The sequence below is a fragment of the Pithys albifrons genome, chromosome 2 (genome assembly GCF_047495875.1).
Source record: "Pithys albifrons albifrons isolate INPA30051 chromosome 2, PitAlb_v1, whole genome shotgun sequence".
NCBI lineage: Eukaryota > Metazoa > Chordata > Aves > Passeriformes > Thamnophilidae > Pithys > Pithys albifrons.
Genome location: NC_092459.1, coordinates 81,500,088 through 81,558,605, shown reverse-complemented (window position 1 = coordinate 81,558,605; position 58,518 = coordinate 81,500,088). Strand labels below are relative to the sequence as shown.

Sequence of the window (58,518 nt, the reverse complement as noted above, 5' to 3'; positions counted from 1 at the left end):
GAGTGCCTGGGAGAAGAGACCAACCCCCACCCGGCTGGAACTTCCCTTCAGGTAGTTCTAGACAGTGATGAGGTCACCTCTGAGCCTCCTCTTCTCCAGGCTAAACAACCCCAGCTCCCTCAGCCTCTCCCCATAGGACTTGTGCTCCAGTCCCTTCACCAGCCTTGTTGCTCTTCTCTGGACCCGCTCCAGCCTCTCAATTATCTTTCCTGAACTGAGGGGCCCAGAACTGAACACAATACTCAAGGTGTGGCCTCACCAACGCAGAGTACAGGGGAAGGATCACTGCCCTGGTCCTGCTGGCCACGCTATTTTTGATCCAGGACAGGATCCCATTGGCTTCAGCCAAGTCATTTTTCGTGACCACCACAGTGAGCTCCTCACACATCAGCCCGCACTGGTTACGAGCACGTTCCTGGGACACAAACCCTCCCAGCGTCAGCGTTTCTCCATGGTTTATGGGAGAGACAGACTCCCCGCGGGCTCATTCCCGACGGCACCGGGAATGAATGCCCGCCCCGCGCAGGCGCAGTAGCGCCGCGGGGCGGTGGCGCGACCGCTGCCCTGACGTCAAAACAACTCGCGACACGTCCGGGGTTGCTGCGGAGCGGCTCCTGCTGTCCCGACACCTCGCTGATCCCGCCGACTGACCGCCGGTGAGAGCCGTGCCGCGGGGCCGCCCTTCCCCCGCGGAGTGCCTGGGGCACGGCCGGGGGCGGCGGCCGCACGTGTGTCTGGCCCGGCCCGGCCCGGCCCTGCCCACGGCGGGGCTCGGGGCGCTGTGGCGTGAGCGATGTGGCGGATGGGGGGCACGGACGGACGGAGGGTGAGAGGTGGCTCCGTCTTCCGGCGGGGAGGAATGCCGTATTTGCTAACCCCGGTACCGCTCTCTTCAGCGGACCGGACCCGAACCTTAGGGCACTGCTCGGTTCTGCGTGCGGGAAAAGTGCATTCAAGTTTGGCGCGGGGGGAGCACAGAGCAGCTCCCTCTGCTCTCGAGTAACTGCCTTAACAACCATTAGTGACCAAGTGAGGCACTAGCGCTTAACCGACACTGGGCTTCATCTCAGCCTGCTGACCGGTGTTTGTATTGCCTTCCAAGATTGTCCTGCACGTCCCAGCGAATTCCACTTTTCAAATTATGGAGGGAGAACAGATTATGGAGGGACAGCCACAGGTATTGCAAGAATTTTTTTTATGTGTACAATGCTACATAAATAAAAGGAGCATTTCTGTTTTGCTGACCATGTTGTTATTTTACAGGTTCCAGAAAATCCACATTCTGAATACGGTCTCACTGAAAATGTGGAGGTAACAAAGATGTTGTTGCTGTGTAGTATGGTGGAAGTCACATTCCTGATGAAGGGGAAAAGTGTTGAGTCTTGATCTTAACTTCAGCAAATGTAATGTTCCCATGAAAGTTAGATAGAAATTTGGCAAACTTTTGTCTCTTGCATACATGGGTATAAATATATTTTTGTTGTATTGCTTCCATTATACTAAATGGTTCTGAAGTTGATAGAGCACCTTTTAATGAGAGGATGCTTTTTAAGGATCCTATGATTGTTACCTATTCTATTGCTATCTATAATATATACATGTAATCTATTATGCCACAAAAAAGCCATCTGGACTTTTATTTTAGGGAGGGGAATAGAATGAGCTGATGGAGTTTCTATAGAAGTATCAAAGGGAAAGGTTCTTTTCATACTCTTGTCAATAGAAATATTGCATCAGAATTATTCAAACTATCTTGAATTACTTACACTGAAAAGGAGTAGATACAATCCATTCTCTCACTGTTGGTAGCAGTGTGAGTTAGAGAATCACAGGATATTATGAGTTGGAAGAGACCCAAAAGAATCACTGAAGTCCACCTCCTGATCCTGCACAGGACAGCCCCAAGACTCACACCATGTGCCTGAGTGCATTGTCTAAACACTTCTTGAACTCTGTCAGGCTTGAGGCTGGGGAGCCTGGTCCACTGATCAGCTACCCTCTGGGTGAAAAGCTTGTTGCTAAGATCCAGTCTAAACCTCCCTTGTAACAGTTCTGTGTCATTCACCAGAGATGAGGTGTCTGCCATTCTGCTTTGCCTTGTGAGTGGGCTGCAGACTGCAATGACATTTCCCCTCAGTCTCCTTCAGGTTGAACAGACCAAGTGACCTCAGCTGCTCTTCATGTGTCTTCCCCTCAAGGCCCTTCACCATCTTTGGTGCCCTCCTTTGGATACTCTTTAATAGCTTTAAATCTTTCTCATATTGTGGTGCCCAAAACTGCACACAGTATTTGAGGTGAGGCTGCACCAGCGCAGAGTAGAGCGAGACAATCACCTCTTGACTCTATAGCATTTATTTATTATTCCTTGTTAAAGAAAAGCCTTCAGTCTCCCTCCATTATAAGCTCCTATTCCATGCTAAGCTTTTGCAGAAACTATTCTTGAGCATCTTTCATGACTCATCTCCCTGATAACTGCTTGTCTGTAATGCCTCAGCTTCCACCGCAGAGCCATAACATGTTGGTTACATTGGTCCTGTATCGGTAGATTCATGTACGTTGCGTTGAATACATTTGGCTTACTGGCAATGGTAGGGTATAATTTTTTAACTACAGTTAAGAGTGTAAGATGATTTTTGACCGAAAAGCACATGGAAGCATTTTGCATGTATTTGCTTTGAAGTGTCCATCTGTACTTGAATAGAGCACAGTCTCAAAGTACCTGACTTTAGCAGAATCCCCTTTGTCAGATTTCACTTGAATCTCTTGTACTTTTAGGATCTTGTGTTAGAGGCTTATGCAAACAGGAGCCATGTAATTGAGACTACTCTTGTTAGCAGTCATTTCTGTCTTACTGGTGTAGAATTCAAATCTGTAACTGCAAAAGCAGAAATAAAAATGATACAGATTGGATGTCTTCTGTTTTAGAAGACTGTGAACTTCCTAACATTGTTTCTCCAAGATATAAGAATTTTACACAAAGCTCCTCTGGATTAGGTTTTTGTGCAAGGAAAAATATACACTTAAATTTTCTTACAAGATGTAAAGAAGTTATTGCCAGTGACTTGCAGGGAGATGGGTACTTTGTACTTTCAAATTGCTATTACTAATGTTGATTCACGTTTTATTTTGTACTCCAGAGAATAGTAGAAAATGAAAAACTAAATGCAGAGAAGACATCAAAGCAGAAGGTGGATCTTCAGTCATTACCCACACGTGCCTACTTGGATCAGACAGTTGTACCTATCTTGCTACAGGGACTTGCTGTTCTTGCAAAAGAGAGGTAAGATGTTTCAGTGTCTTTTGTTCTTAGGCAAACGTAGGTCTCAAACTCGGGTGGTGCATCACCTTTCAGGCCTTGCACACCACACGTGGTTCAGCTAGTTGTAAGAACATCATTACACAGGTTTGTGAATCTGTGTATTGCTGTGATTGACTGTGCAGGGTGTGTTCCTCACTTAGGTGCTTATCGTGCTTATGAGGTGCACATGGCATGGTAAGAGTTACTTCATTAGCAATCTCCCAGTGAGGTGTGCTACCATAAAAGTTGTGGAGGGAAAAATGAGGGTTTTTTTATTAATTTCATCATGTAATTCACCTTACAAAAGCAAGGCAAGAAGTTGTTCTGGTTCTGAAGATTTCTGTAGTGTGGAATTACAGAGATCTGCTTGCCATTTGAAAGAAAGCAAGACAGATCAGGCCCGACACGTGTCTTTGTCAGAGATTAAAATGCTTTCTACAAAGTGAGGCTGACCTTGCCCTGTCAACACAATCAGAAGCAAACTGATAGTTTATCCTCTGAGTAATTATGCTGTGGAGGTGCCCCAAATCTCTTAGCAGTCAATGTAGACTGATATCCTTCGATAACAGCCAAGAGCTGTTCCTCTTGGGCAGACTAATTTCAATCCTTTTGCTGTATTGTCGCTAGTAGCAAGTAGTACTGCTTGGAACCATCACGCAATTTTGCCAGAGTAACACAGTCAAAAGCTGGTATAGATGACCATAGACACCATAGTGCCTACAGTCAGAACAACCATCAGCAGTGTCTTAACTTCAGAAGGAGTTGTGAATTTGAACTGCAGGGTCCAGACAGCTAATAGGCAAAACTAGGCACCTAGGAAGGTCTGTGCAGTGTGTACAACTTGAGCAGTGTGCAGATTGTCAGCTGAAAGCTGTGGGAGTTCTGCTGCACACTCAATGTAAAACACAGCCTGAGGTACAGTTACACTCTGGATACTTGTGTTACTGGCAGCCTTTTTCTTGACTCTCTCTTTTTTTTTTTAATTTAAATTTTCACTATGGAAGAAGCTTTTTTTATGGGGGATTCATCACATAAGTGAAACTGGAACACTGATAGAAGAGGTTGGGGAATGTATAGGTATAAAACCTAACAGTATCAAACTGGCAGATCAAATTGGCTGTTCATTGGAGCATAATAACCCTTCAGGAGTGAGAAAGCTGAATTATCAGCTCTGCTGTATAATCTTCTGATTAAAATTGAAGTGGAAAGTAACTAATGAATGCCAAGTTCTTTTTCTAAGGAATATAGAAGTATTCAGGGAACAGCCCAGGACATCTGATGACTATGCTTGGAATCTGGTAGAAATTATCCAGGGTAGTGAGCCATATGGATCTATTACATATTTGGGAGGTGTCAACACAATTTTTTGTCAGGTGTCATGAGTGTCCTAAGAGTTTATTGAAGGAGTCAGCAAGCACATGTAAAGAGGAATGCAGATGATACAGTCTGTTTACATTTCCAAAATGTTTCTCACACAGCCATTCACTAAAAGCTTTTAAAGGGAGTTAGTTGCTGTGGAATTAAAGGAATATGTCTGTATATGGGTGGAGAACTGATTGGAAGATGCAAGACAGAGGATAGAACAGTGAATTTTTATGGTGAAATAAGCTCAACACTAGAATCATAGAAAGGATAATTTATAACAATTTGAAGAACAGACTGACAGAATTTTGTTAATGAAACTGAATTTTACAGCATAGGTTAGGGGGCTTTGTGTTTCGGTTTCTTTTTTAAAGTTGATGACTTGTAAATAATTGCATAGGAAAGTCGTAAAACTCTCAAGACTGCTATGAAAAACTGAAACTATGACAAAAAGCAAAAGATTGAATCCAAATAAATAAAAAGTTGTAGACCAAGGAGGGCAGTAATAAACACTAGTGACAAAATGTTAGTTTCTGAGTTGACAATTACCCTTATGAAAAAATATCTTTAAACTGCTACGTGTGTATTTCAATGTATTTCTCTAATAAAAATGGTAAGACTTGGAAATTGAAGGGGTAAAAACCAAGCATAATGTCACTATTTAAATTTATAATGTTCTTGTCGTTTTTGTATTATGTGTAATTCCAATTCTCCTGTATTCTGGTAGAATGTGAAAATACAAAAAGAGCGACAAGGTGATCAGAAGTATGGAATGCTGTCTGTACAGAGTGACTGAATAGATGATACCTAGAAAAGACAGACTTCTCTGGGGATTATATCAGGAATCTATTAAATCATGACAGCATAGAGATGATGAATTGAGAGGGACTGTTTATTATCTCTTCTGATACAGCAATCAAAATAAGCCAAGCAGGTAGCAAACTTATAATGAACTAAAGGAGATGAACCTTCATAGGTCACATAATTAGCCTATATTTTTTTTTGCCTTAGGGTTCAGGTCATTAAGGTTTTATTTGTGTTCAAGAGGTCAAAACTGGAGATGAATCCACCCAGGACTATTAAGGGTGCTAGCTCAGAAATTGGCACATGCTTGGGAGCCAAAAGGATGGTCCATAAAAATATCTTTGTGCATTTCTTCCATTTTTTTATGCTCTACAGGTGTATTTGCTCAGTGCCAGACCTTTGGTCTGACCCAGTGTGGAATAATTTTGTCATTCATTCTGTGGACAAAATCCAGATTGGCAGGATTCATGCACTGTGTCTGGCGGAGCTTTTTTGAAAAGATTACAGACTAAAGCCAGTGATCAAAAGTGTTTATTATTGACTACTTTTAAGTTACAGCCCTTCTCAAACTTGAAGTTTTATTGTGTTCATTTCAGTTGCTAGAAACGAAAACAACTGTAATGCACAAACCTAGACAGTAACCTCTGAAAGAAAATGAAGCTAAAAAGCACTGACAGATTCATTTTTACTTTATATAGCATGAGTTAAAGAAATAGACAAATGCATGTCACATCCAGTCATGTCCACACAGTATTTATGCTTACAGACTGTACTCTAGTTGTACCTATGTAACTGTAGCAATTTAGTAACATTGAACCAACAGTCACTAAGACTCCTGTTTAGAAACTTGCTCATCAGACATCAGCTGGAAATTTGGAGTCACTCTAGGTAGTTGGTCATCCCTAAATCATTGCTTACAAGTGTTCAGGAGGAGTTATGTTGCTTTTAAGGGACAGTTCTTCAGCTACCTGATTTCATATAACAAAAGCTAATTGCTTCTAATTTGCTTTTCTTTCATTACAGACCACCAAATCCCATTGAATTTCTAGCAGCATATCTTTTAAAAAACAAGTCACAATTTGAAGACCGAAATTAGCTCCGTAAAAACGAGGAGAGTTTGGCTGCTAGACTGAAATGCTCATTTGCCTCAATTTGTTTTCTGCTGTAAAAAACCTTTGGCCATGTTGTTGTCTTTCTTAACTGCACAATTTGCTTTGAGTTATTTAATAAAGAACACTTTACATTTAATTCGTTTTCTTGTTTTAAAGTAGCTATTAAGGGACTTTCAAAATAAAGTACTGGAACTGCACTACTGGATGAAAGTCTGGATAATTCCATGGGGCTACATCACCTGAATGAATGAAACAAAGGGCAGCAATTTATTATGGAATCACATGGGTGATAATGTATATAACTTAATTCCCTCCACATGCAACATGCCTAAACAGAAGGCAAAGAAAGAAAGAACTATTAGAATTTATTGTGAGGAAGTATTGACTAAGTAGAGAGGACAGAACTTGCTTCACAACACCAGGAAATGGGTTTAGTTAAAACAGAATCACAGAATCACAGACTATTCTGAGTTGGAAGGGACCCACAAGAATCATCTAGTCCAACTCTTAAGTCAATGGCCCACATAGGGGATTGAACCCATGACCGTGGCATTATTACAACCAAGTTTTAACCAACTGAAAACAATTTGGTCCAGCAGGTGAAGAGATCACCTACAGACAGTGGCCAGTGTTTCACACATTTACATTAATGAGGTGTGTTGTTCAGCACTTGGCATTGATCTCCTGTACTGGATTTATCTGAAACAAAGCATAAAGTTTGAAGTAACTTATAAAGGTACTGTAATTCAGTTGTCTGTACTGCTACCCCCAGCTGGAGTGATCTTTCTCTGTCAAAAATGGAATCATAAAATTGGAATAGACCCATAAGGATCATCAAGTGCAACTCCCTGTTGTTCACAGGACTACCTAAATTGTGTGACTAAGAGCATCATCCAGATACTCCTTGTACACTCACAGGCTTAGTGTTGTGACCACTTTCCTGGGGATCCTGTTCAGTGACCAACCACCCTCTAGGGGAAGAGTCTGGACATCTTTTTCTGATGTCCAAGATAATGCCAATCTAAGCAGTAAAATACCAAGTAATCTGATTCCCCCTCCCCCCTTGGTTTTACTAAGATGTCTCTTCTTTTGGTTTGGTTTTCCCAAATGTTTATTTAATATCTTTTTCTGACCCCTTGTTTATTTTTCCTGTAATCTCAGTAAAGGCCACAAACCTCAGGGTACAATATAAGAAGCTGGAACAGAAGACAGGATCAGAAGAAAAAGATAGAATAAAGACAGAAAACACTGTGATGTAAAATAACAGTATAAAAGCTCTGAAAATAATAATATTGTGACTGGAGAACTGACTCACTAGGTTATTGGCAATTGGTACACAGCTCTCAGAATTCCCATTTTTGTTTTCTGATATTTCTAACAATGACCATAGTCAGTGTTGTTCATTAGCACCGAATACTGGAATCCAGATTACGCATAGCCCCATTTTTCACAGACTGGGAGAATATCCATAATTTTTTTGACAAGGCTTCAACAGTCACAGGAATGGCAAACTTGGCCTCTGAGAATAGCTAAATTAATCCTAAATTTTTATTGAAAAAAATTGTATTATTGCCATCTTATCATTGCCATTTCCATTCAGTGTTTCTTAGCTAATATCTTTAACATAGCAAGCAGTTAAAACCTTTAAATTAAATTCTCTGCTGCAAGGGTTGAGATTTTTTCATGTGCAATGAACGCCTGCATGTTTTTTGGTAATTATGCATAAATTCCCAAGAGAGAGACAGGTCTCTCATTTGACTTGTTCCTGTAATTTAAAGATACACATTGTATTTGCAGTATAATAAGGATTATTTTCCTTAGTTCTCCGACATGTAGTTGACTTTCCTATGGTAGTCTGAAGATTTTTCTTAACATAGCTTTTCTTCTATCATACTGCAGATACATGGGTGTAAGAATGCCAGAAGATTGAATCTTCAGAGGAAAAAAATTTAACTTTTCAATTGTCTACAGACTTGCAGGGACTGAGGTCTTGCCATTACTCCTAAGAGGAACGTTTTCACTATTTTACATATATCTTAGTATGGTAAGAGGGAAATAATGAATTAGTGCAGTCTAAGAGCAGTATAACTGGGGAAGAAATAAAAATTGAAAGAAACCTGCAATCCTAAAAAGCTTTATTTTGGAAATTGTACCAAAATTGTGGAATGAGATTACTAATTCTATTGCATTGTGGTGAACACAGTCTCAATCAAACCTTGACACTTTAGAAAGATACTGAAAGGATTTTAACAACAGTGTTTTGATTTTCTGGAATGAGTAATAACATTTAAGTGAAGACAAGGAGACACCATAAAGATTTGGTACTGCTATTTTTATTGCATTCCAGGGTTTCATAAGTAACAACTTTGCAAAACTGTAAAAATTGTTTAAGGCAGGGGAAATCTGTGCTGCTCCCCTGTTTCTATGTTGAGAATTTGTGCAAGACCACACAAAAAGAAGCAATTCCACTGTTAATCCTCCCTTGACAGAGCAATTTTCTTATATTGTCATACCTGAATTCAGAATACAGATTTTTTACTTTACAGTAACACCTGTCAAGCAGCTGCACTACAACTCTTGCATCAACCTAGACTCTCAAAGCATCAGTTGTGCCAGTCCTAAGGCACGCTCTCCCTGCCAGCAGCATGCCATCTACTAAAGCAGCTGCGGGTGTCATTGGCACATGGTGTCATCTGCTCTTGTTTCCCCATCTAGGCTAGAGATTTAATTCAAGAAAAAGGCATGTTCACAAGATGATATTAAAGATTTACTACAGCAGCTTTTCTGGGTATGCTTCTCTGAGAAAATAAGTTGAAGTGTTGCTAGCAGCAGTGAACTCACCCGTTCTAAGTATTAAATCCTAATGATTCCTGCAAAGGTACGGCAAGTCAACAAGAAAAGTGCAACCCTTTTCCCTTACTTGTTAAACTGGCTTCATCAGTTGAGATCTACTGCATAGAGAATACTCCATAACAGAAAGAAATAGCAAGTTACTATCTAAATAATCAGATCATACCTGAATAATCCAGTTCAGTTAGAAAAGTAATGATAAAGTCCTAATTGTCAAACAATTTACTTGTTTTAAACATTCCCCACTACAAAACAACAAAAATTCTGTGAAAAGACTTGACAGATACTTGCTATCCCAATTTAATCCAGAAAGAAATTACTATTTTTCCACAGGAAACAACAGTTCTGAATGCTTCAAGACAAATGTATTTAATTTTGATGTACAAATACATGTAGAGTCAAAGCTTGAAGAAATATTTGAAAATGGTAACTTCAGATGTATGGTAGGTCACTGCTAAGCAGCTGAAAGTCATTATTTCTTGTTTTTTGAACAACTATTTTTTTAGTTTTCCCCACACTACCCTTGGTAACTGAGTCAGTATATGCTCCAAAATATGGCAGTAAAATTGAGTAGAAAATAAAATGGAATATCTGGCTTACACTACAGCACACCATGCAATATGACTATTTTAGATCTCCAATATCCAGAAGTTACTATTCAGTAACTGTGACAGAATTATATCTGAGTCATATGCAGTATTTTGAAGGCTGCCTTTTTAACTGCTTCTACTGAGAACATTATTTTTTACCTTGAAGGGAACAGTGACAGAAGAAAGGATTTCCCACTAGAAGCAATTCTGATCAAAGGATTCTACATCCTCATATTCCGAAGCCTGTTACCACCTAAAAATACAGTTTGATTTGCCAAATATATTTTTTTCATCTTCAATTTATCAAGGACTTTCTCCAAAATCAGTACATATCTTTGAGCTATCCGTTTTATTTCTGAAGTGCTGTCACTATTGTAAATGCAGTTGGATCAAAAAAATGTCTCACTCCCGCAAAGACTTCCTAGAAATAAAACAGCTGCTTTCAAACATATGAAAAATCTGAAAAATTCTGAAAGATACCAGTAGTTGAAACCAGGTTGGAAAGGAAACATGAGAAGAATCCCTATGCCTACCAGGCTTGACAGAGTACAGGTTTTGATATATTCTTACCATTGTACTAATTATATAACAAATTATTCTTAGCCAGGCCTTAGCTTGTGTTCCCTAATCAATTTCATAGTCAGGATTCATTTTAAGAGTGACTACATTGCCTAGATCACAGAAGAACAGAATGCCAGCTGTTACAGAAAAAGGCATTTTACCATGATGAAAAGACTTATCAGCACCGTTTCTGCTCATGTTCTCCTTTCTAATACAGCTTTACATGAGGACTTCAAATGTAAATGTGCCATGAATAATTATGGCACAGTTGACTTTGTGCTAGTGCAACACTGCCTAGGCATGTGTTGTATTCCTATTCCCAAAGTGCTTTTAGCTCTTAGTTTGCTTTCCAGTTGTGCATAATAGACCTGTTTTCCGAGAGGAGCCTAAATTGCTAAAAGGCTGCTGGGTGGTTGAGAAGTATTTACAAGATGAATAATTACCCACAGATATTATTTCAGGTGCTATTACATTACACAGGAAATGGAGGTATTTCCCTTGGAAGGACAATGAAATTTGACAGGGGTCTGTTTTTAAGAGTAGAAGGAAGGACTGCTTGGAACAGCAGGTTTCTCAGATGCAAAACGACAGTTTGTAAAGAGAAAAACCTAAACTAAGAGCGAACAGCTTTCTGAGAAGGGAAGGGACAGGAAACCATCACTGCAAAAAGCATGATAGGAAACGAAATAAACCACATGCAGGAGGACAATGAGAGCAAAAACCAAGAGAGCAGAAGACCTTGAAAGCTGGGCCAGCTGAAAATATGAAATCATAGAATCATAGAATCAGTTGGATTGGAAGACACCTCTGAGATCATCAAGTTTAACCCTTAATCCAACCCCACTGTGATTACCAGATCATGGCACTCAGCGCCACGTCCAGTCTCAGTTTTAAAACCTCCAGGGTCAGAGAATCCACCACCTCCCTGGGCAGGCCATCCCAATGCCTGGCCACTCTCTCTGTAAAGAACTTCTTCCTGATATCCAACTTAAATTTCCCCTGGCAGAGCTTGAGCCCATGCCCCCTTGTCCTACTGTTGGTTGCCTGAGAGAAGAGACCAACCCCCACCTGGCTAGAACTGCCCTTCAGGTAGTTATAGACAGTGATGAGGTCACCTCTAAGCCTCCTCCTCTCCAGACTAAACAACCCCAGCTCCCTCAGCCTCTCCCCATAGGGCTTGTGCTCCAGTCCCTTCACCAGTCTTGTTGCTCTTCTCTGGACTCGCTCCAGCACCTCAATATCTTTCCTGAACTGAGGGGCCCAGAACTGAACACAATACTCAAGGTGTGGCCTCACCAACACAGAGTACAGGGGAAGGATCACTTCCCTGGTCCTGCTGGCCACGCTATTTTTGATACAGGCCAGGATCCCATTGGCCTTCTTGGCCACCTGGGCACACTGTTGGCTCATGTTGAGCTTGCTGTCAATTAGTACCCCAAGGTCCCTTTCTGCCTGGCTGCTCTCCAGTCACTCTATGCCCAGCCTGTAGCACTGCAGGGGGTTGTTGTGGCCAAAGTGCAGGACCGGCACTTGGCCTTATTGAACTTCATCCCATTGGAATCAGCCCATCTCTCAAGTCTATCCAGATCCCTCTGCAGAGCCCTCCTGCCTTCCAGCAGGTCGACACTCCCTCCCAACTTGGTGTCATCAGCAAATTTGCTGATGATGGACTCAATCCCCTCATCTAAATCATCAATAAAGATGTTAAACAGGACTGGACCCAACACAGACCCCTGGGGAACACCACTAGTGACTAGCTGCCAGCTGGATGCAGCTCTGTTCACCAGCACTGCTCAATGGAAGGATGTCCACCTGTGGTTTGGTACAAATTAAAATGCTACTGTCACCCTTGCCAGTGGCAAGAGCAGAAATTCCTCCTGTAGTACTATGGATGACAAGCTTTCTCAGGAACATGCAGAAACTGAGGAGAATGTCCTCCAGCTTCCTGGGCTCTGGACTGAGAGTGCTAGTTGATAACAGAGGACAGGGGTTTACCAGGCCTGGCATGGTGTTTGTGCCACATATCTCAAAAAAATAAGAATAAAAAACCTGTGCTTTCTGTGACCTGCTAACACTGAGCTGTAGTGTTCCTCTGCATCTACATGGATGCTGTGTTCAAGTTACATCCAGTAAAAACCTCATCCTAATCTACAACCAATCTAGGAGAGAGAAAACTACACACAAGGAAAAGTTAATGAGGAAAGCAAAGGAGAAGGAAGCTTAAAAATGAAGCACAAGGAGAAAAGAAATCCAGCCAGTTATACAGCAACAAGAAAAGAAATAAATTTAAGAAATTTTAAATGGCAAGCTGAAGAGGAAAAAAACTACACAAAGAAAGGCAGTAAACTCAGAAGAAAATACTCATAAAGTGCTTTTTACTTACTAAACCATCTAGATTACCACTCTGACGTTCTTATATTTTAATTGGAAAAGAAATTCTTAGACAAAATTGAAGACCTTCCTCTAAATGAAAGGAATACCAGATAATTAAAAATCATTTTACCATCCAGCTCCCTTAATGCATTCCTCCTAGCAGAACTATTTTTGGTGGACTGTGGGACAGTGGTGCATCAAAAGCTTGACTATGTCCTGGCATGACCCATTTGTTAAGCATATAATCACAACATTTTTGTTCTCCATGGAGTAAAATTTATTCTCTGCTGCATTTACTTAACGTTATTGAAGGATTAGTTTATTGAAGGATCAGTCAGGAACTATTCTCAGCACTGAAGTTCATGTAAAAGATTTGAGAGGTCTAAGTGGGTATCACAGCTGCCAATCTAGTTTTATGTTAAAGCTGTCAGGTAGGATATTTCTTCCAGTCTGGGCACCAGTTATAATCCACATTAACCTTTTTTCAAGACGCTATTTGTAAACTAAAGAAGGGCAGTCCTGTAGTGTAAAGGAGAGCACTCTGGACTCTGAATCCCAAGGACCTGAGTTCAAGTCTCAGTGGGACCATCCCCTGGCAGTTCAATGCCTCCCTGCCATCCCATCCCGTCACATCTCGGATGCTCAGCAGGGTCAGCCCCGGTTAGTACCGGGTGCTGTGACAGTCCCGAGGACTTCACTGTCACTGTCCAAGCTCACTCGGCCGTGGCAGATGGACCTCAGGACTTAAAGGGTGGGACCAGTTCTGTGCACGCTGTGCCTCACCTAAAAAATCCACTGCGCAGGCTGGAAGGGCACACCCACGTGGGGAGAGCCCTGCCCAAATCTGCGTTCGTGAAGTCTGGCCATACATACATACACACATATACATTTGTAAACTAACAATGGTATACTGTGAGGATAGAGCAGTGAGGGCTACATAAACCAGTAGACATTTGCTAGTATATTCCCATTTTCGTAGGACAATCTATTACAAATATTATTAATTGGACTCCAGTCCTTACTGGCCCTCAGCTGCCTTGGAAGGGCACTGTCACTGGTGCAGAGGAGGACCCTCACTGATAAAAAGGAAACCAGCCATTATCTCTGCAGCAGGAGCCTTTCTTATCTTCAAGACATACTGCAAACAATGCCTTTGTCCTTCGTTTCCTTTGTTTTACTTGAAAAAAAAAATCAAAACCAAGTAAACAAAACAAAAAACCCAATAACCTGAAACCCAAACCCTCTGTATTTTGCATGCCTTTATAACTGCCTGGGGGACTTTTTGAAGAATTACATGACAAAGGGAGACGTGTTTCCTGACCTGGCCCACACCCGTTCTACCCTACAAAGTACCACTCTGCCTCCACACCGCGATGGCTGCAGCGCCTCACCCCTCCTGTCGTGGCTCGCCTCTCTCCTGGGCCCATCTCACACATCACCGCCTGCAATTGCTTTTTTCCCTCCCCCACTTTGCACGGGCCACACTCCCCTTTCCAGTTCTGCCCTGTTAGCTATTCTGAGCCATGCTGGGATGTCTCCATGGCACCGGTCCATTCACCAAGCCAATTAAACAAAAAGGGGTGGGGAAGTATAAGGCTAAGCAGAACAGAGTTCCACACGGCTGTGCTCCCGCGGCCCTCGCTCCCTGCCACGACGCCAGGGCACGGCCAGGGAGGCGCAGGGAAGGATCCTGGTTCAGCCTGGTTCAGACACAGGGGCCTCAGCCCAGCAAACGCCTTGTTCCCTTTAGGAACAGGGGTGCCTTCGGGGAACGCTGCCCCGTCCCTGGAGCCCTCAGCGGCCCATGCGGGGCCCAGGGAAGGGCTGGCATTGCGGGATCCCGGGATCCCCGGATAAGCCGTCCCGCTCCCCCCGCCGCGCTCCCCTCGCCTGACCCGCGCCCGGAATCTGCCCCGCCAGCACGGAGACACGGCCCGTCCAATCAGCGCGCCCGGCTCCCGTCGCCACGGCAACGCGCCGACCAATCTGCGACGGGCCCTGCCGCCTGGCCACGCCCCCTGCCCCGCTCCCCCGCGGGGCGGCGCCCGGCTCGTCAGAGCGGTGGGCGGGGCCGGCGGAGGGCGGGCGGCCAATCGGGGCGAGGCTTTTGCTTTGGTGCCCAATGGGGGCGCGGCGCCCGCGCGGCCCTTAGTCCACGGGAGCCGAGCGGGGCCAAACCCAGCTGCGGCCGCGGCCTCCTTCTCTCCGCGCCCCCCCACCCGCCGGCGCGGAGTTGGCGGCGGCGGCCTCGGGCTCTGTCCCCGCGTCCCCCCGCCGGGACCCCCCCCGCGGCCGCGCCCGGCCCCGCGCCCCCGGCCCGCGCCGCCCCGGCAGCGCCGCCTCCGCCCACGGGGCCCGGGCCGTGCCGGGGGAGGAGGGGGAGCAGCGCCGCCGCCGCCGCCGCCGCCGCGGGCGGGCCCGTCCCCCAGCGCCCCCCCCGAACACCATAGGCGGCTCGGGCTCCAAGATGTCCAACCGGGTGCTCTGCCGGGAGGCCAGCCACGCCGGCAGCTGGTACACGGCCTCAGGTACCGCCGCCGGGCGCCGGGCGCGGGTGGCGGGGCTGAATCAGCACTTTGGGGCCGCCGGGGCCGCGGCCGGTACCGGGCGCGGGGAGGGAGGGGCCGCCGGCTCCGCCCCCGCCGGCACATGGCGGCCGGGGGGGCCGGGGGAGCGGGCCCGGGGCCGGCGGGGCGCGGGCGGAGCTGGGTGGAGGGTGCCAGTGCCCTCCGAGCACCCGCGCCGGTCCCCGCCGTGTCCCCCCGGCCCGGCCGCCTCTCCCGGCGGAAAAGCGGCGTTCGGTCGTGGCCGGGGCTGGGTCGGCTCCCCCCGGGTGCTCGTGGTGTGCCGGCCCTGCCCGCCCGACAGCCGCAGCTCCGTGTGTGACGGCGGCGGAGCTGGAGCGCAGCGCCCGCGATGAGCCCCGACCGCGCCGGAGCGCACCAGCGGAGCGCAGTGTTTTCATGTGCTCCTGCGTGGTTTTTGGTTTGGTTTTGTGGATTTTTTTAAAATTTTGTTTTGTTTTTTTTTTTTTCCCCGTGAGAAAATACTGCATGTCTTGAGTATTTCACAGGGTCAGAAGGCAGGTGAAGAGGTGTGTGCATAGGGAGGTTTATTTCTCTTCTTATAGTCCAAGACGACCTTCTGTCTTTTCTTCCCGGGCGCTTTCTGTAGAAAGTTCCTAAGCAGTAGCTCGGAGTGGGCTCTGTCCATTTAAACATGTGGCAGTTGCAGAAAAAGAATGGAAGAAAGACGCGGTGCACTGGAGGGGGGCAGAGCTACCGCTCCCCTCAGCGGCTGCCCCAAAAAAGGCACAAACCTGGAATAATGGCTTGGTAGCTCCTGTAGAATCATAGAATAGAATCATAGAATCGATTGGGTTGGAAAAGACCTCCGAGATCATCAAGTCCAACCCTTGGTCCAACTCCAGTCCCTTTACCAGATCATGGCACTCAGTGCCACGTCCAGTCTCAGTTTAAAAACCTCCAGGGATGGGGAATCCACCACCTCTCTGGGCAGCCCATTCCAATGCCTGATTACTCTCTCTGGAAAGAATTTTTTTCTGATCTCCATCTTAAATTTCCCCTGGCAAAGCTTGAGCCCGTGCCCCCTATTGCTGAGTGCCTGGGAGGAGAGACCAACCCCCACCTGGCTAGAACTTCCCTTCCTATGTTTGGAAACAAGTTTTGTTGGGTTTTGGGGCAGAACTGCTGCTGTGGGAAGGATGCAGGTTTGTATTTCCAGAGCCGTTAATAAGGAGCTTTGTAAGGGATGTTCTTTTCTGGCCTTTGGAGTAAAGATGATTACAAACCTGCAGGTGAAGGAGCTTAGATGAACAAGGAGCTGTCGTAATGAGCAGTTCAGGACAGGGGGCTACAATTGTAACCAGTAAAGCATTGCATTCAGGGTCCTAAACTGACATTTAAGAAGAATTAGATGTGAGAAATCATACAGTTCTCTTGGCTATAATAGATGCAATTTCCCCTCTTCTCCACAAATAGATGAACGAGGTATGAGGCAAAAATGGAAAGGGAAGAAAAGAAGTACAGGGAGGAGGGTAACACAGGAAGAGGCGGATTGTGAGATGAATAGCTGGGCTTCAAATGGTGGGTGGGCAGTTTCGAAGCAACAATAGAGAATGATGATTTTCCTTTTGAGCTCAATATTCCGAACTCAACTGTTGTGTCCATTACAATACTTGTTTTAAATTTTCGTGCAGTGTGGACTGCCTGGAATTGCATTTTTTTTTCCAATGGTCTGGAAAGGTAGATGGTAGTCTGTTTACAGAAAACAACAAAAATCATGCCAAAGGTATGGATTTAAACACATGCAAGGATATCAAAACATCAAACGAAGCTTTGTGGTAACACCAGCTTGTTTCTGCTATTTATGTTTTCATTTATGCAGAAAACTTACCTACAATATGTTATGGCCACATGACTTTACTCATAAATTTAGTGGTTTGTTTGATATTGGGCTTCACACCAAGTTATTGCTGGATACTTTCAAATAAGAATTTTGAATTTTTAAAAATAATTTAAGAGGCATGGGGACTATGTTGGACTGTTTTCTATAAAAACTCAGTGCATAATTTTGTTAGACTACACCCTGGTAAGTCTGTGTGACTAGTTTGGCCAATACGAGTTGTTTGTAATGGGACATGCAAAGCATGTTGCTCTCAGTGCTTTTGGGCAGCCCTCTGGCTGTTGCTTTTTGAAGAGATGTGGGATGGTTGCCCAGACACACTGCATGAAAAAAAAAAGCCAACAAACTGAATCATGTAATAAATTATGGCAACTGTACTTATGAGTTAAATTGTAACTGTTACAGTGTTTGTGGTGGGGATAAGTGGTTGATGTTGCATAAGCTGGAGTTTTGGGAAATGTGTTTTTCTTAAAGAAGAAAAGAGTATTATGTGCCTTGCTGTAGAACTGTCTGCTGTTTGCATAGGGTATGTGGGAGCAGCAATTCTGCCCATTCAGCAAGACAAGGGCTACCAGTTATTTGTTGCTTGAAAGCTGATTTTTGTGTGCCATCCAGGAGGGTACATCAAAACTCAGGAGAAACCAAACAGGTACCAAGAGGGTATGTGTTCATCATAGACTTAAAATCTTCCTTTACTTCAGGCTAAACTCACACATCAGCTATTCTGCCAAACTTGTAACACAGGCTTCTCACTTGTACTACTTGAAGAAAGTGGATTTTACCATGTGCTTTCAGACTGCATAGCTTCAAGGATGGAATTGAGGCAGGGATTAGCATTTGAACTGTGGTAGTTCTTCACTGCATTCCCATGAGTCTGCATTCCCAGGGATTGTCTTTGCAAGTCCTCCTACCTCCTCCTTTCTTTGTGCTTGCTCTCTCGGCCCAGAAGCGATTTGCTGTGTTACAGATAAACTGGTTAGCACTCAAGCTTCCTGTTTCCTCAAAACTGCTCTTTGTGTGAGCTGAGTTTGATTGCACAGGGCAAGTGGATGCCGTGGTTACCTCGTCCTGCTCCATAGTCAGGATGACCCTGCCTGAAAGGGTAATGAGAAATGCGATTTTTGAAGGCTATTCAAAATCATTACCTTTTAAAGGGACTGTGTGAGAAAGATGCTTGTAAGTGACAGTTTATCCCAGTGTGCCTGGTACCTGAGGGTAAAACTCCAGCAAAACCAGGATGGTGCATCCTGGACTGGGGAGGGGGTTGAAAAGTGGAGCACTTATTGGTATGCTGGAAAAAAAAGAGTGTCTGTGAGATTTGACTGTAAAAGTCAGCCCTGGGAAAGAAGGGCCAAAGCCAGCTGAGAAGGTAGAAAAACAATGGATGCAGAATGCAAAACAGCTTTTGTGGCCAGAATCATAGAATCGATTGGGTTGGAAAAGACCTCCAAGATCGTCAAGTCCAACCCTTGGTCCAACTCCAGTCCGTTTACCAGATCATGGCACTCAGTGCCACGTCCAATCTCAGTTTAAAAACCTCCAGGGATGGGGAATCCACCACCTCTCTGGGCAGGCCATTCCAATGCCTGATTACTCTCTCTGGAAAGAATTTTTTTCTGATCTCCAACTTCAATTTCCCCTGGCAGAGCTTGAGCCCGTGGCCCCTTGTCCTATTGCTGAGTGCCTGGGAGAAGAGACCAACCCCCACCTGGCTAGAACTTCCCTTCAGGTAGTTCTAGACAGCGATGAGGTCACCTCTGAGCCTCCTCAAGATATCCTTGAACTGGATTAGTTGTCTCCTGTGCACTCCAGCAGTGGAAGCAGCATCAGAGGTGAAGCCACAACCAAGAGGGACCTACTGTTCTTCATAGGTAGTCAATGTCATGTACATCAGAGGGCTTAGAGCAAATACCACTTTTTGTCTTTAGAGGTTGCTCATTTCTATGGGGCAGGAATTGCTTCAGTTGAAAGACTCTTGCTCCCCAATTTTCTCCAGCCATGGGATATGCACTGCTAAAGTTCTGCCTTGGAAAACATAAACATGCACTACATTCCAGTACAAATATACCACCTACTTGTATGGTGCTAATTAACTCCGTAGAGCAGGTGAGACTGGATGTGCAACTATGCACATCCAGGCATGTCACGTCTAAGTAAACAACTTTGTTGCTGTTGGGGAAGAGTTGGGTCCCAATAATGAAAGCTCTCTGCTACCTCCTCGATAAAGCTGAGAAGGGGGCAAGGAGTGGAAGATGGACTTGATGGTGCTGTTAGCGTTTAACTTCTATTGTGTTCTTCATTCTTAGTGTGATTTTTGTAACAAAAAAAATAAAAACAAGCTCCTTAAGAGGTTTCTGCAGGTGAGTTCAGGATGAAAAATGTAACCAAATTATTGTCATCCATTCTCCTCTAGAATTCTTGGTGTGGGGAAGTTAATCTTCATTCCACATCAGTCCATGCAGCATTTTAATGAACTTAAGAAGTGTAACTCTGGAGCATTTGCCTGGCAACAAACTTAACAATGAAGTCTGGTCAGTTGTTCCTCCTGTTTATCAACAGCACTGAATATGGGAAGCTTTACAGCTGAGCTTTCAAACTGAAATAGTGCCATGCCCATTGCTGATAGTAGGCCACTGGTTTTAAGAACCTAATTTTTCACTTGCAGACCTTGATTGATATATCTGTGTTTAGAAAAGTTAAAAGCGGTATGTGACACGTCATTGCTTTTGTGGACTAGCAGTCTGGCTACTGAAAACACTTGGAAAATGAGATAAAAGCATACCATGTAAATGAAAGCATCACCCTGTTGCACTGCTGTCGTGTAGATTGTTGAGAGAAAAAAAAATCACTGTTGTACGGTGAAAAATATTACATGCAGATTTATTTTTGGAAGCAAGTCCTACTCCTGCTGAGTTAATTCAACCACCTGGTGTTCAGACCTCTTGAGAAATTGATTTTGACCAGCAGGGGGAGGAGGAAGATTAAGGACAACTTAATACAAAAATGGCATAATTTTCTGTGGCTTTGAATGCAGCACAGACACATTCCTAGATACAAAAAGAGCACCTGAATTACAGTAGGAATAACCTGCTATCCTGAGCACAGACTATTTGCAGGACAGGGTGTGGGTGCTTTATCCTGACCTATTCTTTGATGTGAGTAGATTCAGTGAGTGCTGGGCAGTTCTGTGGGGAGAATCAATCCATGTGTTCCTGAAATGGAAATAAACATTAGCTATGTGCATCTTTTCATGCCATTACAAGTGAGATGTCACACATCAGGGTGGCTAACTTGGCTTATTGCCAGCTGGCCTGCCTTGTCTGGCTCCTGGAAGTGCTAACTCAATACTGTACTGCTCTTTAGTTGAGCATGTGATAAGAGTTTTTGTCTCAGCTCTTCCCCAGTCAGTGGCACGCTGATACAGGCAAAACACAGAGGTTTTCAGTAGGCTCCTCCAGATTACAGAAGTAAAATCAATTTCAATGTGTGTGTGTGAATATTACATGATCTGATACTTACCCTGCAAAAAAAGTTTGTTGTTTTAGTTGTGTCTTATTTCTTTGTTTTTCCTGATCAAGCCGTACTGGCCAAAGGTGTGATCTGTTGGCCTATGCCAAGTCGTTTGAACTAGGAGAACCTTGATTTCCATAAGCTTATTAATGCAAATATGACTTGGCAGAGTAATTGCTGTCGACTTAAAACACTGTTGTGCTTATTGTCTTCAAAACTTTTTTTTTTTTACGAAGAGCCAAACTAAATGGTCAGTAAATGTTTGAAGAGACTTTAAACTTAATGGTGCACTCGTGTTCAGGGTTTTCTGCTGCCCTGACTTGTCAGTAAAATAATCCCAAAGGAGGTAGGCACTGACATCTTCTTGCTACCATTTGTAAGGATTAAGTTTCTAACTTGTTTGAACAATAATGCCAGAACTGTCGAATAACTGGCTGTCATGCAGCCAGGGCTATTTAGGCCATGTCTTTTGGGCAGAGGTCTGCGTGGTGGTGTGTAGATCAGCTGCAAAGTGTAATGCTTTGGAGAGCTTAGGCAGATTGTGTACCATGCATGATCTGTCTAGAAATTACATTTCCCTCAAAGTTGGCCACTATTTTAGCCTGTTTGTTATCTCTTCTACTCCTTTGTATTCCCAATAAGATCTGCATTAATGTTTTTTTACTGCCTTTGTACCAAATACTGATTTTTCTGATGCCAAAACCCACTGCCTGTTAATAGCTCTTTGAGGTAGGCAGCTTCAAGGTGCAGTAGCAGTGTGATTCTGAGGTAGTGCAGATATTCTTGTACCTTCTGAGGCTTGGGGGCTCATAGAATCGATTGGGTTGGAAAAGACCTCCAAGATCATCAAGTCCAAACCTTGGTCCAACTCCAGTCCTCCCTCTACTAGATCATGGCACTCAGTGCCACATCCAATCTCACTTTAAAAACCTCCAGGGATGGGGAATCCACTCTCTCTGGGCAGGCCATTCCAGTGTCCGATTCCTCTCTCTGGAAAGAATTTTTTTCTGATCTCCAACTTAAATTTCCCCTGGCAGAGCTTGAGCCCGTGCCCCCTTGTCCTATTGCTGAGTGCCTGGGAGAAGAGACTAACCCCCACCTGGCTATAACTCATAAGACTGTTTGAATGAATAGTGATGTAACCACTGCATTTATTTGACTGCTTGTTGGCATGAACTGGAACTTCTCATCAGCATTAGAGAATGTGTGTACATCAGTTACAGCTTTTTCTGCTCTGCCACAATGTTGGTGGATATGTGTAATCTGTTCACCAGGTGTGCTGCTGGATTTGCTGCCCCTCAGAGTGGCTGCATCCTCTGCCTTAACTTAGAGCAGAAACCCTTCTCTGTAATGTGTTGGACCTGGGTCTCTCTGCAGCAGCTGTAGTGTGTATGTATGGCCAGACTTCACAAACGCAGATTTGGGCAGGGCTCTCCCCACGTGGGTGTGCCTTTCCAGCCTGCGCAGTGGATTTTTTAGGTGAGGCACAGCATGCGCAGAACTGGCCCCACCGTTTAAGTCCTGAGGTTCATCTGCCACGGCCGAGTGAGCTTGGACAGTGCCAGTGAAGTCCTCGGGACTGTCACAGCACCCGGTACTAACCGGGGCTGACCCTGCTGAGCATCTGAGATCTGACGGGATGGGATGGCAGGGAGGCATTGAACTGCCAGGGGACGGTCCCACTGAGACTTGAACTCAGGTCCTTGGGATTCAGAGTCCAGAGTGCTCTCCTTTACACCACGGGACCACCCAGAAGCTGAGGTGGTTGGAAGGGAATAGCACGTGTGACTCTGTGGTTAGACTGTGGTTTGAGGAAGGGTTCTCCATGTCACGAAAGTCTTTATGGAAGTGCTTTACTCTGGTCTGCCAAGAACCCTGGCATATTGCCCAAAATTGGAATAACTCATCACTGCTCATTCATAAATGTCCCATAAAAGTAATGAATCACCATGTTGCTTGTAGTTGGTCACAGACAAATCCAGGAAGACAGGGATCCAGGACAATGTGGCAAAAGCATGTGAGGATGACTGAATGGAGACGTAATTTAGTGGTAAACTTGGTAGTGTTAGGCTTGTGGTTGGACTCTATGATCTTAAAGGTCTTTTCCAACTTGAATGATTCTGTGATTTCTGCTGTAGTGAAAGGAGCTTTCTGCAGTAGCAGGATAATTAATGTACTTATCATGAAATCTTAATGTTGTGACATTAGCTGAAGCATTACAAACACAGCTGTTAAGTTCTTACCTTGCAATCTCTGAACAAGAAATCATAGTGTCTTACAAATTTATAAAGTATTTGCTTTGCAATGTTAAATGCCAAATGTAATATCTCTCTCCTTTTGGTTTTTATCTTTTTAGGCAGTTTATGGGGAAACTGGATGTGTCGTTGCTGACTCTTTTATGAATTAAACATGGCATACAGTATTAATATGCAGACTGTATTATTTAGCATTGTATACTGCAAAAAAATTCCAGAAAAATTGAAAATATAAATACTCCAAGAAAAGAATGTAGCTTCAACTTTTACTGTACAGTCGGAATTGGAACAAGAGCTTTACATTTGGTGTAGTTCTGGGATCATTAAAGTAGCCTTGCAAGTATAACTTAGTGAATATGCTTACAAATTCCACATAAATTTAGTGTGTATTAGAGCCAAAATCACTTTCTCAGTGATATGAAATAGAAGGTCATTTGTTTGGATCTTGAAATGATGCAGCAACCAAGTTTTTAATAAGTGATGTTATAGTTTGATTTTTTTTTTATTTTTTTTAATTTCCTATTAACTTTCAGTAAAGGAAATTCAGGAGCTAGTGGAATACTGGAAAACTGGGACATGAAAGTAAGAACTGCTACCAAAGCAGATTTTCGTGTCCGTTTCAATATCTTTGTTGTGGCTTTAGTTTTATTTTCCCCCATTCAAGCATTATCTGCTGTTTTATTTTCATCTCACAGCATGTATAAGTAGGAATTTATGTAGCGTCAGTGTAATCTCTATTTGTAACTTATTTCTTTTCCCTTGGTCCTAATTTGCATAGGTTAATTTCTGGCTTGCTTGTAGTCTGATTTCACCATTTTATCAGTATTGGAAGAGAATATGTGCCAGCAGCAGAGAATCAATATGAGTTGTTGGAAATCACATTCTATTTGTGAAAAATCCTAATCTTTGCATAGCTAAAACATGTTCTTTATTGAAGAATTTGGCTTTTGTTGTGTTGAGAAATATTTTTTTTTCAAGTGAAGTTCATGTTCTTGAAAAACTCCTTATACTTTTGTGCAGTTTTAACTGAGAAACCAGTTAGGTCTCTGCCATGGTTCAGACTGGAGTTTGCCTAACAATTGAATTTCAGATTCACCTTCGAAATTGTAGAGACAGGAGTTCCCTTAGTGCCAGTTATTAAACTAATTGCATGCCAGCCTCCAGGGTTTCACTGGTTGATTTTTCCAACACTACAGGAATAAAGATTTATTCACCTATTAGCATGTATGCTGTAATACTTATTAGAAGCATTTTTGAGGTGTAGACTTTCTCATCAATGTGTAAAGGTAGTTAAAAGGAGGAAGACTCAGCAAAAGGTGTTGGCTCCTGTGGGGTATGTATGTATGGCCAGACTACGTGAACACAGATTTGGGCAGGGCTCTCCCCACGTGGGTGTGCCCTTCCAGCCTGCACAGTGGATTTTTTAGGTGAGGCACAGCGTGCGCAGAACTGGCCCCACCGTTTCAGTCCTGAGGTCCATCTGCCACGGCCCAGCGAGCTTGGACAGTGACAGGGAAGTCCTCGGGACTGTCACAGCACCCGGTACTAACCGGGGCTGACCCTGCTGAGCATCTGAGATGTGACAGGATGGGATGGCAGGGAGGCATTGAACTGCCAGGGGATGGTCCCCACTGAGACTCGAACTCAGGTCCTTGGGATTCAGAGTCCAGAGTGCTCTCCATTACACCACGGGAGTGCCCCTCTCTGGTAGGGTAGGAGACATGTAAAAGCTGTGGGGTTGAACTGCAGGCTGGGGACTGCAGCATTACTTGCACTGCTGCAAGTGCTATACATGTGCAACCAAGGGAGACCTGAGCAATTTTCCCTGGTGCTGCTCTGGATTTTGGTTGAGGCTTATCCTTTTACAGTAAGAAAAGCATTCACTGAGATTGAGGATTCAGAATAAGCACCAGTCTTCCCCATCAGTCTGAAAAGGTGTGTTTTGTACAAGTAATGGTGGCTGCTGGAAAAAGAGCAAATGCCCATTATATTGTCTTGACACTTGGCATACAAGCACTTCAGCCTTATCGGCAAGGTGAGGTTGGCTGTGGAAGGAAAGTGCTGGTTTGGCTTAACCCACAAAGTCTGAACCGTGACAGCTGTAAATTGAGGTGCTGAATTGTAACCGTGTCACTATTGATGCCAAAGGGATTTTGTTCTGATTTTCACATTTTGTAGATTTTAGGAACACAGTAGTTGTAGATTTTTAGAGGGTTAATATTTCTAACAGTTTAAGTTTAATGCCTTTCTATCACTACCCCTGTCCCAGAACAAGGAGCTCAAATTCCTTTAGTTAATTAATCTTGTTTAGACTCCTTTCCAAGGTAGAGCTGAAAGATATCAGAAGGCCTATAGAATGAAACATAAATATAGGTCAGAGTGACCCAAAAGCCAGAACTGGATGAACTCCAAGAGACCTTTGTGTGCCCGAGGAAGAAGAGCTGATGAAGACAGAGGGTCTTGACGACCCCAGACCCAATTCTGGGGGTTGGACCAGGGGTGGGACTGGGGCTGGATTGAGAAATGTGTAAATCAATGATTGGAGGGATCTTGTTATAAAAGCCATGGAAACAAGAACTGAGGCACATGCATGTCATCCTGTATTCCTGTGGGCTGTAGGCCCTGTGTTATTAAAGGACCTTTACTTTTTATCTTACCCTACACTAACGTGGCTCGAAGTCCTGGTTTTGGGGGGAAGGGTCATTCACGGCATCACTAACACATGTCTTTGTATTCATGAGGTAACAGTGTCATGCATTTAATCATAGAATCGATCGGGTTGGAAAAGACCTCTGAGATCATCAAGTCCAACCACTGGTCCAACTCCAGTCCATTTACCAGATCATGGCACTCAATGCCACGTCCAATCTCAGTTTAAAAACCTCCAGGGATGGTGAATCCACCACCTCTCTGGGCAGCCCATTCCAATGCCTGATTACTCTCTCTGGAAAGAATTTTTTTCTGATCTCCAACTTAAATTTCCCCTGGCAGAGCTTAAGCCCGTGCCCCTTGTCCTATTGCTGAGTGCCTGGGAGAAGAGACCAACCCCCACCTGGCTAGAACTTCCCTTCAGGTAGTTCTAGACAGTGATGAGGTCACCTCTGAGCCTCCTCTTCTCCAGGCTAAACACCCCCAGCTCCCTCAGCCTCTCCCCATGTGGAAAGATTCTTTATTACTTACTCTAGAGCTTTGTTAATGTTGGGATAATGTTAGTTGTAAAAATCCTTCTAGCAAGATACTTGAATAAATGCTGCCAGTAGCCATATCCATAAATTTGCCTAGTGGAGACTTGGTCTGTGCTTGCAATTATTTTGAAATTTATCATAACTTCTGCTGGTTTTCAAAACAAAACAGGATGTGAAATATCTACAGGTAATGTCAGAAATCTTTAGTTACATACCTATATTTTTACCTGACTTCACAGGAATAGAATGCAAATCTTAACATTATGTACTTCAGTGAGGCTCATATTTTGCTGCCTAATCTTCCTTTGATAATAAAAGGTCTGATCTTACAGTAGTAATGCTAAAATATATTGATTGTTGCATCCAGAAATTACATCCATAAGGTTTTCTGTCCTCCTGTCTGGGTTAGGCTCAAAACCCCTATTGCTTTCATCCTGCTGCCTTTCTCAAGTTGGGCTTTGTACCTGAGGCTCAGGGAGCTGAGACCTCTCCTACTTCCCACCTGCAGCAAGAGGATACAGGGGTGGCAGTGTTATTCCTTGTCCAAGCTGGTCAGCTTAGGAGATGGATATTTACTGCAGTTGTCTTGATGACTAGTTGCAAAGCCTGTTTTTCTGGTTTAACTTCATTTAAATATGAAAAACAGTTGTTTGTAGAGCTCTTTGTGAAGAAGTTACTCATCTCCTGTAATACAATCCCATATGGCAGAGCACAGCTACTGTGATGGTGTGGGTTTATTTATATTTTGTATATAGAATTCAAATATTTTGACTTCAGCCTTAAGCATCCTCATGTTTGAGAGAGTGGAAGAAAAACTTCTCTGAGCACTTCAAGAAAAAGATGGTGCTAATTTGGTTGCAAGAAAGTTAGAGTTGTAGAGTATTCCCCTTAAAGTATTTGTAAGGATAGGAATCTGCAGGGAGGCTGTACTCCTGTCAGTTCATGTGAGTGCTGTTTGATTTTTTTCTTTTAGTTTTTTTTTCCTAAAATGTCAGGTGGATATTTGTACTCTTCATTATCTTTCTCTGTGTGAGAGAGATTTGATTGTGTATTTTATTAAAATAGCACGGCTAAGTAAAAATGAAAGTTTACTTTAGGTTGAAGTTAATTGATTAAACAGGCACCTTGTAGTTGCATGAAAGGGAAAAAATCTGAAAGCAGATGTGTTACTTGGTCCTTAGGTAAACACTGACATAAGTTTCATCCCTTGGATCTTGCAGATCTGTTATTTTACTGCCTCTGGGAAGAAAATGTTACGTTGTTAGAGTGTTTGTCTGTAATAGCAGACTGAGCAAACCTGGGCATCTTACTTCTGCTACTGTACTGTAAGACAGGAAGTTTTGGCCAGATTTGACCAGTCATGAAATTTTAGGATATTACCAGAGATTCTGATCTTTGTCTTTAAACTGTTCAGCAGGTTACCTGATTTGTCTCAACCAAAGACAAATTGCCTTAACCACCTCCTTAATCAAAAATCCTTGCTAAAGAAGGGATGGAGGATGGCCAAGCCTTGTTGGGGAAGAGAGTCCCCCTTTATCTGGCAAGTTTTGGCCCTTCTGCTGTTGTGCTGATTGTGGATCCTCTTCTTTGAGGAGAAGGAGTCAGGTGGGGCAGAGTAATCATGAAGAATCATGAGAATCAATCACAGAATCGACTGGGTTGGAAAAGACCTCCGAGATCATAGAGTCCAACCCTTGGTCCAACTCCAGTCCATTTACCAGATTATGGCACTCAGTGCCACGTCCAACCTCACTTTAAAAACCTCCAGGGATGGGGAATCCGCCACCTCTCTGGGCAGCCCATTCCAATGCCTGATTACTCTCTCTGGAAAGAATTTTTTTCTGATCTTCAACTTCAATTTCCCCTGGCAGAGCTTGAGCCCGTGGCCCCTTGTCCTATTGCTGAGTGCCTGGGAGAAGAGACCAACCCCCACCTGGCTAGAACTTCCCTCAGGTAGTTCTAGACAGTGATAATGTTTTGTTTAAGTTTGGATAGTAAGTGTTTGAAAGAAAAAACAGAAGAAAACCAACTGTGTCCTCCTAAAGATCTTCATTCAGAAATTATCTTACTGTGTCTTCAGAAAGTATCTTATTTTGTGTCTTCCCTTAAGTATATAACAAATAAAAGTGGTAATACTGTAAACGAGTACTGTTTCGTTAGTCTCCTAGTAGCTTAGAAAGAGGATGGAAATAGATATATTTTTCCTGAACTTCTGCAACAGCCTCCATTTCCTATGATGTCATTATCCTGATCTCTATTGATGTCTCTGCTGCTTGTAATTTCCCCAAGCAACAGAAGCAGCAGAACAAAATTGGTGTGTGGTGTTTTTTATAACGATTTCATCATTGCACAAAGTCACTGTGTTACAGGATTGACAAGTGGCTAATCAGTGTCACACTTTTGCCTTGTTAGAGCTGTAGACAGTAACTGAGGCATTCAAGGTGTGATTGAAGGCTTAGGAAAATGGTGTTGCACTTGTTCACCTTCACATAAGAAGGTCGGGTTCTTCACAACGACAGAAGTTGTCCTTTTCAAGAAGCACGTGGATTTAAGTTCTGTGTAAAAACCAGTAGCTTTGACACCCCCACCCTTCACCCCGGTGTTTTCCAGGGAAAGCTTTTTGGCTCTGCCTGGTCAGTCAGTGATTGGATTGTCCAAAATTTGATGTCTGCTCTGGCTTCCTATAGTTCTTGTCAGCCTTTTGGAGAGCTGTCAGCTTGAGACTGGGGCTGTTTGGGACGTATCTGTGAAATGCTTTCAGATACTTAATTTGGTTTTGACTTTAACTGGCAGTTGGAAGTTCAACACCTGTATGGGGGAGATACAAAAATCTACAATGTGCATGGAACAAGAAAATGGTCTTATTGCACCATACTTTGCAGATAAACTGTGCTGACATACAGTTCTGTCAAAGTATAGTGTCAACTGAAAAAAGTACATCCATTTTCTCTTTGTTAATGATATGTTACTTGCTACAATAGCAGCTGACCAGGTTTTACTTGAAAGCTTGTTTTGTGTTCATTAATATAACAAATGTTTCACTGTATTTGCGAGACTTGCTTCTTCAGGAATGGATTTGTATCAGAAAGTTTTCTTGTGATGGGAAATAATCAAAATATGGTTTGTTTGGGTCTTTTTGTTATATTTCTAGAAGGCAATTTTATCACCTCTCATGACTGAGTTGAGAATATTTGCCACTTCTTGAGGTATTTAGTTTAAATTTAGTTTTAAGAAAATTAAATGCTGTATTGACTGATTATCAAAGTTAATGTTGCCAAGGTGTTCATGTACTTCTAGTACATGTTGATTGATTGTAAATTGTCAAGGTGTTGGTATAAATATGGTATATTCTCACTTTTAGCTTTTTCCTGTGTATTTACAGATTTTCCAGGTTGCAGTGTATTTTGAATTCTGCTTTTACAGTTGCTTGATAATAATAAAGCATTTATTACCATAGCCATTGACTATCATGTCAGTATGTAAGGCCTTTGTATTAGATCATCTTCTTTATTGGGATTTATTCGTTATAGGTCATCTTAACTTCTTCTGAATTCTGCAAATATGGTTACCAGAGCAATCAGTCATCTGTCAGTCTCTTTTGAAATTAGCAGCCATCCCTTCTAATGGTGAAATGGCATGTTCTCTAGTTCCCACAGAGCAAGAAACAATAAATGTGTGTTTGGATGTGCAAGAAATGAACTTCTTGGACCAGGAGATTGAAACTTAACTACTGTAACCTTCAGCATTGCAGGGCTGGGGTTTTTTTATTGTTGCATTGGATTTTTTGGGGCCTCTGTTTTTTCTGTTTGCTTGTTTTAAGATTTAAACCCAGCCCTTAATGTTTAAGATGACTTTTAAATCTGCTGGACTTGCAAACTTTATTTGTTAATTCTTGAGATACATTAGATTCTTCTATGGCTTCATTATTTCCTTGTCTCTTCATAGGACCCCAGCTAAATGCACAACTAGAAGGTTGGCTTTCTCAAGTACAGTCCACAAAAAGACCTGCAAGAGCCATTATTGCACCGTAAGTTTGAAATCTGTTTTAGTGTCTGTCTGTTGTTTGTCTGTGTCTGTTGTCTGTCTGTCTCTGTCTGTCTGAAACACGTGATTGGTTAAATGCTCTGTTTGTTTGAGTGATTCTTCTGAAAGTTGGTAAAAGCTAGTATTTAGCTGAGAGGAATGTTGTGTGGTTTCTAAATAAGCATTTTGAATATAGCATAGAATGAAAGAAATCTGTGCACGTTTTGGTGTATGATTAGTTTCCTTTTGCTGGTGAACTGCAGACACAGTATTCATTTGTGACCAGTAAGATGGGTAAGAGGTGTATTAATGGAGTGCCACCCAAAGGTGACAGCTCTTTCCATGTGCTTCCAGTGTAGGACAGCTATACCTGTTAGGAAAAAAAGCCAACCCACAACAAAATAAGCAAAACTCCCTCTCCCCACCCCCCCACCCCCCCGCCCAAATCAAAACTTATCAAAGCCTAAACCAAAAAGTAATGAAACACTATTCAGCTATTCACAGTTGTTTGTTTGTAATTCGAGTTTGGTTTTGTTTGGGTTTTTTGTCCACAGTGGAACTGGGAATCATCTAAACTATTTAGGGGGAATTCAATTTCCTGAAAATAGTTGAGACATGTAATGAGAAAAGTACATTGGTCATTACAATTTATTATGAGTTGGAAGGAAACACTAGAAAAAGCACCCTAAATATGTTCTTCCTGTGTTAACATACTACTGACATAGTGTTTGAAGTATTCCATAATAGTATTGAATATTCAGAAGAAAACGTTCCACATCTGCTTTAGTCATTCTCACAGGAATGTCAGGAAAGAGACCTTTCCGTTGCAGATTATGTAAGCTGGGATCTTTTTCCAGAATCGCTTGAGGTCTTCCTGTGATCTCACCAAACTTTTTTATTAACCATGCCTTTTCTTTCCCACCTGTCAAGTGGGATATGTCTAATAATATTGTAGTGGAAGACTGGAGAATCCTGTAGCAGAGGGAACCTTCCAGCAGGCTCTTTTGACATTGTCAAATAACATACCTTGCTGCTTCTGAGCTCTTTAGAATGAGTAGGGTAAGTGATGTTGAAGTAAAATCCCAGGGTACTTTTTGGGGGATAACTTGCTCCATGTATCACCCTATGGATGAATATACATACAGGTGAGCATACATACATACATATAAATACATACAAAGTCCTCTGGTGCTATCAACGGGGAACTTGTATCTTCAAATATCCTGTATGTCCCAGAACTTGTATGGATCATTCTCAGTATCACTGTAGGAGCAGTCCCATGGTGTAAAGGAGAGCACTCTGGACTCTGAATCCCAAGGACCTGAGTTCAAGTCTCAGTGGGGACCGTCCCCTGGCAGTTCAATGCCTCCCTGCCATCCCATCCCGTCAGATCTCGGATGCTCAGCAGGGTCAGCCCCGGTTAGTACCGGTGCTGTGACAGTCCCGAGGACTTCCCTGTCACTGTCCAAGCTCGCTGGGCCGTGGCAGATGGACCTCAGGACTGAAACAGTGGGGCCAGTTCTGCGCACGCTGTGCCTGACCTAAAAAATCCACTGTGCAGGCTGGAAGGGCACGTGGGGAGAGCCCTGCCCAAATCTGCGTTCGTGAAGTCTGGCCATACATTCATACACACATACGTACAGTATCATTGTGCAGAAAGACTATTGGGAAAGCTGTAGTTGTGTTGTTGCACATACTTGACTCAAAACAAGGAGTAAGTATTCACCTGGGTTTGCAGGTGCTCTGGATGGACTCAGGGGTGATATGGCCTGGACAGCTACTGAGTGACCATGAGCTGTTTGCCACCACTTGACACTGGACTCTGGGAATGAATGTTCTCTATTCTCTTTTAGTGCTATGAAATGAATTTTCACTGGTTTTTAACAGTCTTGAAGGGAATGGATCTTAAGATTCAAATACGATATTTGAAACAAATAGTCAGAATAGTTATAAATTATTTTGAACGTCACATAGGAACAGAGGGTTGAGAAAGGCCCCAGGCCAGGGTGATAGGAAATGATGAAGCATCTTTCACATTGTCTGCAGTGAAAACTAGCATTTTGCATTCCCCTTCTGTTTGTGTGCCCATTCATCCTATTGGTGAGGTGCTCTTCAGTGACAGAGCATTTTTGTTCTCTGTTTATCTGCTGTAACATGTAACAATTCTGTTTGCCAGACCCCTCTACTGCCGTTGTATTCAGTTACTGGCATATGGTTAGAAAAGCCTTCCCAGCAGTTTGCTGTTCCCTTGTCCCCTGGCTGCACTCTTCACGTTAGCGGGAGCTGCTGATAATACGCAGTTGTGCAATCTGCATACCAGTATCTTTTAGAAAAAAACGATCTGAAGGTTTACTTACTTGTCAGATGGTCATTGATAGTTCTTTAAGGGGTCAGTAAATAGTCCCTGACAGTTCTTCAGCAAATACACCTCTTGTGTGATCAGTACTGTACCAGTGCTTTCCTGCTGTTTCAGGAGCTGGCTTTTGGATCACTCTTACTATTTCTAGCTCACTGGGGACCAAAAATATTTAAGATATTAATATTTGATGGCAATATCAACATATTTAAGATGTTAAGCAATCTTGAACATGTTAACATTTTGTACACCTTGATTTGCAGCCATGCAGGATATACCTATTGTGGATCTTGTGCAGCCCATGCCTACAAACAAGTGGATCCTAATATCACGTAAGTATGAGTTTTTCCTTGCAAAGCATAAGACAATGCCATTGTACTTTGCTGTTAAGTTGAATGTTCTTTTTACATTCTTACACCCTGAAGTACTCAGGCTTTAATTTTGTACTCTTTTTTAGGCTTCTATATTCCCCTTCTGTTTTAACATCATAAATGCTCAAATTGGATGTTACAAAAAAAAATACTGTTGTTGAAATTGAAATTGTAAAGCAGGATTTTCAAAAATTTGTTATAATAATTGGTAACTAACTTTTTACAAGGGAGGGCCTAAAGATATTATTTTTGGAGGTAATAACAGTTTATTACTGAAGTATAAACTGCTTTATAAAAGCCCAAGCTGTTTTTGGTTGGGTTCTTTTTTTGTTTGTTTTTTGTTGTTATTTTTGGGAGGTTTTGTTTGCTTTTCAGCTCTATTAAAATACTTGACCGTGATTCTGCATTGGTTTTCAGTGCAGGATTATGGGCTGAATACAACCAGGATTCTCTTCTGTGCAGAAAGTGACCGGTGTGTTTATATAATCTTTAAGTCAGTGAAAGTTACTTGTTCTGATAATTTTAGATGGGCTTTTGTTTCTAACACGTTTAAAAAAAGGAAAATTATAATCCACCCCCAACATGCTATTGTAGTCTGTGCCTGCCTCTGAAAATAGGAATCCAGCTGTTTTAGGTTATGTTCTGCTTACTGCAACATTTTTTTTAATGATAAAAATTTAAAGCACTCCGGTATTTACTCAAAGTATGTATTTTGCAATGCTAAATAAGAACTGGCTAGATTAATCAGTATCTCATGAAGATAACATGTGATACTCTCCAAAGACAATGGTTTTAATTCTTTCTAAACTATTGTAAACTATGTGAAAATAACTAATGCTGTGACATAAGTTTTAGAGAAACCTCGCTTCTCTAATATTTCCAGAAAAAAGTTGTATTTCCCAATGAATGTTTAGAATTCATCTTTGAGCTGAACTGTTGCATGGTTGGATATTTTGCTTTTATTAACTTTGCAGAAAGTTACAGTATTTTAGTATACCTTGCTTATAGCACTCCATGTATAAGGGAAAAAAAACAGCCCTACAACTTTACATGTCTCCCACTGCTTTTAGTTCAGTGCCAGAAACAAGATGATATGATCCTGAATGTGAAAAGCTGAATTTCCTATATTTTTTGTTTCTTTTTTCTTGTAAATCCTGTGGCAGGAGACCCTAAACATCTAATCAAGAGCCAGGAACTGAGGACTTGATGAAATAACATCATGATGACGTGTGAAAGGTTGCAGTATCAGCTAAAACTATGAATGTGCAGGTCCAAGTCCCTGTTGTTGATGCAACAGCTAGATAAAAGCAGCATTTGAGAATGACTTAGGTTTTAATTTGGTGAAATCTGAAGTAAGGCTAATCAAATGCATAAGTGCATAGCTCTGAATAGATGATAAACCCATAATTATTATTTAAGGTCACATTCCTGTAGTGGTTGAAGGTGGTGTGTAGCTGAAAGTTTTGTTCATCCAAGGAGAGAATTCAAAAATCTGTTCTAAGGGGCTGTACTGCATCATTCAGCCTCCAAATGAGTCCATTTAGACAGATTTCTAGCTGATGAGTGCCCTCTGATACATAACCTGCTTAAGTGATTTAAGGCTACAGGAAGAATTACTGAACTGATCTCATGATAATTTCTGAGGCTGCGAGCGAGGCTGGGCCATGGATTGATCTGTGGTCTTACAGACAGCAGAGTAACCTGTTGTAGCTGTGAGCAAGTATTGCTTTCTACATTTTTATTAAATGTTACTCTAAGCCAGGTCTCTGAACAATTGCAGTTGTTTAAATTGTGGGCTTTTGTGTTAATTGTAGCCGAAAAATTTTCATTCTTGGGCCTTCCCATCACGTGCCCCTCTCCCGGTGTGCACTTTCCAGTGTGGACATTTACAGGACACCTCTCTACGATCTTCGAATTGACCAAAAGAGTAAGTGCATGATAAAGTTTGCATCTTGAAGACTCCTGAGGCTTGAGGATTAACTGTGTATTGTAGTGCTGATGTTGTTGGGCATGTCCTTGCTTTAAATGGCACACAAATGCCAATCTGGTTTTACTGCAATGAAAGCTCACTTCTCAAAGATCCTTATTGTTCCAGGCATTGCCATGTTACAACCATAATGCCTCTCTCATTCCCAACAAATAAAGAATTCTCAGTTTTAGCTTATCTTTTCCATTTTGAGTGTGTGCCTCTTGGCAAGTCATCTTTAAAAGAGTTTTAAAAGTTAAGAAGTGTTGCATCAAAGAATAGTTCACTGAACACCTTCTCCATTATTCTTTGAAGTACTCTGGCTGGAAAAAAGTACCTTAGTTCGTCTGAGTTTGATTTCTAATAGAGGAATAACAGAGGAACAAAAAAATTGCTTTTATTTGGATGCATTATTGCATCTGACTTTTTAACTTGCAAAGTACCTGCAGAACTTAAAAACTTAATCCATGAAATACCAGTCTGTCTACCTAAGCTTAAAGGTGCAATGAAGATAAATTTGATATTTTGACTTCTATGCATTTTGAGGTATACCTAAATAAAGTAGTATCTTTTTCAGAAGGGCTAATTAGCACAGGTCTATTGTGTTTCATTGTAACTGTGATTAAGCTAATTCAGACTTTCTACATAGTGCCTGCAGAAGTTTCCTTAGGTGAGAAATATTTTGGTTTCTGTAGAACTCCTTTATAAAAGGAGTAAAGAAGAAGGCACAGCCCTACATCAAACTTCATCCAGTGGAGAATTTGCAAAATGTAGAGATGACTGAATACTCTCAAGCACACTTGAAAGTAGAAAAGATAACTTGCAGATTTGGATTACTGAATCAGTTTTGACTATCTCTAGATTTCATGATTCAGTCAACAACAAATTGTATTAAGTAAACACATCCACCAAGGGCTGAGCTCAATTTTTTTTTTTAAATATATGTGCAGTTTGTGAAAAAAAAAGAATTCAGTGGCTGGGCAGATGCATGTATGTTTTCAAACGTGTTTTATTGATGTTACTTAGATTTTCAGTTAGGATACAAAATTTTTCTCAAGATACTAACAAGATCACTGATTTAACATACTTATTTTATAAACTGAATCAATTGCATTTGTGTCTTAATGACTTGAACATAATTTTAATCCTGAATTCATTTAGAAACAAGTGGTTTATGATGACATCCCTTGGAGGCAAGTAATCTGTTACAATGGGTATGTTCTTGCAAAGATGCACTGTAGCTTGCTTTTTGCACTTGCAGCAGTTTTCACAAATACAGAAAAGTAGTAAAAATTAATCTTTAATTCATTTCAGTTTATGGAGAATTGTGGAAGACTGGAATGTTTGAGCGTATGTCCCTACAGACAGATGAAGATGAACACAGTATTGAAATGCATTTGCCTTACACTGCTAAAGCCATGGAAAGGTACTTGGCTAATTAATTCTACAAGAACGAGCATAACGTGCATTAAATGTTTGAACTATATGGGAACTGCAGGAGGAAGTAGCAATACATTTTATGGCATAGAATATCTTACGTGGTGTATAACAGTCACACTCCCCCACACCCCCAAAAGAATTTTGGGAAGGAGAGGGTCAGAGACTAGGCTAAGTTCCTGTAATAGGAACTGTGAGCAGAGCAAACACCTGAATGATGAAGTTGTAACACCTGTTATAGACAGATTTACATTGACTTAATAGGTGCATGAAAGCGTGTCAAATATTAACTCTTTCTCAATAGCTGCTTTCTTTTTTTACCCCCATCCATTTTTGCAAGGCTTCTTTGAAAGAAGTTCAAATACTAACAGGTGTTTTCTGTGGAATTTTGAGTTTATTTGGAGCCTTAATACTAGTTTTGAAATCAGGGTTCTGTTTACACCTGCGATTTCAGATCTGTCCCTGAAATAAAAGTTGTCATCTTTAAAGGAAAAATGTCAGTTTGTGCTGCGGGTTGTTCCCACACATACACACCTTCCCCCTTCCCCCTACACCTCTTTTTTATTGTTTCTTCCATAGTATTTTAAATTTTCCCTGGAGTATCAGTATACACCTGGGTACTATCTTGAGCATTTTCATGTACATTTCATATACTTTGGGGAATTACCCAACATGAAGCATCTATACAGGTTGAATCTAACTCTTATTTCATTGCTGATTTCACTGTCTTTTCTTTTTGTTTGCCTGGTGTTTTCACTTTGCAGCAAAGTTAAATACTGGGTTTGGAGGTTTATTTGTTTTCTGAAGTTGAAGTACTTTGAGGTTCTAAAACAACATCCTAGTATGACCTCACCAAACTGCTGTCTTCAAATCAATAGTGACCTTTTAAAACGTTGTGCAGTTTCAGTTAGCAAGCCCTGAAAAATCTTCAGATGTTACTTGAACTACAACCTTTTTTCTTTTGCTTATAAGCCATAAGGATGAGTTTACTATTATTCCTGTGTTGGTCGGAGCACTGAGTGAGTCAAAAGAGCAGGAATTTGGAAAACTCTTCAGTAAATACCTAGCTGATCCTAGTAACCTCTTTGTGGTTTCTTCTGACTTTTGCCATTGGGGTAAGTGTCATATCTCTTCATAATAACAAAATGATGAATATTTTGTAGTTATTTTCAAATAATGTATTTTTTAAACATTGAACATTTTAACTTTTTCCACATGTATATTTGAAACTTAAATGCCTTTGTAAAGTTAATAAAAGGCTTTTTTAAAAATCTGGAACAGTAGGTGAAAAAGATTGATGTGATAATGTGTTTTCAGTATAGTGGAGGAAATAAATGGTGAGGGTGTATGAGTTTATATACATCTCTTTACTGTTGCAATGAAACCATTGTCTGAAGGTTCTTGCTGTTTTTACTCTTTGTTTAAGCACCTCACACAACTTGCAAAACTAATTAGCTAAAAATTCACTGGACATGGCCACATTCCTGTGATGGAATTAAGTTTTGTACGTTTTAATTCTGGGTAAGAAAGCAGATGGAGTATTTATGCCAATTCATCAGAGCTATCCTAGTTTATCTTGGTGGCAGAGCTAAAAAAACTCCAGAAGACTTGACTTCTGTCCTGCTTTATCATTTTATTTTTCATTTAAGAAGTCTGATAGTAGCTGGAGAAGGGACTGGTCTAGAAAGATATATTACACAACAACCTTTTTTTTTTTTTCATTGTCATCTTTGGTCAACTTACATAATTAAGTGCATATTTTACTAGTCTTTGAATTGTGAAATAGGTGGAAGTAAATATAAGAATGACATGGGTTCTCTTGTGGCTAATGAACCCTCTAGAACTGTTCATTGAATTATCCTGAATTTTTTTCTTTTAACCTTCCTTTCCTGTGGGTATTGCTGTGCAAGGAGAAGTAGCCTGACTCTGTGGTTGACTTTTTCAAGAAGGATACAGAAATTAAGTACTGCTTTACTTTTTAATTTATAGAATTGGATTCCAAGGCATAAGCAGGCAATTAATAAGTGATGCTGCAGTGTCAGTTCTATGTAACAGGTTTATCTTTAGAAATATAGCCACCCATCACGTTTGGTTTTTTGGTTTTTTAGTTGTTTTTTTTACTCTACTCCTGGGCTGCTACTTGATGATTGCCCTAGAATTTCCTCAGTGGAGCTAAAAAGTATAAAATAAATAAAGTTTACTGCTTTAAAATATTATACTTTCAAATATTTAGTAAGTACTAGGGAGTGTTTTAGCTACAATTTTTCCCTTTTTTATTTTATACATGATTTTTGTTTCAAGGTCAGAGGTTCCGTTACAGTTACTATGATGAATCCCAAGGAGAAATTTATAGATCCATTGAGCACCTAGATAAAATGGTAAGTTTTCAGATTTGGTGGAACTAACTAACAAATTTCTCCTGTACATTACATTTCTCTTGAACACTTTAGAAATTTCTCTAACAAAATATTATAGATTAGATAATTTTATTGAATGTATAATTTTCCTTTGTTTACCACAATAAGAACTTAGCTGTTGTTTCCAGCTAGTGTCCTCCATTTTACTGACTGCACACAATTATATTGTGGTACAATCTAGTAAAAGTAATTTATGAGAATAAATGCATGTTCATCTACCTAAAATGCCCTAGTGTAATGTAATTCCTGTCCACATACCGACTTTGGTTTCTGAGAGTCAGTAAGAATCATGCATGGATCCATGCAGTTCAGGTTTGACAGCTGTGACACCTGCATATGGAAACAGCACTGTGATTATGCCGGTGGTTTCAGCAACAATTTGAGGAGGAAAGGCGGCTGTAGGGGCTTGTTCTGGTCAGGCAAATGAAAGTGACCACATCCTTGGTAGGAATCTTCCCATTGCCCCTTACTGTGCAGTAGGTGGTGGGGAAAAGTAGACCATACTTCATTCTGGGTTTGGTGAAAGGCTGAAAGGAATGCTAAATACATAAAGCTCATGATGCCAATGATGTTGTGTTTTCTGTGAAGTCACAGGAGCCGAGGATTTCTTTTTGAATTAAAAAATAAAAAAGTTAATGTTCAAGACTATACTTAAGGCACAGAATAAAAGTAATTCTTCTGGAAATACACAACCTTAAAATTTGGTTTTCAACTGATTTGCCTCGTTTATGTAACTTGTGTAGAGTTTGTTAGAAGAGAGAACTGTTGCTATTCGTGGGATATTAAATTTTTCCTTGTCTTGAAAGAATAAATCCTATCTGCTGGAGACATCGCTAGAGTTTTTTACTTTGTATACCCATATTAACTTTTTTGGTTTTTCACTGCTCATCACTGGAATAGGAACAGTAAATAACTTGTCTTCACTCTGTTTATCCTGCTTTTATAATTCTTGTAGACAGTTGAGAGGTTTCTCTATGAATGCTAGTGTTTATCTACAGAATCCCAGAATTTGCAGCTCTGAGTATTTTTGGAGGAGAACAGGCTATGGTGCATTAGCAAACATTAGTGTCCCTTTGTTAATTTCTGTGGTGAAAGCTTCAAGAGAGACTGGACTTTGGAGTTTAATTACTTTTAGGGAATACATTGCTGCACCAACTCTTTCTTTTGGTAGTTATTCAGCCCAAAGGAAATGACATGTTTTTGTGACATGGAAAATCATGTCTGCTATTTAATAACTATGAACATACTTTTCCAACATTAAATTTAACTGGAAAACTAAACATGCTGTATAGCAGTATAGTGTGGTTGTTTTTTACCTCTTTGTATCATGCCATATGTGAACACGTAACTGTGTATTCAAACTCTGTGCAGAGTAGGTTTTGCTTTTGGTGAATTTCAGTGCAGTTTTTTTGGCATTTAGTACTTAGGTTGCTATCCACAGTATCACAAAGATCTCCCTGTCATGTTTCTCTAGCTTTTCGAAGTTTATTCAATTTTGTTATGCCACATAGGCTACTTCCTATTTCCTTAGATAAGTATTGGATTTTTGTCATTTAGTGTGCTAAAGGAACTTGCACTGTTGTAACGTGCCTCTCTTCAGAGAAAATAACTAAGATGGAGACAAAATTGTACCAAAGCTGCCTTTAATTTTATTGGCCCTAACTAGGAAAGCAGTTGGCTGAGCACTTTTTAAGCAGGAAGGTATTCTAGGGTAAGATGAAATCAATTTTCTGTGGAGATACCCTTGTGGGAGAATGGTAGTCTCTTCCTTATTTGGACTGGACCTTGCATATAGGTGCATAATGATTTTCCCACCTAGTGCATAAAACCTGCTGAACACTTTGGGCATTGAAGTTTAACTAAGCTGGTAACCATGGTGAGAAATTTTATTTGCTGTGATTCTAAGTTAGGCCTATTAGACTCCAGCATGAAAAACTACTGAGTGGCAAATATTGCTGGGCAGACATCAGTTCTCCATGGTAATTGCTGGTATGACCACTGTCACCATAGTGCACTTAAGTGAAGTCATGGTAAAAGAAATAAGTAAGCCTGATGGTTAATAGGGGTACCTTAGGGAAGAATCCTCAAATGAAGAGTTACTATTGAGCAGCTGATGTGCAGTAGTTTGTGTAGCATAACTGCTACCTGCCATCTTTTTAAATAAAAGCTGGGGGACAGTATTTTGTAAGGTGTTGCTGTAGAGGAGTTAGTTCTTGATTATGACTAGCCAGAAAATGCAGACTGCTCACTTCAATCTGCCAGATTGCTCGTTTTATATGAGCACATATTTTGCATGGGAAACCTTACGCCTCACTTGAGTCCATAGGAGGATTCTGTTACCCTGAATGCTGATGGGGCAAAATAATGCAATCATTGAGGAGAGCTGTGCAGCAACAGCCTGCAGTTGTTGTGCAGGAACCATGGTCAGCACTGAGGGCTTCTCAGGTAGCTCTAATGAACTGCTGGATTCTGGTGGCTTCTCCAGTGCTGCTGCAGTGAGCCAGGACCTTCCACAGCTGGGCACAATGCAAGACAGTGACTCTGCCTGGGTGCTGGGCAACCTGCTCCCTCTGCTGTGCCCAATTTTTCTGTTGGGTGTCTAAGTCTGAGTGACTCACACATGCAAAGATAGTTGGACTGGATAGTACTAAGACCAAGTTTGTTTCTACTTCCATTAGAGTAGTACTAGTTTAGATTTTTAAGTGTAAAGAAGCAGCTGAATTAATTGACAAGAAGCTTTAATTTGACTTGCCAAAGGATTATTGGAGTACTGTGTAAAATAAACCTATAGGTTGGTGGAGGTTTTGTGTGTGGCATTTCGGTTTTTTTGCATTGTGCTTTTTTTGGGGTTTTTTTTTGGTTTTTTGTAAGCTTGTAGATACTTGATCCTATTAAGGGATGATATTTAAAAATGGAACTGCTTTTGATCATATTAAGTGCACTGTACTACAATATTGTAGATGCCATTAACAGTGTCTGGGTAACTGAGATATGCAATCTCTACGTGATGCTATAATAACCATCTGATAAACTATGGAACTGTGTTTGCAATTTTTGTCATGTGGGTTTTATCATGTATTTTAACTCTGTTTTAAACCATGCCTGGCTGAGTTGAAAATTAGTAGCTTCATACTTCTGCTTTTTAGAAAAATATACCACAACTTGACAAAAATCTTTCCTTTGTCCCTCAACACCATTTTAGACTGAGAAACAAGCTTGGTAATCTTTGCTTCTCTGCCACAACTTTTACATCCAAAAGATTGAGAAATTCAGTACAAATTAATGCTTGGGGGATATGTGTTCATACCCATTTCCTATGGATTTTCTCCAGTCTGTGATGTATGGAATTCTATTAGCATTTTCTGGGATGAACTGCATAGCTCTAAATGTTTTGCAGTGCTGAACTGTGCATTGGAATAAGCTTACTAGGCATTCTCACAAATCCATGTCCATTCATTTGACACAAATGCTCAAATGCCTCTACCCAGTATGTTCCAGTGACTTAAAACTATAAAATGAGCCTCTCAGTTGAGCAGCCATTTTCATATTTTAAAAGGTCGTGAAAGGATTTACAAAGAGATAGAACTTACTCTCATGAACTGTTCAGTATCTGAGTAAGTGCCTTATGCATGTTTAGTTTCACTTGGGTATATAGTCAGGTTTGGTTCTGCTTTCTTTAGGAGAATATGTGTTTCAACATGTACAATTTACAAGTAAATGGATGGTTCAAAGACATGCTTTATGACTTTTGGAAAGGTAATGGTATCTGTGTAATCACTGCTAGTTAGAAAATGCCTACTGTTATTTTTTTGGCACTCACTTTTAGGTTCTGTAGATCTGGAGTGATTAACAGCTGGTAATTACCACCCAGGGGTCCAAACACCCTCTCCATGACCCTGGAATTACTGAGCTCTTGCCAGCAATTGGTCAGCATAGTTTGGTTTTGTTTTTCCATAAAATTTATTTCTTTATGAATTCATCTTGCATTTGTTTCTGTTTAAGAGTACACATAGGTGGTGGCTATGGTTGCTGTTTAAAAATTCTCCCTGACTCTCCTGGGAATCTCCAGCTCCTCTGTCGTAAGCTGTGATCCAGCCTGAATAATTAGTGTGTCTGCCAGATCAGCTAACGCCCTTGCAGAGTGTTCAGAAGGTTTCACTCTTGAGATGGAGTCTTCAGACTGGTTGCTGCATTGTGGTTTCCCCTTTTATTAACCACATTTTCCCAAAAGTGGTGGGCAGGGGCTGGGGCAATTGCAGAAATCTTGGGAGAAATTAACTCCCTTTTTGGTATCAAACTCCATTGTCCCCATGCAAAGTGTATGGTTTTTTCCAGTCTCTAAGGAAAACATTTGTGTTTTACCAGCAGAAGAAGCACAGTGTATGTCTTACTGAATTAGTGTCTGGAGCTCATTTACCTGGTGAAGGGAATTCATCACTTTCAGAGTGAGGAAAAAAAATTAAGAGGATGGAGGCTAATACAGACTAATAGCAAAGCCATGATGAAATACAGACAATAATTGATTCAGAGTTGCTTTAAACTAATTTCATTATGTTTTATCTGCTCTGTGGGATAGGGTAACAGTAGGCTATATCTGGTTGTAGGATTCTTTTTGCCTTTAAGAGTGCAAATGTTTGTATATGTGCAAGGTTTTGTTTTCCACACAGTTTTTGTGCTGGTGTTCTTAGTGTGACTCCATGGGATCATGGGTCTCTCTGTGAATGGAGAAAAGGGTGTATATATGTGACTGTCTCATGTAAATTGGAAGCATCACTTCCTGCCTCTTACATTTTTGTTCCACACCAACTTTATAGTTGGTTTAGAGATGTTCTGGATCTGCTTTTCATGTTCTGAGCAGATGGCCAGGCCATGCCCAGATCAATGCCTGTGTCTTGCTTGCCTGATGTGTCTGGGATACATTACACTTGCTCTGTATGTGAATTGCATGTGTGCCTATTGATGGTTTTATCCAGGGTTTTTGGACACCCAGAAGTCCCAGGCAAGTGCTTGGCCCTGAGTTCTGTTACCAGAGAGAGGAGATGGAGGCACAACTTCTTTCTGCTTTGCCCTTTTAGTAAATTTCTCTGGTTGTAGCTATACAAAATCTTATGGAAGTAGGACACCCTTGGAGTGTGGGATTCAGCTATTCTGTGGGAGGAGTTTTTTTAGCATAATCTTCACTGGTGTTTCACAAAGATAGCTTCACAGATCTGTGGATCATGGGCAGCTTTGGAAGAGCTTCTGCACTTTTATTTTGGCAAGGGATGGAAACAAGATGACTACAAGCTAGAGCTCACATGCTGAGATTTCCTTGATGTCCTCGGTACAAAGTAAAGGTTTTTTCCTCCTGACCGTTCTCTGTTGTAATAAATAGGTGATGTACAAACACCTGGTTATGAATGTGTAATGTAATTATTGCTAACAATTCTTTTTCAGGGTATGAGCATTATAGAGCAGCTAGATCCTGTATCTTTTAGCAATTACTTGAAGAAATACCATAATACAATATGTGGAAGACATCCTATTGGAGTGTTATTAAACGTAAGTACCTTTGATTTGTTCAAAAATTTAACTTTCAGAGAAATGCTTACATTGGTTTTAAACACAATATTGCTGCAGTATTCCTTAGTTCTGAAGTGACAAGCCTTGAATTGATTTATTTTTCCAAGTGTTCGCAATTTGGTCTCCAATTTCCATGTCTTGCATGTAGACAGATGTAAGCTCTTGAAAGGGCTGAGAGTTTCCAGTTCCCTAAGGGAGATGAGGTACCACATTCCTTTTAAATTTCAATGAAATGCAATCATTCACTTTCTCTTGGCCCTAAGTAAATGAACAAATAAATCCATCTCTGAAGAAGTACGTACTTACTCTTTCAAATCAGTGCTTACAAACGCATACATATTTTGTCTGTATTGCTATTAGCTAGCTGTTGTGAGTGCCTTATGATGTCTGGCAGCATTTTTGAGTTTTGCAAATATGGTGAGAGATTGCCTCTGTAAGTATTAGTGCAGTGCACCATTAACTCTTAAATTAACAGCAATTAGAGTTCAGGTTAACTGGTACTTTCGAGTTACTGTATTCTGCTTTGGTGATGCAGTGCAGACATAAACCTGGCTTAACTTAGTTGTCTAAATTTGGTCACAGCTGCTTTACAGCACTACTGGAGTGCTCCAGATTTGTCATATTGCTTGAGTGAATCTCTCTTACTGTAATTCAAATCTCAAACAGGAAGCATGTTAACTTTTAAAAAAGGGAAAACTTAATTCACTGGGAATGTAGTCTGTATGGAGAACATACAGAGGAACCTTTTAAAGTGGAGTCCAAAGAAGTTTGTATGAGCGGTATCAGTATTGGGGATGCAAAATTCAGTATTGTGACAACTCTGCAAATATACCCAACTCTTCCCTTCAGGTAATGAATGATTAGTTTTGCAGTGAATCAGAGCTAAATTCTGTCTATTCACTTTTGCTGATTATCCTGTTTTATCCTTGGACATTATTTTTCATTCATGACAAAAATACAATCTGAAAAGTGTTAAGTGTTGGGTTTTGTCTGTTACATCTCTGTTTCTGTATCAATTCCCCATGGAACTGAAAGCATTGTTTCTAAAGGATCTATCATGAAAGGGTTTTTCGTATTGGTTCAAGGAACTGGATGGGTGTACATAATGCAGTGGGGGGAGCATCAGTGAATGAAACAGCACAGAAATGGGTTAGGTCCAGAAATTACTGGGAGGTGCTTATAGTAGGAGCTTATGGTGCAAGGACTTCCAGGAGAGAGGGAAAGGTCTGAGAACTATGAAATGTTGTAATTTCACTGATACCTTTTTTTAAATGACTTTTTTTTTGGTCTTTTCAGGCTATCAACGAGCTCCAGAAGAATGGAATGAATATGAGCTTTTCATTTTTGAATTATGCTCAGTCAAGCCAGTGTCGAAACTGGCAAGACAGCTCAGTGAGTTATGCAGCTGGAGCACTGATGGTCCACTGAACCGCTGAATGCTCAGGGATGGCACCTGCACACACTCTATACGGGGTCCCAGCCTAGCCCTTACCAAGATACAGTCCCTGGTCTTTGGGTATACTGAAACCTCAAACTAATAGAACTCTGTTCTTTTCTAGTAGGTGTAGTCCTTCCTTAGTTTCAACTCATTTAAAAATGCTTTCTTGTTTAGGACAATGGAAGGAAGGCTGGTATCAAAACTTTTTTCTGATTTTTTTTTTGGAAGAGATAATGGCTATGAAGGCATGGTGGTAGACTGTCCTTGAAAAAACAACATGTAAAGCATTTACCATATCCTAAATTTGCACTCTTTGCAGACCTGTGCACATATACTCTGCTTTCTGAATAGTTTTGCAAGTTGTAAATGGAAGAAGGGGGTGGAAGCTTTTTAATAAAAGAAAAAAAAGGAAAACAACGCATTTATAAATTATCCTGTATTAGAATATAATAAAACTCCAGTATAGTCAGTTACTACCCGTGGTGTACAACAGATATCTTCTATTTTAGTTGCTAATAAAGGGCTACACAAACCAAAATAGTCTGATTTAAACTTATTGCTTTGTGTTCTGGATGTGGCTGCTTGTCATTAACAATTTTTATCCTCAGTTCTTATGCTTGATAATTGAGCCATTCTGTAAAATACTTTAGAAGGTATTTTGTATTGAACATTTATTGATTACTTCATTTACAGAATTTTTTTTTTTTACCTTATACCTGCACTATGAGTTCAGCTTGCAAAAGAATTTGAAAAACTTTTTGTATGGTCTTAATTTTTTTCACAATTATCTATGAAGTAGTATCTTTTAGTATGTGATACAAATTTGTATCAGAAATACACTTTTAATGATTTTTATGCTCGATTTGATTATTAAAGTGAAATAGATGCAGTATTTTTGTTTGATATTACTTGAAACAGTAACTTGAAAGTTACAATTCTTGGATTATCTGTCTGGCATTCATTGACCACAGAAGCCATACAGTGCTAAGCTCAAGCAATTATTCATCAAAGATTGTTTGGGAGGGGAAGGTAAGGCTTCTCTTTTTTTTTTAATTATTCTTTGACTGTGGATAGAATTTTTTCATCATTGTTAAACAGTATCACATCGTAAGGGTTCTTGAACTTTCTTCCAGCCAGAAAAATGATGTAATTGTTTCAGTTGTCATCACTAATGACTTCCTTTTGTTCTAGTAAGAAATGCAAAGTAGAATGCAGTGTTGGCTCATTATCTAAATGGAGACTTCATTTCTTGATATTTCACCTGCTGTCAAGAAACCTGGTACATTCAGCTTTTCTGAGTGGCAGAGGGCAATTTCAGAATTCAATTTAGATTATCTCTGAAAATTCTGGGAATTGCTGCATGCAAAGTCTTAGCTGAAAGCATATCAGACATCCTGTTTGTTCCTATTAAAATACCCTCTGCTTGCACCACTTCTTTTCCTTAGCAGAGTTGTCCACCATTTTAATAATAGCGGGTGAATGCTCCATTTATAAAATGAACTACTTTGCAGATGTTCAGAATCCATCCCAAATGCCAAACTCCTTTGCATGCCTGTTCTTTGAGTTGCCTTATTGCTCTGCCTTGTTCTTGAAACCTCTCAGCAGCAGACAGGGAAAACAACTTTCAGATTACTTTTGACAGACCAGCAAGAAGGCTGTGCAGGTAAAACTGAATGGTTAGCCAGTCTTTATAAATACTTGTCTGACTGTGCCTTATTAACAAAATAGTTTGACCATGAAGAGATTTTTTTTTTTTAAATCTTGAGTGAATACAAGTTTAATTAGGGCTCAGGTTTCTTTCAGTCTTATGCCAAATGCTTAACATCGTTATTGAAACACATGGTTAATTGGAAGAGTTAAGTATATATACTTTCTCCCTAAGGTGAACACAGCAATTAGCTTCTGAATACAAATGCCTAAGTTGCATCTTAGTTCTGTAAAATAGTTTTAATGGGAAAAAAAACATAACTGGAAGAGCTTCAAGGAAATTGGTCAGCCATTTTGCTCAGCACAATGTTATGAAATATCTTACATTGAAAGCACTTCACATGTAAACTGTGTAATCTATTTCAAAATAAAGTTTCTAATTAAAATGGGAATTTCTGTGCCTGCTAGTAATAACCAGCAATGACAGTGCAGAAGCTTACTAAGAAAGGAGTTCAAAGCTTTGTGAAATCTGATTTAACTTAGAAGGCTTTGTTGGGAAAACTATGTTTGTTTGAAAGCAGAAAATACCTGACTTCAAAGAACTCCAGTTTCTTTTGCCCTTTTGGTGGGCTTGGAAGTAGTTGACTTCAGTGCTCTCTTTCCTGGTGTGTTGGTTTAAAATGTGTTGGGAGGAAAAGCAGATAATGTGAAAGATCTTCACTCAAATCTATTAATTTTATTATCTTGGCTTTGCCACAGTTTATTCTAAATATACATTTGAGTATCGTATGTTGGGACAAAGCATGTCTGGTTTAGACAATATTGAATGTTCACAGGCCTGTTTCTTCTATGCATAGAATGACTGAGCTTTGGCTGTTCTTCTGGTGCAGTAAATCCTGCCAGGGATGTGATTCTCATTTTAAAATTTTGACATGTTAGAGAAATGTTCCATGTGTGAAAAATGTTGATTAAAATACTCCTTAGTTTTTCTGTTCTCCTGTTGTTTACAAAGGAGCTTTATGGATTTTATTTTCTTTAAATACTGTCCAAAAAGTTCCTTTCAAGTACCATCTACCAACTCTCAGCCTTCCTCAGTTCATCACGACAGTCTGGCTTTCTATGTTATTTATTTTAAAGGTTGTGGCTTGAGTAGCTTTGACCCAATGTTATTCTTTGAACTGAATATGTACTCCAGTGCAGTTCTCCATTCTCAGAGCCCTCAGAAATGCTGAATTTGCCCTCATGTTTTTAGGCCTAGCTCTTGCTCTCACTGTTTCCCAGTCAGGCTCATTGCTGTGTCTCGGGGGTTCTACATGTTGCTGTAGGCTTTAGCTGGGAATTTTGACCTGACATTTTAAGTGCTGACATGGGGCTGGGTTATTCTGTTTGATGCCTGCACATGGAGCCTCCCAGTACTTTGGCATGTCACTTTGGTGGTTGGTGTAGGGTTTGCCATTTTATGTTTGTAATTTTCCTGTTACTCCCTCAGGAAGAATGTTCTCTGCATCAAAGGAAGCTTGGCTTTGCAATTGTATCAGTCACCATGATTTGCAGTTGCTGTTTCCTTGGGTTGAGCTGAGTGTGCTAACTAACATCTGATCGACTCTCAAAAATTCCCCAAACTATTAAGTTCATGGAGAAATGTTTAAAATCTCTTGTGTAGGTGACCTTTTGCCTTCTTACTTCTGTGAAGAACTTGTCAAAATTAACCCTTCAAGGTAGCCTATGAAAAGAACTTCTGTGTGGAGGAAAAAATGAATTTCAGGATCCAGTGTAGTGTACCTCAGAGCTGTGAGATGTTTTGGTTGAGGATCCACAGTGCAGCCAGATGGCCTTTTCAATAGATGGTTGCAAAACATGATTTGAAATTAGTCTGTGGGGATGAAATTACTTTATTCTCAGTAATACAAAATCTATTGTCTCTAGAGCATTTTCTTTTATTTCAATTTTTTTTCTTATTTGATTTTGACTAATTCCAAAACCAGTTTATCACTATAGAGAACTTCCAGATGTCTGGTGTCATTTGGGTGTTATCTGATTCCAGCATTAGCTGAAAACTTAGCATTGGCTTCATGTCTTTTGGGTACCTATTTAGTATGTGCATTTCCTACTGCTGGGGTCTGAGACATCTCTCCCATTGCTTGTACCCCAGGAATGAAAATGCCATGGTATTAATATCTGTAAATTAAGAAAGCATGTCTGTTTGTTTCCTTGTGGGCTGGGGGGGGGGGGTGTGTGGGAGTGGGGAGGATGTGCTGATAGAAGCTTGGATCATTTTGGAAAGGGCACAGGAATGAGGATAATGGTCATAGATGGAGAAGACAATGCTTGCTTTTCAAATTTGATGTCAGCAACTGTTCTACTGTCCTGTTTGAGAGCTGACATGCTCTCAAATACTACCCTGACTGTCAGCCAGCTGCAGTGGTGGGCAGCCTATTACTGCTACTTCCAGGAGGAGAAATGCTGGAGTATTTTGTCAAGTGTAGCTCAGTTTGTTGAAACTCGAGAGTGAAAATCCTATGCTGAAATCTTTAGGTTATAAAGATAAAAAATGATGTCTTAGCCTTTACTTATATGTGGCAGATGGACCCTTGTACCCCCAGGTTTCTCAGGCGATGTGTTTTGTCCTTGGATTTAAGAGAAGTAAATAATTATCACAGCCCTTTGATCTCCATTGTGTATGGCCAGACTTTGTGAACACAGATATGGGCAGGGCTCTCCCCACGTGGGTGTGCCCTTCCAGCCTGCGCAGTGGATTTTTTAGGTGAGGCACAGCATGCGCAGAACTGGCCCCACCGTTTCAGTCCTGAGGTCCATCTGCCACGGCCGAGTGAGCTTGGACAGTGACAGTGAAGTCCTCGGTACTGTCACAGCACCCAGTACTAACCGGGGCTGACCCTGCTGAGCATCTGAGATCTGACGGGATGGGATGGCAGGGAGGCATTGAACTGCCAGGGGACGGTCCCACTGAGACTTGAACTCAGGTCCTTGGGATTCAGAGTCCAGAGTGCTCTCCTTTACACCACGGGACCACCCTGATCTCCACTGATACTAACATAAATATGTATTCCTTACAAACAGTTCTAGATACCTTTTTCAAACCTCTGGAAGCAAAGTTATTTAATGACTCCTTTCAAACAAAAATATATCCTAATTCTAGTAGCTGTATTTAAATCATTAAAAGAATTTGACAGGGCCTCATATCTCTCATGAATGAAGCCAGTAATGAAACTTTAGACTTCAGGGATATAGTGTGTGCTCTGTATATGACAAATACCTAAATGATAAGAGGAATAAAATACTGTATTAAACATCAAACTAGGAACTCTAAACCGGAAGTACTCAGATTATTCTTTTTCTCATCTAGTGAATTCTAAAACAGTGAGAAATTACTTTCCTGAGCCTGTGACTGTAGCTTCATGATACTGAAAACAGCAGTGCTCTTGGGTAAACTCCCTTTGTTGGTAAAAGGTGTTTGTTGTTCTGCTGAACTCTTGTAGTGCAAAGTGGAGTGTTGGCATCTTAGTGCTTGGGCTGCAGAGACTTGTCTGAGCTGCTGGTCTGTGCAGGCAGGTAGGGAAAAGCATCCCCTGGGATATGTCAGCTGATACTTAAATGAGTTCTTATTTGTCTCCATGGTTGTTATAAAGATTTTTGAAGAGTAAGTCTTTAAGCTCAGCTGTGATGAATCAGTGTTGGAAATTGTGCTTTTTTTTTTATAATTATAAATCCCTACTCTTTTTATGATCGCAGTACAAAGAGCCAGTGTTACAAACAATCTGTGAGTAAGGTATCTGCTGTAAATGGCTGGTCTGGAAATGCCGACTGGCATCAGAACTGTTCTCAGGGAGAAAGCACGTGTCTTCATTACAAGAAATGGCTTTCTGTGCAGAGGGCTGCAATGTAACCAAAGGCTGCTTTCAAGCTGTTCTGAAATAAACTGACTTGGTTGTTGTATATAAGCACTCAGCTCTGGTACAGGCTCAGCATTGCATCCATCAGATGGGCAGCAGGGCAGCGGGATGCGTTACTGACATGTGCCTCACATATTTCCAAGCTAACTACAAAGCACTGAGGTTTTGTGGGAAAATAATTCCAGAGAAGTGGATAATAGATGTGTTGTGGCAGGTGTTAACCTGTATTTTATGGAGACCACACGAGTATTCTTATGTTCATTAAAAAAAAATCCAATATCCAAGAAAGTAAACAACTCCATAAGACTCCAAAAAAAAGGAAAAAAAAAAAAGGTTTGCACGAGGAGCAGGGAAAGCTGCTCTGGGAGGGCCGGGCTGGCCGGCACTAGGTGTCAGTGTCGGAGCGCGGTGGCCGCCCGGGACAAAGCCGAGTAAGCACCCCGGCAGGAGCGGCAGCACCTCTGGTCCTCAGGAGTACCAGTTGCTGTTATTTTTAAAAGATCAGATACAGCCTTTTGTTTTCTAGTTTGTCCTGATCTGGCCATTTCCAAAAGCCTGTTTTCCAGAAGTCCCTCTACAATACTGTGTTTTAAATGCAAACTGTTACAAATACGTTACATCGGAGATTGTCACCTCTGTCACAAATTACAGGAAAATGGCAACAGCATCTGTTATGTGCAAATACTTTGGCTGACAAAGCTGATAACCAAAGTGATGGTGCAGCTCCCACTCTGCCTCTGGGCATGTGCCCTCTTTCTTTGCTTTAATTCATCTGTTTTGCGAGTCCTTTGCAAATTATTGCACTTGCTCTGTTTGGTGTTTCAGGAAGGGTGTTCCTCAGTTCAGGACAAGGTGGTGGCCAGGGTTATGAGCTGTGTGACAAAAGGAAAGGGTTTCTCCCAAGCTCTGCTGCAGGTGACATTGCCACTGGGAAGTATTCAGCATGTGCTGCTGCTGTAAAGGGTGGTGGCAAAGATCTCATGGATTTCAGCAGTGTGGGTTAAAGAGGGCAGCTACAAGTGTTACCTTGCCTGAGCTGGGGGTGGCAGAGGGATATGAGCGTCCTCTGTGGCATCTCCCACACCTGCGCCCCAAGACCTTGGTCCATGTGCTCTGGTTTGACCTGGCAAGTGGAGGGTTCCCACACATGAAGAGGGGAGAGGCACCCGTTGGGCCATTTATCTTAAAGCATTCTGCCTCTGCACAAATACCCACTTTTTCAAAGCTTGAAAAAAATATCTCTGCATCTGATCAAGCTCTCACTCAAGTCAGTGGGAGACACATCAAACTTCTTAAGGAGATTTCGAACTGCTCAAGAAAGTGGTAAGGGAGCCAGGTCTAAGGCCTTTTAACCTAGGAAGAGGCTGTGGGAGGATGATGTTGGCAGCTTGCGCAGTGGAACGAAACCAGAGATAAAGGAAGATGCACTCAAATTGTATCTGGAGACAAATGTCCATGCTTTCTAATCACAAACAGAAGTTTTGTTTATCTGATATTTCAGTTTAGTTTACAAGGTTATTTTGTTCATTAAAAAAGGAATAGGAGTTAGGCTGCTGCCTTTTTTTTTTCTTTTTTTTTGTCTTTTAAATACAGCTAGGTTCTGGTTTTTTGACATATGAGCTTTTCCATGACTAGAGTTTCTTTTATCTGAGAGAGGAATCTCAGGCCAGATCCAGCTTCTTTTATACTAAAGTGGCATTCCAGAACAAAGTCAGAAGGTTAGGGTCTAAAAGGTCAGGCTGGAGAAGACAAAAATAGAAGAGAAAAATGACAGTGTTCACTTTTTATTCCCAACTATCTCTAGCTGGAACAGAGTTGTGCCAGTGAAGAAATGATGAAATTTATATTCTTTAGTTTCCATTGCTGAGTTGCTTTTGTCATTGGAAAGCATCCATACTCTGGCACCTCCTCGTGTGCCATCCCTAATCCTTCTCGAAGACATGCCACTGCAAACCCAGCACTGGTGTAAGAACAGGACGATGCATGTAAAATGGGCAGTGTATCTGTCAGGGTGTTTGCTTGCTTGCAGGCATTTGGAGAGAGAGTGGTGTTATATCATGTGCCACTTGGGGGGTCTGCCACCCCATCTCTTATTCACGATGCACAATTTAAATTGCCTGTGCCAGATGTTTTTCCAATGTGACTCCCAAACCTCCAGCCTGGTCCTGCCAGAGTTTTGTTGTCATTCTGGAGAGGCACTTGAGTTGGGAATCTCTTCTCTGCAATTTAATCCCCTTTGTTTTCCTATCCCAATAGATTTGTTAAACTCTTCCATCTCCTTTGTAGCTGCTGGTTATGATTGTTAAAACATTATTTCATCTCTTCTCATTTTCCTCTTCTTGGGCAGAAACAGCCCTAATTCTCTCCATCCTTTTCTATACCATGACTAGTTGTTCTTGCTGTTTTCCTCTGGGCTGCTGGACAACACTTCCTCAAACTGTAGCATCCCAGATGACTCATTTGTGCTGAGAACAGACTGATGCCAAATGTGGGGGAGTGTAACTTCATGTTTTCACACATCTCACCACTGCATGATGTGACCCAGGATGATGCTCACCCATCCTGTGGCAGCAAGTCACTGTGACACACTAATGCCTAAATTCAGCAGAACAACTTTGTAGCCAGGTGTTGCATTGTCAATGTCTGGTCATCTAGAAACCCACACCAGGTTTGCACTTTTTTGTGTCCTTATCAAACTGGCTTCTGTTATGTAGATAGTTTCTTCAGTTTGGTTAGATCATTTTGAATTCCTAGGCTGTCTCCTGTGTACTAGAAGTTCTACCCTATCCACCATCTGCAAATTTAACAATTGTACTCCAGGAACAGTGTATTACTATAGACTGGCTTCAGTGAAATCCATGCTACTTAATACAACCTTCCAGTTTGACCAGAAATTTACAGACAGTGACTCTTAGAAACTAGTTTTCTAACCAATTCTGAAGTGCTCTTATGATGGTGTGACATTGACTCCAGTCACCTCCCTTTAGAAGTTCACCATGTGAGAAAATGTCAAAGCTTTACTGTGGTAAAAGCATATCAGTTGCTTCCGTAGAATGACGGTTTCCACTTTTCTCACCTCACAGAAGGAACCTTAAAATGCTTGAAATATTAGTTCCTCATTAATCTGCATTTGCCATCATTCATCTGCTTGGCACCTGTCATGTGTTTGCAAGTAGCCTGGTTTGTTCTTACAGTGTTTTTCTGGGTGTTGAGATTCAGCCAACTGGTCTGCGGGTTTTTTGCTCTTCTGCTCCCTCTTCGTTAAGCTCATTGCTCCATTTGTCCTTGATCAGTTTTGTGTGACCTTGGTCACCCACCCTAAATTCTCAGGTAACCTCAGTCAGCTCTGATGCAGCATCTGCCAGTGGTGGAAGTAGCTGTGGGGAATTTCATTGGGCGCAACCAGTGTGAAAACATTGATTTATCTAAATGGTCATAAAATATAGATAAATTTATATAGTTTTCATTTTTTTAGTACTGTGAAATCTCTTTTGACAGCAGTTCTGCTAGCTGTCCAATCATAGCCTGGACCTTTCAGTGAAAACAAAAAAAAAATTAAAGAATTAGACACTAATTATTGATATTGGTAGATTTAAGTGGTAGAAACATGGGAAGGGAAAGGACAACCTGGTTCAGTAAGTCCCATCTCCTGTGGCCATAAATATAACATCATACAGAGACTATGCAAATCTCAGCACCTAACAAGCCAAACCTGCTTTAACATGTTCCTGCCAGGAAGCTCTTATGCTGGGCTGCTAACACTGAAAAGGGTGGCTGAACTTTTGGAGACCTGTGGGTTTACCTTTTGCCTTCCCTTATTACAGAGTATGACTTTCCTATCTGTAGCTGCAGCCCCAGCGTGCTCTTGGCTGCTGCCTTGCTGGGTGGGCAGTTTCGGTGATCCTCCAGGCACCACTGTCGGGTGGCCAGACTGTGGCTGGAAAGGGAGGCCAGGGGGAGCAGTCCCCAAGGCAGGAGGTGACTGCAGTGGCCTGAGGAGTGCAGTCCCAGAGTTGGCTGTTATGGCCAAAGGGCTTCTTCCTCAGCTCTTGGTGCAAAGGGAGAGATGTGCAAGGCTTGGACTTGAGCTCACTCAGAGCAAAGCTTTGGGTGGTGGTGGGATAAGGAGGGAAAATACAAACAAGATCTCCAGGAGGGAGCCTGTGGCGTAGTGGCAATGCTCATCACCTAAATAAAGTTTTTGCTAACCTTTATACAGGTTCATCTTCTTGATTAAAAGGGAAAGACACTTTATTCAGGGCTTCACTCTTTTCTGCAGCAATCCATGATTTGCTTGTGACTTGTCCACAGCTATGTGAGGGCTGTACCATCTCTAGCTCTCCAATTTTTTTGCAGCATCACCCTCAGAAATGTCCCTAAGTGGGAAAATTAGTTAATCATCCAACAATCTCTTGTTTCAAATTCACTAAAGTGTTATACAAGCAGTCATAAATACCAATCCTTGAAAACAAGAGCAGCTTCACATGCAATTGTTTGTTCAACCAATGTACAAAGCAAAATTTTTTGGAATGCTACATTATTTATTTTTTTTTTTTAATACTAGTGGTCCTTTAGTGAGTGTTAATCTCTGACAGATGGCTCTGTCCATTTGGCACTACTGAAGAGTGTAAAAGCCTAATTTATGTGGAAAATTAATTTAAAATTGTGTATTAATTAGAAACAAGTAAAACAACTGATCTTTTCATCCAGGGAGAGCATGATGGTGCCAAAGCACCACTAATAAATTCCGCTCCCAAGAAGCAGGAGAGAGTTTGCAGACAAAATTCATGGCAGGAGCAATTTTTTCTCCTTTCATAGTTGTGAAATATTTCTAAGGATAAAAAATCCTGTTACCAAAGAGCAATGTCCCTCACAGACAAATTTACACAGCTCTGACTCGTGCTGAAGGAAGTTACAATATCAGCATCTGCCTCATTCTCTTGTACTGGGTGTTCCCGGCAGAAAGGCAGGGCTGGAGATTCTGGATCTGAGTGTGCCTGGCTCAGTACAGCACCTGAAGGTGTTATGGTGGACCACTGTTGGTGCTCCTCCCACCAGACTAGCAACTTTACACTCATCCAGCTTGCTGCCAGGGGCTGAAACTCTTGCCGTCTGCCACAGTGGCTTGGGGTGCCAAGGGCATCTCCTGGAGATGACAGCAGGTGAGAGCTGAGTCCAACACAAAGCAGGGCTGTGCATCTGTAGGATGGGAGAAGAGGAAGGAAGAGGAGGTGGGGACCCTCTAGAACATCTGCAGAGTGGCTCAAGTAGGGAGTCGAATCCACATGAAATCAGGCTTTATCAGTCTGGCTGATCACAGAGCAATGTTACCTGTGCAGCCATCAGCTTCAGAAAAGCTAAAAAAGCAAGAAGGGCCCTACAATTTTTAATAAAACATAGATTTTTGCCACCTTCAGAGCATGATCCCACTCCCATGGTGTCATGTATGATGAATCCCCTTGAACTTTTGGGGAATTTGACTGGCTTGTTACTTTGCTCAGGGAACCTAAAATGTTATTTGGATGTGATGTATATCCAGAGAGGATATACATCACATCCTCTGTGATGTATATATCTGTGATATATATCACAGAGAGGATATACATCTGCTGCAAGAGAGGAGCCCCGAAGAAGAGATACAAGGACTCCCTGAAACAACACCTCAGTCTTGGCCATATTGACTGCCACCAATGGTCCACTCTGGCCTCCAATCGGGATTCATGGAGACACACCATTCACGACGCTGCTGCTTCCTTTGAGAATGCATGGAGAGTCAGTCTGGAGGAGAAAAGACAACGCAGAAAGAACCGTTCCTTGCCAATGTCACCTAGGGAGACGTTCTGCTGTGCCTTTTGTGACCGGACCTGCCTATCCCGTATCGGCCTTTTTAGCCACCAGCACACTTGCAGCAAGCGTGGGCAGTGCCCTTCTCAAATCTTCGTTCGCGAAGCCTAGCCATGATGATGATGATGATGATGATATCCAGAGATTACAGCACACTTTATCACGTATCTGTTATATTTACTTCTTTTAGCTTCATCAAATTCTCAGCCTGAGGAGGAACACTATTTTATATTTGCTCTGAAATAAGAAAATATTCTTCTTATGTCAGCTCAGAAAAAGTTCTTTCTCTCTGTAACAGGCAAGATGATTGTCTTACCCTGGACCACAAAGGGGTTGAGAATTGTTTCATGCTGAAGTAAAAATATTTTTTTGTCCTGAAGATCAGAACAGAGTATTCAGTATTTCTCCAGCAAGCAGATTGTTAATTAGAATGACATAAGTTTTTTGTGGCCATGGTAAATATTTTTTCCTACAAAAATGATGTTCTGAAAATAAATCCTCAGACAAGACTGCTTTGCATTAAAAATGTGCTTTTTCTTTTGAGGCTGCCAAGTCAGGTTAGCTTCTACAATCTGAGTGGAAAAGTTTTAGATGACTTAATGAAAAGGAAACTAATCAAACTCTTGCTATGCAATAGCAGTCTATTAAAATGCATAATTTCAGTAAATCTATTTTAATAATGGAGAATCTGACACCAGAAGCATTGTTTCTATTAAATTTCAATAGGGTGATTTTGAAGGCTGTAAACCACTCTGAATTTCTTTTTAAATGCTGGTAAGAGCTCCAAGGTTCAAGGCCAAGCCTCACTTAGAGCTGGATGTTGAAGGAAAGCCATCAGGATGCTGATCTGTGAAACTGAGGACCTGAAAGTGGATCTGTGGTCCATCATACTTTGTCTGCAAGACGGTCTCTAAACTTCTGAGTGTGTTACGGGACTGCAAGGCTGCAGCAGTCAGTCAGGGCTACTGACATGGAAGCCAGAACCTGAAGTTCATGCTTTTGACACAGGAGACGGGAAGACTGACATCCTTTAAAGGGGATTGGAAACAAGGCATGCCATGGGTTAGGGAGCGTCTGCCACCAGGAGGCATGTTGGGAAAGGTCCAGAGCCAGTCCCCTACAGAACTTGCTCACCCATACCTGGGTCCTCTTTTGAGGTCTAGTAGTAACATCTTGCATTTCAGAACCAAATGTGTTCATTACATCCTTTAAAAGGGG

General features: G+C 41.4%; 2 protein-coding genes across 3 annotated transcripts; both read left to right on the top strand.

Moving 5' to 3' along the window:
- Nucleotides 1–548: 548 nt before the first annotated feature.
- Nucleotides 549–6,773, top strand: DPY30 (dpy-30 histone methyltransferase complex regulatory subunit). The gene is made up of 5 exons (XM_071575274.1): nucleotides 549–656; nucleotides 1,103–1,177; nucleotides 1,264–1,311; nucleotides 3,138–3,280; nucleotides 6,488–6,773. Exons 2-5 carry the CDS (start codon nucleotides 1,142–1,144, stop codon nucleotides 6,558–6,560), a joined length of 300 nt encoding a protein of 99 aa, XP_071431375.1. The 5' UTR covers nucleotides 549–656; nucleotides 1,103–1,141; the 3' UTR covers nucleotides 6,561–6,773.
- An 8,330-nt stretch (nucleotides 6,774–15,103) lies between these two features.
- Nucleotides 15,104–47,990, top strand: MEMO1 (mediator of cell motility 1). Of its 2 annotated transcripts, none has more exons than XM_071575262.1 (9): nucleotides 15,104–15,478; nucleotides 30,271–30,352; nucleotides 32,968–33,036; nucleotides 34,890–35,002; nucleotides 36,356–36,467; nucleotides 37,451–37,593; nucleotides 38,780–38,856; nucleotides 44,332–44,436; nucleotides 45,754–47,990. In XM_071575262.1, exons 1-9 carry the CDS (start codon nucleotides 15,418–15,420, stop codon nucleotides 45,883–45,885), a joined length of 894 nt encoding a protein of 297 aa, XP_071431363.1. In that variant the 5' UTR covers nucleotides 15,104–15,417; the 3' UTR covers nucleotides 45,886–47,990. The 2 variants fall into 2 exon arrangements, with proteins under 2 accessions (XP_071431363.1, XP_071431354.1); XM_071575253.1 differs by lacking the exon at nucleotides 15,104–15,478 and adding an exon at nucleotides 28,035–28,278.
- Nucleotides 47,991–58,518: the final 10,528 nt, after the last annotated feature.

Bases quoted from the DNA above. Each gene is read 5' to 3' on its own strand.
- MEMO1 (XM_071575253.1), top strand. From the start codon at position 28,050: ATGGCACTCAGTGCCACGTCCAACCTCACTTTAAAAACCTCCAGGGAT. The intron at 36,468-37,450 runs GTACTTGGCTAA...TTTGCTTATAAG, and splicing joins ACTGCTAAAGCCATGGAAAG to CCATAAGGATGAGTTTACTA. The intron at 44,437-45,753 runs GTAAGTACCTTT...TGGTCTTTTCAG, and splicing joins CTATTGGAGTGTTATTAAAC to GCTATCAACGAGCTCCAGAA.
- DPY30 (XM_071575274.1), top strand. From the start codon at position 1,142: ATGGAGGGAGAACAGATTATGGAGGGACAGCCACAG. The intron at 1,178-1,263 runs GTATTGCAAGAA...GTTATTTTACAG, and splicing joins TTATGGAGGGACAGCCACAG to GTTCCAGAAAATCCACATTC. The intron at 3,281-6,487 runs GTAAGATGTTTC...CTTTCATTACAG, and splicing joins GCTGTTCTTGCAAAAGAGAG to ACCACCAAATCCCATTGAAT.